The 61,293-nt window shown below is 44.9% G+C and overlaps 3 protein-coding genes and 2 non-coding genes across 5 annotated transcripts in view; 2 read left to right on the top strand and 3 right to left on the bottom strand.

The window, feature by feature from the left end:
* CMKLR2 (chemerin chemokine-like receptor 2) overlaps nt 1–790 on the top strand; it is a 1,158-nt gene extending 368 nt beyond the window's left edge. Inside the window, exon 1 of the mRNA XM_056861210.1 lies at nt 1–790. This exon is cut by the window's left edge and continues 368 nt beyond it. Coding sequence (XP_056717188.1) covers nt 1–790 — 790 coding nt within the window.
* A 12,136-nt stretch (nt 791–12,926) lies between these two features.
* On the bottom strand, nt 12,927–21,669 carry EEF1B2 (eukaryotic translation elongation factor 1 beta 2). Its single transcript, XM_056861634.1, has 6 exons — nt 21,571–21,669; nt 19,421–19,543; nt 14,758–14,881; nt 14,305–14,371; nt 13,603–13,728; nt 12,927–13,108 (listed from the first exon to the last, which is right to left on the bottom strand). The coding sequence occupies exons 1-6, from the start codon at nt 21,648–21,650 to the stop codon at nt 12,954–12,956; spliced, it is 675 nt and encodes a 224-aa protein (XP_056717612.1). The 5' UTR covers nt 21,651–21,669; the 3' UTR covers nt 12,927–12,953.
* On the bottom strand, nt 13,930–14,070 carry LOC130488056 (small nucleolar RNA SNORA41). Its single transcript, XR_008933810.1, has one exon. It is a non-coding gene; the product is annotated as a small nucleolar RNA SNORA41 (small nucleolar RNA).
* Nucleotides 14,490–14,566, bottom strand: LOC130488055 (small nucleolar RNA SNORD51). Its single transcript, XR_008933809.1, has one exon. It is a non-coding gene; the product is annotated as a small nucleolar RNA SNORD51 (small nucleolar RNA).
* A 1,029-nt stretch (nt 21,670–22,698) lies between the features above and the next one.
* Nucleotides 22,699–48,246, top strand: NDUFS1 (NADH:ubiquinone oxidoreductase core subunit S1). The gene is made up of 19 exons (XM_056861473.1): nt 22,699–22,717; nt 26,623–26,690; nt 28,336–28,427; nt 29,861–29,968; nt 31,860–31,936; nt 32,219–32,300; nt 32,394–32,524; nt 34,540–34,725; nt 35,900–36,034; nt 36,787–36,901; nt 37,463–37,608; nt 39,595–39,723; nt 41,067–41,196; nt 42,207–42,367; nt 43,563–43,717; nt 45,166–45,341; nt 46,661–46,795; nt 46,929–47,001; nt 48,124–48,246. Exons 2-19 carry the CDS (start codon nt 26,627–26,629, stop codon nt 48,213–48,215), a joined length of 2,187 nt encoding a protein of 728 aa, XP_056717451.1. The 5' UTR covers nt 22,699–22,717; nt 26,623–26,626; the 3' UTR covers nt 48,216–48,246.
* The last annotated feature ends 13,047 nt before the right edge of the window (nt 48,247–61,293 follow it).

Genomic DNA, 61,293 nt, shown 5'->3' on the forward strand with positions numbered 1-61,293 from the left:
CTTCTTCCTTACAGCCATCAGCCTCGACCGCTACGTTCATCTGATCCGCCCCGTCTGCGCCTACAAATATCGAACGGTCAGAAACACTTGTATCTTGATCACCATCGTTTGGACATTGGCAGCCATCATTGGAAGCCCAGCCTTGTATTTTCGAGATACGCTGACCCTGCCTGACAATTTCACCATTTGCTACAATAACTTTCACTCGAACGACTCCAGTCACGCTGTCCTGACACACCACATTCTCACCTGGGTGAGGTTCTTACTCGGCTATCTCTTCCCTCTCCTCACCATGATAACTTGTTACTCCCTTCTATTCGTTCACGTGAAGAAGAGCACTGTCTTGACTTCCAGCAGGCTTTTCTGGACTGTCCTGGCCGTTGTGGTTGCCTTCTTCGTTTGCTGGACCCCGTACCATATCTTTAGCATCATTGAGCTAACCATTCACCATAACAATTACTTCCACGCCTTGCTTCGGGATGCCATTCCTCTGACCGTCGGCTTTGCTTTCATCAATAGCTGCCTTAACCCGATCCTTTACGTCCTTCTCAGCAAGAAGCTCCCATCCTGCTTTCGGGTGACATTTTCAGAATTAGTGAAATACACGCTGTGGGAGGTCAGCCGGTCGGGGACGGTCAGCGAACAAGTCTGGAACTCTGTGAATCTGCAGCAGTACGAAACCCCTGGGGTGAAAAATCCTCCCAGTGACTCGGTTATCATACCTTTTGTGGGGATCCCACACACTGTCACCAATATATGTGAGGGGATCCCTTTCAGATCTCCGTGTTGAGGGAGAGAGACTGCCTATCTCCAATATTTGTCTGGAGTTTTATTTTTCCTCCCTAGTCCCCTTAATGTCTTTTACCTCAGAATAAAATATGACACCAGAGGCTTCTTAAAGTTCACAAAGAAAACAGAGAAATATATTAACCAGTATTCAAAAGATGGATTTTGAGGGGAAACTGTAGTGAAGGGAAAGCATAGAACCAGATATATATATTTACAAGATTCACTTCAGAGAAAGCTTAGTTCGTATTTGGCTTAGATGTTACCCGTTACATTCCTTAAGATTTTAGTTCACAAACTTAGTTCTGTTCCCCAGAACTCCTACAGATGCTGTTACACAGACCCTGTCACCTAGCTATCAGGGAAGGGAGAGACCATTCAGTCTCTATTCCCCAGAGAAACACAGAAGTATGGAGATTTTTCTAAATCTCTCTTCCCGTTCTCAGTAAGATAAACCCCACCTCTGTGGCAGTTATATCTAAAACAACACCCTGTACTTGGAATAGCTCTTTCCAAGCCTATTCCTCCTTAGTTACTTGAGAAAGGGCCCTTTTCCTCCCTATTTCCTCCTGTCACTCCACAGGATTTGTTTTTCACCAGCTTAGGCCAAACTGAACCCTCAGGTTCTCAGAGTCAAACACACTTCTTCTCTCACACGTTACTAATCTCAGAATCCTTTCTCCTCAGAATGGAGTGAGTCCCTTAGCTCCGCTTTGTCCACCACACCTTTCTCTGTAAAGGACTCATTTATTAAATATCTGGAGGCATTTGGAAGTAAATAATATGAAATTTAAGTACCCAAGGCAGGGTGGATTGAGGTTGGCTAATGGAATTTTAACAACAATTTAGTTTACAGAGATGGGCAGGTGACGATGCTCAACCCCCGCCCCCAATAGCCTGAAAAGCTTAACCTCCTGATTTTTGTAGACCGTGGTTCCAAAAAGCATAAGAATAGGACAAGCCCCTTAATTTCGGGCCAACTGGCAACTCTAATGGGCCAACTATCTCAAACTTCTTGGTGAACAAGGGTTATTATAGCGTAAGATTTGGGAGGATATTCCATTCCATGGTGTAGGCTTATGTTCAAAATCAAAATGTTGCCTTGGGCTCCAAATAAAGACTGTATTTCCTTATTAGCCATGTATAATAGTTTGTCAAATAGGTTAAGTTTCACATAACACAAAGACAGCAATACTCTTTTCTAGTCTGCTTAAAGCTTACAATATTATAGTATTGAAAAGTTATCAGATTTACTGTTGATTATCTTCTGGCAATAAATCAAGGACAACAAGAGAACGATTTGACAGGTTTTTTTTCTATTGCTCAGTATCATCTGGGCATATATGTGTGTGTGTGTAAAGTGCCGTCAAATCGCAGCCGACTTATGGCAACTTCTTTTTGGGGTTTTCATGGCAAGAGACTAACAGAGGTGGTTTTGCCAGTGCCTTCCTCTGCACAGCAACCCTGGTATTCCTTGGTGGTCTCCCATCCAGATACTAACCAGGGCAGACCCTGCTTAGCTGCTGAGATCTGACGAGATCAGGCTAGCCTGGCCCATCCAGGTCAGGGCCTGTGCATATATAATGTTACATAAATTCACTAAGCATAAGGGTTTGATTTCATTGCTTGGTGTGTGGGAGAATAATGTATATCTTTCTCAGCTCCTTAGAGGAAGGGCAAACATTTTTAAAAACGTAATAAAGTAATAACGTGGAAGCTCTTTCAACAATGAGTAGATTTTCAATTGAGCCGGTATTTTTATGTGTGTGTACCAAATGGTGCAAATGTGCACACACAACTGCATAATGGCCCAAACTCTGCCTTCCCTAGTCAGTGCCCCCCAAATCTCCTGGCAACCTTCTTCCTGTGTCAACCAGTTACCTCCCTTCATCCTGACCTGGTATTTCTACCAAAGGGTGAAAATGTGCACACACGATTTTGTAATCCTCCTTGAGTCTCAACAGTTACGTTGGAATATAAAATGAACGAAGTAAACCCACTCTCCGCAAAGTGCTTTTGCCCACTCTAAAAGAGGAAGACCCAACAACAGATGGATTGACGCAATAAAGGAAGCCACAGCCTTCAATTTGCAAGATCTGAGCAAGGCTCTCAAAGATAGGACATTTTGGAGGACTTTCATTCATGGGGTCACCATGAGTCGGAAGCGACTTGACGGCACTTAACACACACACACACACATCACTTTAAACAGATGGAGCTGCTATTACATCTAAGTTGTCTAATGGGTTATGCCTTCGTTTTCCCCAGTGGTGAAAATTTGGACACTGGGAAAAGAAAACACCGCAGTTGTATGTATAATTCTGTTCAGATTTGTGTGGGTGGGCTAGAACTGGCCACAGCACAGCTGGCATTCCTGTCAGAGGATCTGGCTTTGCATGAGAACAACAACATGCGAATCGAGTTTACTGACAAGGCCTGATTAAATTGGGACTAGTTCATCCCAGGATTGGGCCTGGCCATTTTCAAAGTTACTCGAAAAGGATGAGGGTCCTGGGAGAAATGAGAGGATGCTTTCTCCCCTCTTTCTGGCACTCAAGTGAGTCAGTATCATGCATCATCGAGGACCCAGAGAAATTCATGCTGAGGCCACGGCCTGATAGTTCTCTGGCACTCCCGTCCAAGCTGGGCGTTGTCAGAAACGCCCCTGGCCCTCTTCCATTTTGGATGATAACGGTTTACTGTTTTTAATTCTTCCAACATTTTTGGGCAGCGAGAATGTTTTTAAAAAAATCTGGTTCCAGCTGTGTGTGTGTGTGTGTGTGTGTATGTAACCCTGAAGCGGGTCAGTGCTTTTCAGTGCCTATGCTCTTAGAATGGACCCCTTCCTGAGAAGAAGTATGTTATCTTATTCAGTTAGACACCTACTAGACAGGACTCAGTGCTTCTTACTGAAGTAAGTTTTCTCTTGAAATGCTCCAATAAATTATGAAAAGGATGTGAATGTATATACAGTTTATTTTACATAATATATATGCATGTAAATGGTTACAAAATTCTAAAACATGTTATAAAGTTCAGACATTGTGAGTCTTAAACATGTTCATATATGCAAGCAATCTTAAGCAATCTCTGTTCCTCTATATGAGAGTTCAAACCTTAAACCAGTAATAATATTTCATTCAGGAAATAAAACAGTTACAGAAATCTTGTAAAAAATGGTTAGTGCAACGAATAAGATCTGATTTAGTTAAAAGTATCTTAATTCAAAGTACCTAGAACATCATAGAACGTAAGACATACTTGACCTAGTCATGTCATTTTCAAACCTCCCCAACACGCCAGGGCCTAGAGAGATCTGAAAAGTTCCTAATTCATGTTAAGGATATTTAAACCTTTTTGGTCCTCTATGTGTATTTTAGTATTTAAATGTCTTTGGTGTATGCAAAGGTTAGAAAAATCTCTGGTTCAATGAGTTCATGTAAGAGCTGAAGTCATGAGCCCTTAAAGCATATTTTCAGTCCATGCCAGGACTAAGTTCATGAAACCATAGAGAAATCCCTGAGTGTTTCTAGACTATGAAAGGCCTCTGATCTATGTTAAGATCAGAGAGATCTATAAGTATGTGCATGCCATCTTTAGCTGTGTCAGAACTAGAAAGCTATGCAAAGCTTAAAGCCATGTGAATGTCAGAGTTCTGTGTAAGAACTGAGATCAGTTCTCTCTGTTCGTTAGAGAGATCTCTGACTCATGCTCAGAGAATGTTCAGAGGTCTCTCTGTTAGCTAGAGAAATCTCTGACGCACGTTCAGAGGATCAGCTCCTGGTCTTCAGCTCTTTGAAGGGCTGGAGAGACCTGTGTGAAGGAAGCTATAGGTTTTACAATCTCCGTGTCTATCAGGACAGGGAGGCCTATACAAGGCTAGATAGATCTTAGTGAGAACCCATCAATCCCTGCTAGAATCAATGAGTTCTCAGTGTTTCCATTTCAAATATGGAAAGATCTAAACTCTTAGACTCCACACAAAGGTTGATGGATTCTAAGAGTCTCCATCTTATTCATAAGTTTGGAGAAGTCTGCAGGCATTCAGTTCAGATATCCAGTCCTAGCAAGGGCTGGCTATCTTGAAAAGAATCCCCCTTTTGGGGAGTTCTCCAGTCCCACAGGAAGACTTGTAAATGTTGAAAAAATCTGTAAGTATTCAGTCCACTGAACACTTAGAGACCTTTTAGGCAAGAAAGTCTTAACTCATATGGAAGGTCTGAGAGCCTCAATCCAAGCAAGAATCAAGGTTCAAAGCTTTTACATCCCAGGTAAGGTATGGAGAGATCCATTCAGGCCAATGGGTATCAACCTGTTAGGAACTCTAACTCCTGGCTTGGAAGTTCCTCCTTATACACCTTTCAAGATCAGTATCCTTCCCTTGACAAGAATATGCCAACAGATATGGAAAACAAAACAATGGCCCACAGACTGGAAACAATCCATTTACATTCCAATTCCCAAGAAAGGAGACATCAAAGATTGCAACAACTATCGGACCATTGCATTAATTTCTCATGCAAGTAAAGTGATGCTCAAAATCTTACAGCAAAGGCTGCTACCATATATGGAACGAGAAATGCCTGATGTTCAAGCTGGTTTCAGAAAAGGAAGAGGCACTAGAGATCATATTGCAAATATACGCTGGTTACTGGAGTGTACGAGAGAATTTCAGAAGAAAATCAGCTTGTGTTTCATAGATTACAGCAAAGCTTTTGACTGTGTGGATCATGAAAAACTATGGCTGGTTTTAAAGGAAATGGGTGTGCCACAACATCTGATCGTTTTGATGCGCAACCTGTACTCTGGACAAGATGCCTCAGTTAGAACAGAATATGGAGAAACGGAATGGTTTCCAATTGGCAAAGGTGTCAGACAAGGATGTATTTTATCTCCCTATCTCTTCAATCTATATGCAGAACATATAATTAGGAAAGCTGGATTAGATTTAGATGAAGGTGGAGTGAAAATTGGAGGGAGGAACATTAATAATTTGAGATATGCTGATGACACTACATTATTGGCAGAAAATAGTGAAGATTTGAAACAACTATTGCTGAAAGTTAAAAGAGAAAGTGCCAAAGCAGGACTACAGCTGAACATCAAGAAAACAAAAGTAATGACTACAGGAGAATTACACAACTTTAAGGTTGACAATGAGGAAATTGAAATTGTTCAAGACTTTCTATTCCTTGGCTCCACCATCAACCAAAAGGGAGACTGCACCCAAGAAATTAGAAGGAGATTGAGACTGGGAAGGGCAGCCATGAAGGAGCTAGAAAATATTTTGAAGTGTAAGGATGTGACTCTGGCCACCAAGACTAGATTAATTCATGCCATCATATTCCCTATTACTATGTATGGGTGTGAAAGCTGGACAGTGAAGAAAGCTGATAGGAAGAAAATAGATTCCTTTGAAATGTGGTGTTGGAGGAGAGCGTTACGGATTCCGTGGACTGCCAAAAAAACAAATCAGTGGGTTATAGATCAAATCAAGCCTGAACTGGCCCTAGAAGCTAAAATGACTAAACTGAGGCTGTCGTATTTTGGTCACGTCATGAGACGACAAGAGTCGCTGGAAAAGACCGTCATGTTAGGAAAAGTAGAGGGCAGCAGGAAAAGAGGAAGACCCAACAAGAGATGGATTGACTCAATAAAGGAAGCCACAGCCTTCAATTTGCAAGATCTGAGCAAGGCTGTCAAAGATAGGACATTTTGGAGGACTTTCATTCATAGGGTCGCCATGAATCGGAGGCGACTTGACGGCACTTAACACAACATCCTTCCCTACCCTTGATGGTGCTTGGTAGGATCTGATCTTGAGATAGTTCCAGTGCATCAGCACTTTTGGAACTTTGAGCAGCAGCGTTGTTGCTCTCACCTTGTAAGGATTACCAGTTAGGTCATTTGCTGACCTGGCCATGTACTAAACAGTCAGTTTATGGCTTTTTGATATTTCTTTAAATATAACTTTTCCCAGCATTCTCTTCGTGTTAAGAATACGGTTAATTTTTCTCTCTTCTTACCTCTGAAAGACCTTTTTAACTTTAAAAGGACTTAAAACTTCACATAAAATCACATTGTGACATTTCACTACAACATTGCTCAGTCAGCAAATGTTATCAGAGTACAGAGCAAAAGTCAGAAACACCTTGACGCTACCTGCGTTTCAGTGGAGAACATCCTGGAAGCTTCCTCGCTGGCTTCAAGGTCACTCTGAATATCCTCAGAAACAAGCGCCTTTCTAAGAGGGCAATCAGTCAAGGACGGAACTGCTGCTCCTTGACAAAAAACGTTTAAGCTGAGTCATTTCCTTTGAGAGTCAGGCTTCTGAAAAACCTGTTTTCTCCTTACATATGAAGTCTATATGGATTTCAAATAGGAAAATTCTATATTCTTCCTTCATTTGTGCATTTGCCCATGACAACCCTTATCCGCACACTTCAGTTAAGGCTTTCTTTAGTAGCTTTGTAGACAAACAAAACAGCACATCCAAACTCCAAAGCCATGTAATGTGTGTAAGTGCCGTCAAATCTCTTCCGACTCATGGCGACCCTACGAATCAATGTCCTCCAAAACATCTTATCGTTAACAGCCTTGCTCAGGTCTTGCAAACCGAGGGCCGTGGCTTCCTTGACTGAGACAATCCATGTCATGTTGGGTCTTCCTCTTTTCCTGCTGCCTTCGACTTTTCCTAGCGCTATTGTCTTTTCCAGTGACTCTTGTCTTCTCATATTGTGGCCATGGTACGATAAGCTCAGTTTTGTCACTGGCCATGTAATGCCGTCTATTAAAACCAACCCAAACAACACAGCACAGTTTGCAAGCTTTTGAGTTCACCAGGATTCTTCATCAGGCTGGATGTTATACAACCGAAAGGGCAGGGGGAGATTTTGTTTGCCTGCGGTGTATGATGCTTTGTGGACTTCACTGGGCACAAGGTGCGGCTCGTACCAGGCTGTGCCCTTTATGCCTCTGTTCCAAGCATGCCAAGGGTGCAACCTGATAGCCCCACCCTGTGCCTACTGAAGTCAGCACAACATGCTTACAAAGAGGCCTGAAGACCCTGGCCTAGGAGATCCTTTCTTCCTCACCCCCTTTTTTAAGGACATCAGGCCTGATTGATGGTTCTGAACACATGAACATGAAGCTGCCTTATACTGAACCGGACCCTTGGTCCATCAAAGTCAGTATCGTCTACTCAGACCGGCAGCAGCTCTCCAGGGTTTCAAGCTGAGGTCTTTCACATCACCTACTTGCCTAGTCCCTTGAACTGGAGATGCTGGGGATTGAACCTGGGACCTTCCGCATGCCGAGCAGAGGCTCTACCACTGAGCCACAGCTCCCTCCAAAGCTGCATGCTGTGTTGTGCTTATTTTACAGTATCTTACTGAGCAGTGTTACGTGGCTTTTTCTTCATTTGAGTCACTTGGATGATGATTCTGGGGTTGCCAGGTCCCCTAGCCACCGGCAGGACTTGGGGGAGGGTTGCCAGATCCAGGTTGGGAAACTCCTGGAGATTTGGGGATGGAGCCTGGGGAGGACAGGGACCTCAGTGGGGCACAAAGAGTCCAACCTCCAAAGCATCCATTTTCTCCAGGGGAACTGACCTCCATAGTCTGGAGATGAGCTGTAATTTCGGGGGATCCCCTGGTCCCACCTGGAGGCTGGCATCCCTAGACGATTCTTAGGATATAGCGGTAGACTGAATGTTCTGTAGTCCCACTTGTCTGTTGTACATCGCTTCGGCTGCAGTCCTAAGAACAGTTTCCTAGGAGTAAGGGCCACTGAATAAAATGGGACTTACTTCTGAGTAAACCTGTTCAGGCTCACTCCTTTAGCCTAGTCTAGCTCAGAAGGCAAGCAAGCCCTGGTTATTCAAGTCACACGCACAAAAAATTTACAAGCACCAAATAAGACAAGAACCCCTTGCCAAGCTCTTTCAGTTGTGCCAGCCGCCATTAACTGGCTGCCTAAAAAAATAGCCCGGTCAATTCACTTCCTTTGCATAGGGCAAGGTTTCCCAGAGGACTCTGATCTGGAGAACCGGGTTCGATTCCCCACTCCTACACACGAAGCCAGCTGGGTGACCTTGGGCTAGTCACAGCTCTTAGAGCTGTCTCAGCTTCACCTTCCTCACAGGGTGTCTGTTGTAGGAAGGGGAAGGGAAGGTGATTGTAAGCCGGTTTGATTCTTCCCTAAGTGGTAGAGAAAGTCGGCATATAAAAAACAACCCTTCTTCTTTTCATCCCGTGGGCACTTTGCCAATGTTGACACAGGGCGATGAGCACAACCACAAAGTGTCTGCTGTTGTAGGCGGAGCCACGCAGAAAGCCCAAGTACAGGGGAAGAGATGGGGAATTTTTAAAAATCTAGAGGGGAAAAGAGGGGTAATTAAAAAAAGAATTTAAATTTTAAAAATTTTGGGAAGGAGGAGCATAAACTCTATGGGGGCAGCTGCCACTGAAAAGTTGTTTTTTTAAAAATCTGTACAGTCAATTAGATCTCCAACGGTCAATCAAATGCCCTGCTGGGCAAAAGCCCCACCTACTGTCTAAAAACACTTGGCAGGCATCAGGAAAGATGGCAGCAGGGACCACGGCACCCTCACACAAAGCATAGGGTGTTTGTTATTTGGCTCTGCAGTGACACCAATCTTTTTCCAGGCCATTCTTCTTAGAAGCTGCTGTTAGATGTTGCCTTCTTTGGCTGTGGTAAATGAGCCTGAAGGCCTCTGCACCCACTGAAGCAAAAACCAAAACAGTGGTCTAGCAGCACACCAAAGAGCTTGAATTACGGTATACTCATGCCATAATAGGAGCCCCGTGGCGCAGAGTGGTAAGCTGCAGTCCTGCAGTCCAAGCTCTGCTCACGACCTGAGTTCGATCCTGACGGAAGTGGGTTTCAGGTAGCCGGCTCAAGGTCGACTCAGCCTTCCATCCTTCCGAGGTCGGTAAAATGAGTCCCCAGCTTGCTGGGGGTAAAGGGAAGACGACGGGGGAAGGCACTGGCAAACCACCCCGCAAACAAAGTCTGCCTAGTAAACGTCACCCCATGGGTCAGGAATGACCCAATGCTTGCACAGGGGACCTTTAACTTTTTTTTGCCATGCCATAATAAATGTTTGGATGCCACTAGGACATGGGGTTTTTTCTCACTTCTCTCTCTGCTCTTCTGAAGCAGGAAGCTAACACAACAAAACAGTTATCGAGCTGGTTTCTGGAATATTTCATTTCCCCCCCTAGCTGCTGTCCGAGAAAAGCATTTACTGGTGCTGGTGGGGGGTGGGGGGAATCAAACTGCCGAAGTCGGCTGCCTGCACCTGCTTTTTCATGCGCCTCAAGTCAGCACCTTTTCCAGAAGAACATTGTCAGTTTTTTTTTTTAACTTTTCAAAATTTTGTTGCATGCATATGCAGATAACTAGAAAACTGCGAAAGCAAGCAGTTCAAAGCTTCCTACACAGGGGAGAAAACTTGTAGTAGCGCTTCCCTTCTTCTCGGGGGGGGAGACCCGTCTGTTTGGCTGCAACAGATGTGCAGGGCCATGTTGTCAACAAGCCAGCATAGCCCTGTTCACACATGCATGTGCATCCCACATATACGGATGTGTATCCGTTTGTAAGAAAGAGCCAACATATGTTCATTTTGCATTTGAAATCAGGGATCAGTATCTGGCTCAAAAGTAGGGCTTGTATTACATTCAACTGCATGTGTGTTGAAGACAACATGAGAATTACTCGTGTATTTTTTAAAAGCAAATGTATGGATTTGGGGAGGGGCTGTAGTTCAGTGGTAGAGCCTCTGCTTGGCATGCAGAAGGCCCCAGGTTCAATCCCCGGCATCGCCAGTTCAAGGGACTAGGCAAGTAGGTGATGTGAAAGACCTCTACCTTGAGACCCTGCAGAGCCGCTGCCAGTCTGAGTAGACAATACAGACTTTGATGGACCTAGATGGTCTGATTCAATATAAGGCAGCTTCATGTGTTCAAGGGGATTGTATTGTGTGTGCACTGTAACTCATGAACAGGGTTTCTGTTGGGGAGAGGTTTAATGCACCTCCTACCCCCCCCCCACAGTTCCAACCCAAATTAGAGCAATGCATGCCAGAGAAGCTCCCTTCAGAGAACTTCCCAGCATCTTATGTCACTTGTCCCTAAACCTGGGCAGGCCACAAGGCATACGAGAAACTACCATCATTGCTGGCTTTCTGCTTGCAGGAAAGCAGTTTTTACACAGCTGAATATTAGATGGTGTGAACATCCCGGAAGTGGTACAAGTCATTCCCCCACACTTTGCTACCTGTTTAAAACCCAGTAAACTGCACTTGTTCACAGCTACTCAGGAAGCTTAGTAGCGCAGGTGGGGGGGGGGGGATCGAACTCAAATTTTCTTGGTCAAAATCCAACACTTGAACCACAAGTTGAGTCACACTGTAATATGCCCATCTTTATAGCACATGGTTGAGGCAAGTACAACTCCTCTTTCTAGGGCCAAACTAAGGAGCCCTAATCATAGAATTGGATGGGACCACCAGGGTCATCTAGTCCAACCCCCTGCATAATGCAGAAAATTCACAACTAACCCCCGCCACATCCCCAGTGACCCCTACATGCCCAGAAGATGGCCAAGATGCCCTCCTTCTCATGCTCTGCTTAAGGTCATAGAATCAGCATTGCTGACAGATGGCCATCTAGCCTTTTTCCAAACCTCCAGGGAAAAAGAGCTTACCACCTCTTGAGGAAGCCTGTTCCACTGAGGAACCGCTGTTAGAAAATTCTTCCTAATGTCTTCAATGTTTAAACAGCTGAAGGCCAGAAGCACAGAGATTTTACTAATTTATATCAGCACCAAGCAAGCAGGTAGGATCATGAATCAATCCAAATATTTCAATCTCTGCAGATAGCGCTGCCTATTCTGTTTCAAGCAAAACTGTCCCAGATAAGCAGACAGAAAGATCTGCAATAACGTTTACTAGTGAAGGTTCCAGCATTTGGCACCGTTTTCAACAGCTGTCATTAATTTCGCCCCATTCTTCCCATCTTGGTACAATGGGCTTCGTTATCTTCACAAAACAGAAAGGCTGGACATGGAGCTGGCACCGTACAGCCCAAACTCTGACATTAGGTATATATATGCTGCTCTTGCTGATAACAGCCATCTTTCCAGCAGAATGAGCCAAGAAGCACCGCGGGTGCATTTGCAGAGGGGGTTTAACCTGACCCAAACACACCAATTTAAAAAGTTGTGCTGCTGAGGCTGTTCCAAATTCAAACTGTTTGTCGAAAGACTGACATATTTTAGATGTTAATGGAAACCTTCTGCTCATCTATGGACAGATTTGGCTACAGAATTCTGAACCCTAAAGCTCTCTTCTTACGCCTATGCCCACCAAGGGTATGATCTTGTAACAAGTGTACCTCAACAAAAGCAATTGATTTTCCTCAAGAAACGTGTTAACTCTGTAGCGGCACTCTGAACTGTCGCAAGAAGGTATCTTTCATTAAAATCTTACCATGGGCTTCATCTCCTCCAAGGTCCAAACCATTCTTCTCTTTAAAATGCCTACCATTATTTGAACCCTTCACACGGAACATCACTGGAGCAGGACCTTGACCTGAGGCAGTTGCATCAGGCCCAAATACGCCTTCTTCCCCGCAGCCATGCTCCATGGAGAGCAATTTACAAATTAGCTAGAGTTAACCATTTTATTATTTACTGCATAGAGTGATTCGCTCAGAATATGGGTTCTTTCGACAAGAGACTTGATAACGGCCCAAAATTTTCTCCCCAGAGCATTGTTGAATTGGTTTTGGCAGGGATGCCGCACATTGCAAAACACAGCGTATGATTCGAACACAAGAGCTGCAAAGTTACTAAGCTGTAGGTCATGTAGTCAGTAGCTTCCTGGAGGTATACACAATTCTTCATCCAAAGAAAGGATGTGATTTCCCATTAACCTATGCCCCTCAAATAGCCTTCAAGGACTAGTTTCAGAGTGAGAAAAGTAACCCCTGCTTTATTGACTCACTCTTTCCAGGCTTATTCTTTTAAGCTCGCCTTCTCCAGATAAGTTTACAATATGGAAGGACCAGCTTGTCAGCACTAAAAGCAACACACTTTGAGCTTTGCAATTGTTTTATTATTATTATTCTGAATGCTATCAGGTATTAGATTTTGTTGAAAGCAGCTACATCCATTGATTGTACATAATCTTCAAAAGCGGTGATCTTCTCTTCCAGCATATCAGTTCCAACTTTATCGTCTTCAACAACACACTGAATTTGAAGCTTCTTGATTCCGTAACCAACTGGAACCAGTTTGGCTAAAAGGGAAAGTTGACACCTATTAAAATCTAAGTTCTACTGGCCAGTTTGTAAGCAGGTCTCAGAATTCTCGTCCCTCAGCTCTCAAGGGCTTCTCAGCTCGTAAAAAGATATGGAAAGTGCCACTGGCTTGTAAATTTTGATGTATTTTTGAAGGCAAGATGTGTCTCTATTACCAAGTTATTGGGGCATTCATTTAAGAAGAGTTGGTTTTTATACACCGCTTTTTGTCTCAAAGCGGTTTATAATCACCTTTCCTTCCCCTCCTTACCACAGGCACCTTGTGAAGTAGGGTGGGGCTGAGAGAGTTCTGAGAGAACGATGACTGGCCCAAGTTCACCGAGCAGGCTTCATGTGGAGGAAGGGTGAAATCGAACCTGGTTCTCCATATTAGACTCCGCTGCTCTTAACCACACCACTACTTGATCCCCTCCCTCAGAAAGCATGAACAACGACCGCTAATTCTCAGCAGCAGCCTTTATCAATTACTTACAAGATCCCCAGACCAGGCCGTCAACCTGAATGCTTCGCACGCATTCCTCCAATTTGCCCATGTCTGTCTCATCGTCCCAAGGCTTCACATCCAGCAAGATAGAGGACTTGGCGATAAGCGTGGGTTCTAGAGAAATCAAAGAACAGCTCATGAAACTGCTGCAGAAGTTTCCCTGCATGTTGAAAACCAAGAGTTTTGAGGATGAATTTGGTCCAGTTCTCCAAAAAGCCAGTACAATTTGCTAGAATAACCTTACGTAAGTACATCTAAATTGCAACTCATCTTATCTCCTGTATCCAATTTTAAAAGGTCACAAGAATGAGATTGTCTTGTCTGTTACACTGAAATCCATTCCACTCAGTTGAGAAAGGAAAGGAGCATTGGGACATCGTGTAACTGCTGATTTCCCACAGTTGGAATACCGCAACTGCTACAGTACAGAGCAGCTGCAGGCCAGTAGCTGTGGTATTCAGTGTAGGCAGGAATCAGTTTTTCATCATTAGAAGAAAAACAGATTCACTTGTTAAAACAACTGTTTTAGAGCTTTTATATCACTGCTATGGAACTAGAGAATTAACCAGTTAAAGGCTGCAGAGATAAAGTGGAGGCCAAGTCTAAACTAGACTTTGAATTGCTGTTTAGATCAAGCTAGCTATGACTTCTAAGTAAGTAAATTCAAAGACAGACAGGACCATAACGTACTTTTGGCTTTCTTTGATTCATACTGGGCGAGTCGCTCCTCCCTCAACCTTTTTGCTTCTTCACTTTCCTGTAGAGAAGGGAAAAAATTATGATCAATGAAGTCTTATTTTATTATTGTACAGCATGACCCTATTTATTCAGAGTAGAGACTGTTATTTGGTTTTAACACAACAACGAAGTACAACTGGACTATTCAGGTAGAACAAATCATCATATTTTCAGCCGAAAGATGGTGATTTGGTTGTGTTCATCATGTCACCAGTTGAAAGCTTTAAAAACAAACAAACAAAAACGGCAGGTTGCAAATTTATCCCAAGATAGTTCTGGACCAGCTGCGTTTCATCCCACATTCTGGAGTTATGCGGATTTTATTAAGACCGCACAATTAAACTCACATTGTAACACGCATCATCTCCGCAACCAAAAATTAGTAAGAACGGTATGCTGGGTTACCTCCTCTTCATCAGAGCCGAAGAGATCGATGTCGTCATCGTCTTTGCTATCTCCGCCTGTCCCCGTGGCATCTTCAACATCTGCAGGGCCGTATTTCCCCAAAGCCTTCTTCACTCCGGGCAGACTAGAGAACAGATAGCACTTTAGAGCAACTTCCTGCTAACTTCACAAACTGAAGAATCGAGTGAGCAAAAACTGGAATGGACTTGTCAATGAACGAGGGCTGCCGCTTAACTGAAAACCTAAATACGAAGGCCAAACGCTGGATGCCGGAAACAAAGGCCATCATGTCAGCTACTAACAATGCAATTCTGAGTAGACTTATACCCTTCTACTTAGGACAGCAGTGGTAGCCTTGTCTTTTGCCTGGTGTGCTGGTTGTTTAGCCTGTCCAGAAGAGATCCCTGCTCCCCACCAGAAATTTGAAATGATGCAGTCCATTCCACCCCTTATTCTGCTGGGGATGCAGACCAGGAGTGTGGAAGATATATTTATATAAAAGGAAGTATTATATAAAGGACGTATTTCTTCACACAATGCAGAGTTAAATTGTGGAACTCCCTGTCCCAGGATGTGGTGATGGCTGTCAACTTGGAAGGCTTTAAGAGGGGAGTGGAGGAGAGGGCTATTCTTGGCGACTAGTAAAAATGGATACTATTCATGATGCATACCTATTCTCTCCAGTATCGGAGGAGCATGCCTATTATATGAGGTGCTGTGGAACACAGGCAGGACAATGCTGCTGCAGTTGTCTTGTTTGTGGGCTTCCTAGAGGCACCTGGCTGGCCACTGTATGAACAGACTGCTGGACTTGATGGGCCTTGGTCTGATCCAGCATGGCCTTTCTTATATCATGGTATGAATTTCTTTCCTTTCTGGAGATACTGTCATGTAACAGTCATAAGATTTCTAACTTGAGATGAAGGCCGGGCATCTGTTATATTTCTGCAGCAGTATCTTAGTCCCCAAGCTCTCTGTTCTCTTCTTCCGATGAAGGGCTAATAGCTCAGTAAGAAGAGCTTCTGAATACTACTAATGGTTCGTACAAGCCAATTATCCTGGAGTTCTGCTTAGTAAGCTAGATTTGCTTTGAAACTTAAAACACTCCCTAATGCAAAGTGCTTACCAGAAAGCTTTCTATTTTTAAACAGGAACACAAGGGACTGTTTTTAAAAGCGTAGGAAGAGCTCCACCTGCTGCCTGAAAAGAGACTGGAAGCTCCCACGGTGTATTCCACAGAGTTGTTATAGCCCTTTTATTGAACAGGAGTAGTTATGCTTGAAACTTCTCCAATCCCTTGACTTCAGCAATTTTGCTCTTCTTCACAGAAGCTGATAATGCTTGAGAGAGACACTGTACAATTTATATGCTGCACAAAAGGAACACTCAACTCACTGATGATATCAGTATTTGACTTGTATGGTAGAGAATGAGAGGCCTTTTCATTTTTATCCTAAATTTTCTAACAACATTGGGGGAAAATATCGGGGCAGAGTGCCATCATATATCTAATTCTAAATCACGGCCCTAGAGTGTGGACGAACAACCTGCATTCTTGGGGCCATGTGCAAACGTGGAAGATCTTTCAAGAAACCAGAAGGAAACTCCAGGTTTACGGAATGGGACAATGATAAAAGGTGTGTGTGTGTGTGTGTGTGTGTGTGTGTGTGTGTGTGAAGTGCTGTCAAGTCATAGCTGACTTACTGCGACCCTGCAGGGTTTTCAGGACACGTTCAGAAGTGGTTTGCCATTTCCTGCCTCTGGGTGGGCTGAGAGTTCTAAGAGAACTGTGACTGGCCCAAGGTCACCCAGCAGGCTTTGTGTGGAGGAACGGGGAATTGAATTCAGCTCTTCAGATCAAGAGTCTGCCACTCTTAACCACTGCGCCATGCTGGCTCTCGGAAAGGTGAGAGGGCTTCTAAATATCCCCCAAACTGCAACTAACAGGAAGGGGGGGTTGAGATCTCAGTTGCCATTCTGAGTGCTGCCCAGCAACCTGCATAGATGGCAGCAGCAGGAAGAAGGCAAGGAATGTGGTGGTGGCAGGTGTAGTTGGGGAAGGAAGGAGAGGTGGCAGCAAGGAAGCTGGGAAGGAGAGGAGAAAGGTAGCGGGGGGGAAGAGATGGAGAAGGAAGCAGGGTTCAGTGGGGATAAAAATCCTCTTCCCTCCTGAGTTCCTCACTTGCGCACTGAATACTGAATGGTGAAGTATTTTTACTAAGGAAAATCTGTTTCCAGGAATAGCAAAGCAATACAAGCCTTGGCTACTTACCGTGAAGGCTTCTTCTGCTCAGAGGGACGAGGGCATCTTCAGAGTGGGTGTTTCCTTTCCCCCTTGCTTAGGGAGGCAGGACTAAATCAAACTTCCTGTCCTCTAGGTAAACCCCCTCTTCTCCTCAGTTAAATACTTTCAGAGCCGAAGAGAGGTATAGTTGGACTGAAACAAAGTAACTATGTACAAGTATTAACCACTAAAATGTGTTGTTGCTATTCTGCAAAATATGTCAAAATATGTCAACTATTTACAATGAAGGAAGAAGACAGAAATTATTGTCAGATCGACCTAGTGTATTTATTTTTGATGTCTGGGCAGGCAAGATGCCCTCGTCCCTCTGAGCAGAAGCCTTCTCGGTAAGTAGGGAGAACTGTTGGTAGTCCCTTGTGTCATGTTGAGAGTCAGATTGTGCCTTTAAGGCTGTTTTAGCTGACCAGTGCTTATTTTTAGGGTGGTCGGAGCCTAACCCATCCCTGCTGGGACCTGCTAGGGTATCAGGAGCAGAAGGATATTCCCCGAAATTAGAAGGTGAGGGGGAAAGAGGATGAACTGCCCTCAGGCCTTCTACAAAGGCATCCTTAATTAATATAGAGTTCTGCTTTGAGAGAGGCAAACCCACTCGCGTCCAAAATAGGGGGTAAATTCATCCTACCAGTTGCTGCGTCTTTCGTCACCTGTCCTTGTCAAATGGAAGGCGAGCCGCCTGAGGACGCAGCGTTAGCGGTTTCTGGCGAGCCGCCAACCACTGAAGCTGCTCCCTGGGTGACGTTCTGAGGGAAAATGGCAGCCGCCGCTTTTTTCTTCTTTCTGCCGCTTGTCTTTGAGACGGCCAAAGTGCGGGCCGCCAAGATCAGGCATTTGGCGCGCTTTGAGGAGGATGATCCGCCCCGTTTGCACTTGCCATTGCCCTCTGCTCCTTTTTTGTTTTTGACCCTCTGGTCACTGTAGTGACTAGTTGAGGGCTGCTCCTGGCTTTGCAGCATGGCCATCAGTAAGGACAGGTCCATGTCGCCTTGGGCAATATAGAAATCTACGTGTGACTCCGCCATTTTGTTTTGGCGGGAATCTATTCCCCTTAACAGAGAAGGGAGAAAGAGAAAGGGACAGTGTAGATTAGTAGAATTTTTAGAATAAGTTTAGGAAGTAGAGTAGATTAAATTTAGAATCAATTCAATATAGAGATTCCAATTGCTATGCAGCTGAGAGCTGCAGAAAGCTGCTTTCCCGATCAAGGCAGGAAATAGAACTGAGAAGAGGGGCGTTTACCTAGAGGACAGGAAGTTTGATTTAGTCCTGCCTCCCGAAGCAAGGGGAAAAGGAAACACTCACTCTGAAGATGCCCTTGTCCCTCTGAGCGAGAAGTACTTGAAGGACTGTCATATAGAGGATGGTGCAGTTGTTTTCTGTTGCCCCAGAAGGTCGGACCAGAACCAACGGGTTGAAATTAAATCAACAGTTTCCCCGTCTAGACATTAGGAAATTCTAACAGTTAGGTTCCTCAGTGGAACAGGCTTCCTCAGGAGGTGGTAAGCTCTCCTTCCCTGGAGGTTTTTAAAAGGTTAGATGGCCATCTGTCAGCAATGCTGATTCTATAACCTTAAGCAGATGAGAGAGGGCATCTTCTGGGCATGGAGTAGGGGTCACTGGGGGTGCAGGTAGTTGTGAATTTCCTGCATTGTGCAGGTGGTTGGACAAGATGACCCTGGTGGTCTCTTCCAACTCTATGATTCTATCTCTTAATGAGCAGTAATGCTTTTCTCTTAAGTTTTTCTCTTCAGTCACCATCCACAGAAATGAATTCGGATATTGTAATGTCACTGCCAAAGTTTTTTGAAACAGGCCCCATTTGGGAAAATGTTCTGAAAATTAATGAAATTTGTGTGTGGATCTTCCACCTGTGGTGTCGTGGTTGGAGTGCTGGAGAAGGACCCGGGAAACCGAAGTTTGAATTCCCTACTCTGCCATGGAAGCTTGCTGCGTGACCTTGGGTCGGTCATCCACTCACTCACTCTATGCCTAACCTACCTTACAGGATCGTTGTGAGGATAAAACACAGAGGAGGGGGTGCTGTAAGCCATTTTGGGTCCACACCAGAGACGAAAGTGGGGTAAAAATTGTCTAAATAAATTAAAGCTTCTTTCCACCCAGAGGAAAGAAATATGGTATTCGACTCTTCTACCACATCAATTAAATGATTATCGAATTAATTAGATCACCAGAGAAGAGAGCACTACAGAAATAACCTACACTGAGTGCCGATGCTGAACAGGTAAATAGACTTCAGATGCAGAAATATTTTTACATCTTAAGGGGCATCATCCAGACCAAGACTGCAACCCCCATCAAAAATGGAATACAAATCATTTTAGGATACCAAGTCAGGCCTACCTTGTCTTTTGCTTTTCATAAGATTTAATGTGGTTGTACCACCGGAGGGCATGAAAAAGCTCAGAAGGAGGAGGAGTTCCAACCGCTTCAAACAATGCAACGTCGGCCTGGGATGGGACATACCTGCAAGGAAACATGTTCGCAGTCAAAAAGGGTATATACTGAGCACAACACAGAGTGTAGGTGTTTTGACACGGAAATTTGAGAACTGAACTACTATGAACAGTCTCTGCACCTTTCTTAGTTGCATTCTACTTTCAGCATCTCAGTCCTTTAACCTGTCTGTTTAAAAGTTTTGCTTCATAGCAGAGGCCCTCAACACTGTTGAGCCCGTAGGCACCTTTGGAATTCTGAAACGGGTTGGTGGGAGCAACCCACATAAGGCAAAGTCAACCACAAAATGTCAGGGAGTGAGCTTATGCATAGCCTAATGGTAACGCTTCAACATTTTAGGAAGAAGCTCTGCTTAACAGGATGCCTTTTAAAATGAACATATTATTGTAAAATATTGCCTTGTGTATACGCAGCTTAGTTTCAGTCAGTGACAACCCATGTACTGTGGTGTCAACGGCTGCCATAGCAAAATTTTTAAAAAATCTGCACAGCTAATCAGATCTCCAATGGCCAATCATCAGCCCTGCTGGGCAAAACCTCCAATGGCCTCACCCATTTTCCAAAAACACGTGGTGGGCGCCACATTGGGGACCTCTGCTTCACAGGTACTCATACACATATCTAACAAGCAAGGGCCCACCTCACACCTCTGATGAAGAGGACCCTTGTCCACAAGAGTTTACACTAGTCCAGGGCTTCTTAAACTTTTCCCACTCGCGACCCCTTTTCGTCCAAGAAATTTTTACATGACCCCGGTATATAAAATAGGTATGCAAATCAAACATTTATTGATAATAAATTATAAAGAAATTTATACTGTTGCCAAATTTTTCGTGACTCCATCATTCAGTTACACGACCCCATATGGGGTCGTGACGCACAGTTTAAGAAGCTTTGTACTAGACTACAGATGTGTTATCCCGTTCAACTTTTGATGCAACAGAGCTTCACAGCTACTCCTCTGGAACTGGAACTTGAGCTGTTAATCAGAAAGCCAATAGCTCAAATCTCACCCCAACACAAATTTATTAGGCAACCTTAAGCGACTCGTTCAAATCAACTTACATTCAGTGGGATAATACAGCTCATTTACCTTATACAGTTGTGGCAGGGACGCCAAGAAAAAACATATTAAACACTCTGAACAGCCTCTCTGTAAATGAAAAAGGCTCAGTTTTTCTTGTAGCCTCCAATAGTTAGGGTTGCCAGCTTCAGGTTGGGAAATACCTGCAGATTTGGGGGGGGCGGAGCCTGAGAAGGGAGGTGTTTGGGCAGGGACTTCAATGCCATAGAGTCCAATTGCCAAAGCGGTGAACTGATCTCTATTAGCTGGAGATCAGTTGTAATGGTAAGAGATCTCCATCTAGAACCTGGAGTAGGGTTGCCAGGTTCCTTTCCCCCCGTGGGTGGGAGGTTTTTTGGGTGAAGCCAGAGGAGGGCAGGATTTGGGGAGGGCCTTCAATTGGAGGGAGTCCAATTGGCCCATGCAGTCATTTTCTCCAGGGGAACTGATTTCTATCTGCTGGAGATCACTTGTAATAGATCTCCAGCGAGTACCTAGAGTAGGATAGCCAGGCGGGAGGTTTTTGGGGCGCAGCCTAAAGAGGGCGAGTGTTTGGGGAGGGACAGGAGTCCAATGACCAAAGCAGCCATTTTTCTCCAGGGGAACTGATCTCTATCACCTGGAGATCAGTTGTAATAGCGGGACATCTCCAGCCACCACCTGGAGGCTGGCAACCCTAAATATAACTCATCTTTGTACAGATACCGCTGCAGTTCTGAAGGCTCTAAGAGCCACGTGCGTTAAATTCCCAGTACTCGTTATTGTCTCGCGGCGCTGAAAGAATGAATGAATGATGAATGAATGAATGACGCACGTGGCACCGCCCTCGCCCTCCCCCCACACCTCGGAGCACGAACTTTAATGCAGGTCGACTCGGAAGTCAGGCCGAGCGCGACCTCCAGGCGGGCCTGCGACTCCCCGCGTGAGCGCGCAGAGGGTCGCCTTCCCCCACCGCAGCCCCCGGTTCACCCACCCCTCAATGTAGCTCTTGTCCGCCAAGAAGTCGTTGAGGAGCTTCAGCCCCGCGGAGGATTTCAGGTCCCCGAAGCCCATGACGGTGCCGCTGCGGCCGCGAAGAGAGGAAGGAGCGGCACAAAAGGGCGGCCCGAAAGAGAACGCGCCTTTTCCGGCCGGCCTCATATATAGACAAAGGGCACGTGATCCCTCCGCGCAAGTGACGCGGCCTTGTCCTTCCGCCGGATAGGGAGGGGTGGAAAAAGCGCCCTTCGTCCCGAAGCTCCCTGAGCTGTTTAAAAGTAGGCGGGTACAAGGGGGGGAGGGGAGGAAATAGGCGGCCGTTTATAAGGACACGTATACATACACACATATATAAATAAATTATTAATAAAATATTTAGTATTTATACTATATATATATAATAAATACTACATATTTCATTAATATTTATATATTTTATAAATATTTTATTAATCATTTATTTATATGTGTGTTTGTATATGTATGTGTATATATATGTGTGTTAGTTCCTTTTTACATGAATAAATTAATGAATTATATATATATATATATATATATATATATATATATATATATATATATATAAATATTTATTAATTAAAATGTTTATTAATATATATATGAAAAGTATTTATTAATGCATGTAAAAAAGGAACTAACGTTGCCTCGCTTCGGAGAGGCAAAGGTTGTCGAGAGCGTCACGGAAATTACCGAGGCTGGCGTTCTGTCCGGCCGTCGCTGGAGGAGACGAAGGTAGCCGAGCGTGTCACGGAAATTACCGAGTCAGGCGTCGTGTCTGGCCGTTGCCGGAGGAGACGAAGGGAGCCGAGCGTGTCACGGAAATTACCGAGTCTGGCGTCGTGTCTGGTCGTTGCCGGAGGAGACGAAGGGAGCCGAGCGTGTCACGGAAATTACCGAGTCTGGCGTCGTGTCTGGTCGTTGCCGGAGGAGACGAAGGGAGCCGAGCGTGTCACGGAAATTACCGAGTCAGGCGTCGTGTCTGGCCGTTGCCGGAGGACACGAAGGGAGCCGAGCGTGGCACGGAAATTGCCGAAGCGGCCGCCATATTGTCGGCGAGGGGGCGCGTTGGTGAGAGGAGGCTGCTCGGTCGCCAGGGCCGGAGCTCCGCCCGGGCCAAGGAGGTAATTCGGGGGGGGGGATAGAGATAGCCCCCTCCTCGCCACAGAAGGGTGGGCGAGGGCAGTATGGTGTGGCCAGCTCCTCCCCCCGAAGGCTAGGTGGGGATGTCCTTGACAGGGGTCAGGGGGTTGCGTCGCTCCCTTTAACTGCTGTTAAGGAGGGGAAGGGCACGGGGGGGGGAGGGAGGCGCCCCCTCCTCTCCCCCTCCTCTCCCCCTCCTCTCCCCCTCCTCTCTCAATGCTTTTGCATAGAGACAGCAAAGAGTCTTTGTGGCTCCGCTGAAAGGCTGCCAAGTTTGCTCTGCGGAGTTACTCTCGTGTAAATCAGCGTGCTTAGGCTGCAGGCGACTCTGCAAAGTATTGCACCGGTTGCTCTGGAGGGCTGGAACCCGCCGCGCTGGAGGCCCAGGAGCCTCCTGTCCTCCTGCATCCTTAAGTGTGTAAGCGGCGGGGTCACAAAGGGCCGACGAGATGCAAGAAGTCTGTAGCGGGAGGCTTTCCTATGCAAAGGCTCGGTGTCCTTGCAAATGCCCGGCCTGGGCCGTGGGTGAGAGCGGGACCCATTCCCAGCCTCTGCCTTGGGTGGAAATGCGGTCCTTGTCCCGCTGCTGGTGCTGAATTGCACCCCTGTAGCGTGGAAAGAAACCCGTGGCTCCGATTAACCCCAAATCGAATAAGAACCAGTTGGCTGGTAAACTCTGTTCCAGCAATTTCTTGCTGCAGCTTCACTTGGAAGCGTTGGTGGTTGTTGTTGTGACTGCAGGGTTATTTTGAGGTCCTGGGCAGATGGCCTGGGAGATGGTCCGTGCAGTCCTATGCAGAGGTTTGAACTGTGAAATTCTGCCCCACTGGCTTCTGAGTTTTGTCTTTTTTTCAGTGACAGGGCTCTGCTTTCTTAAGGGTGACCTGTTTGCCCGGCGTTGACAGGGGAAGGGCATTGTTGGCAGGAGAGGTGATCTGTAAACATAAACCGCATGTCGCAGATGTTCAGATTCCAAAAGTCACCGCTAGATGCTCATCTCTATAGTGTTTGGTCGTGATGGAAAGTGCTGGCCAGTTGCGGTGTTATGACCCTGGACTTCCTTGGTCCAAGTACTAACCAGGACCAACCCTGCTGAGAGATCAGGCTAGCCTGGGTTATCCAGGTCAGGGCATAGAGGCCATTTATGTATGGGAGGTTTTGCCTTGGATTTGCCACTCTCTAGATGCACATTTTCCCCATCCAGATACTCAAAACTCAACACTAAGCCCCCATGCAGAGTTTTGAGAATTTGGATGGGGAAAATGTGCATCTAGAGAGCGGCAAATCCAAGGCAAAACCTCCCGTGCAAAAATGGCCATAGTGTTTACTGGTAGGTTTCTGGGACTAAGGCAGTGTTGGAGCCATGTAGAAAAAGTCCCTTCCGCAGGTGCAAGGTTTTCTCACTGTGTAAACAGCAGCGACATGTTATGCTTTATGTTATACTGTGCAAAGCTTGAATGTATTCTGCATAGTTTTAATGCTTTGTTTTTGTGAGGGGTCTTTTTTAAAAGAGTGGTATAAGCTGTGTGAACAAAGAAGGCAAGGACGAGCCGATGTTTCTTCTCCCACACGGTTCTGTCTCTCACATATGGTCATTCTGACACTGACTCTCTAATGCAGGGGTTCTCAACAAAGGGGGAATTCCCCCCAGGGGGTGGGAATTTTAGGGTTGGGGGGGGATTGGGATCTCTATTCAGCAAAGTGCATATTATTTGGAATGCACCTTTTGAGATAGACTATTTTGGGAAGGGGGGAATTATATTCTGAACAATGGTGAAAGGGGGGAATGGAGCAAAAAAGGTTGAGAACCACTGCTCTTATGGACCACTGGTCTGATCAAGCAAAGCTTTTCTTAGGTTAACCTGGGGAAAACAGAGTTTTCAGCGAGACCTGAATCAAAACACTTGCTTGAATCAACCTTCGACACAATAGAGTCTGCTTCTGTAGTACAGTTTGCTCATAAGCTACATGGCTGTGCTCTTCAGTCTATTGAAATTAGGTACATTTAACCATGCAAAGGTTATGAGGTTGTACATTTGATGTAATTTGTTTTGGGGTTTTTTTGCAAAGGGCAGGGGGAGTTGCATTTACTGAAGATTCTCTAACAGCTGGTCGTTTGGGGGTTAGTACTAGTCCATGTCGCCCTATTAATACTGTAATTTAACTACTGTTCCTCCTCCCCCTTAACCTGCATTTCTTGTAGATTGTTATGCTATGCTATATGCTGTGGAGGTAAGAAGGGATACAGATGATACAGCAAGGACCATTTATTTATCAAGCTGTGTATTCACTGCCTTTCCCTCTACCTCAGGTCTTCTTAAATGGTTCACCAAAGTATGCTAAAATGTATACGTTACAAGAACAGAACATCATAACAGAAATTCATACCCGTATTCAATACAAACAGCAGCCAGAGGCCCCCCAGAATAGTTCAGTCTTGCCTGCTCCCCTAAAAAGCAGACAGAGAGAAATCTGGGCTTGCCTAATGCCAGCCTATTCCAGAGAGCTGGAGCAAGGATTGAAAACGACAAGTGGCCGCTACAGGTTTTATTTTCTTATAAGTGGTAGTAGAAAGATGGAGCTGCTGGGAGAAAGAAAGTTCTTGCAAAGGTTTGTGCAGGGAAAGCTGGTCCTTCAGGAAAAGCCCAGGGAAAGAACATCCCAGCCATCTCTTTCCGACTGTGAGGACAGAGGTTATTTTTCTGACAATGAGAATAGGCCACACGGAGTTCCCCGGAATGCTGGATCCTTGTCCAGATTATTCCTGCAGAACTACAATTCTGTCCTGTGATTTTGCTCAGAACAGAATGTGGGAAGGATCATCTTCCCATAGTTCATGAAGGGGAACATATGAGAGGGGCCGTGGCTCAGTGGTAGAGCATCTGCTTGGCATGCAGAAGGCCCCAGGTTCAATCCCCGGCATCTCCAGTTAAAGGGACTAGGCAAGTACGTAGGTGACCCCTACCTGAGACCCTGGAGAGCCGCTGCTGGTCTGAGTGGACAGTACTGACTTTGATGGACCAAGGGGCTGATTCAGTATAAGGCAGCTTCATGTGAGAGCTATTCCCAGTATGAAGTGGAAGAAATAGAAGAATACCTGCAAAAGAAAAACCTGAAAGAGTGTAAAACGGGACCAAATAAGTTAATTTGGAAATTCAGGCAGATGTACATAAACAGAAGTGCTTGAATATAGGTGTGGTGTGTTTCAGCATTGGAACGCCGTCTGAAATGTATACGTATTTGCTATTGTTCTAATTCCGCAAGTACTTTGGAGCTTTTCTGATACCGATCCATACCAAGCAAGGGATGAGTTGCCACTGAAGCAGAAGTGAGGTGAGATGAGTTAGGAGAGTGAATGCTTGTGGAATACACGTTCTCTCTGTCTCTTTCTAGGTTATGTCCCACTGTTTACTATCTAGGATAGACAGGTTTGCCACTACACCAGCTCTTGTTGAAAATCAGTGTGCGCCCTTACTGTACATGAGAAAGCTTGACTCATTTTGTCCAGTTCTTGTGTTGCTGGTGGAAAGGGATATGTATATTTATTGCGTAGAGGCAAATCTGGTTTGCTGTGTGCATTTACTTCAGATTTGGAGGATGTACTTCTGTTGTACACTTCCAGTGACTTTAGCAAGAGACCAACAATAAATCCCAACGCACGTTGCTTGTATTACGCACAGAACTGGTTTCACAAAATAAAACTGGATAATTTTGATTTGGTAAAGCAATTGCATAGGAATAGGTGGGGTTCTGATGTGTAAAAGTATGTGTGAGAAAGGCAGATGTATTTAATTACGTTTTACAATTGTTCCATATACTTGGTATTAAAAATATTATCATTTAGTTCTTCCTCTTGTAGCTTAAATTTTCATCTGCTTACTTCCAGCACCATGCTGCGATTACCTGCTGTCCGCAAGGCCTTGAATGGTGTCACTCAGACTACTAAAGGATGTGGTAAGTTGTCCTGTTCAGAACATGACACACGGTACCCCTCTGTGGGATTTAGTCAGTTTGGGTATTTTTCCTTGTCAAGGCAGTGGTAGCGTGTTTGGCTAATTGTGAGAATTTTATGGGTGGCAGTAGATACTGGATATTCAAAACAGAATAGGATGATGAACTGATTGTAAGGTTGGGATTTGTTATTGAGAGTTGACTTTGGTCAGAAACAAAAGAATCCATTCATGAGTTCTGTTAGTAACATTTTGAGAAGTAGCTCCCATGTGCTTCTCTTTATTAAAGTCTTAGGCTCATAGTTCAGCTAAAAAGAAGCAAAATTCAAATACTTAACCTGATTCTGAAAACCAGAGCTAGTTTTTTAGTGGCTTATAACAAAGAGAAAGCCTTTTTAAGTCACAAAGTCAGCAAACCAAAAGCAGAAATCATTGAGTGGCACAAGTTGAATGATCAGACTTTAAAAAAACAGCAGTTAAATATAAAGCATTTATTTTCTTCGTTTATTTTACACGTCTCACAGTGACTCAAGGCAGATTACAAAATTTAGCAATGCTACAACAGTATAAAATAAACATTGTACTAAGATTGGAATGCGAAGTTGGATAAAGCAATGAAACAGTGCAAGACATGGCGTAAGTGCAAAAACTAGGTTACAGAAATGGGAAAACAATGTGGTAAAAACAAGAAGCGCATACAATTAATAGTGCCACAAACTGCAAACAACCCTTTAGTGCTCCGCAAAAGTCTGTGATTACAGTTTTTTCAAGTGCCTGATATAATCAAAAGTCATAAATATCGTCATCCTAGGGGGAACGTAAAATGTTTCTCTAACAGCCTATTCCTGAGAGCTGCAGTGGCCAGGGACAGCGTGGCAGTGGCGGTGCTGTGACACCTTTAAAGAGGTTTTGTTGCTGCAGCAGGGGGTAAAGGGGGCTATTTTAAAATAAAAATCAGGAAAAGGGGGGGAAAGCCCCATTGAAAATAGTGATGCTGCGCCAACAAAAAGGTGGTGCAGCACCACCATTGCTTAAGAGGGAGTTCCTGGGCTGAAAGGGGTTAGGAAGCTGCCTAACGGCAGCTCCGCCACCCACATCGCCCTGGGAATGCCTCCTGGGACGCTGGCGCAAGGACTTGCGCTGGGAGGATGAGCCGGTGTCTGAGGGCCGCGCTGCCTCAGCAGTCCATGGGGCCGGCGTAAGTGCCCCTATGCTGGCGTCCCTGCCAGTTTAGATGGTGCAAGTGGCACGGTCACCGGCACAGGGGTCGGGCCACCTCCTACGCCCATACGGCCCCCAACCTCAGGAATGGGCTTTTAGACTTAATTTGGTGTCTCGAATGACAATGCAGTCCTCTGTGGAATTATTCCCATTGTAAGCTGAGTGAAATTAGTGTGGTTACACGGGAGTAACTCTGCATAGATTGCATTGCAAACCAACAGAAAGACTCTGCTTTGACTCCTACCAAGGTGTAAAATATATCTGTCCCTTTGCTGTTTTTCAGCAGTGGGGATGACTGGCCATTCAGTCAAACAAGTTGTAGCGTCATCTGTTCATCCTATCATTGTGCCACTGATTTGGGCCAGTGAATCTAAAAGATTTGCATTGGTTTTGAACAATAAATACGTTTTCTGTTCTCGTTTTCTTAGTGCGCTCAACAGCTACAGCTGCCAGCAACCTCATAGAGGTATTTGTCGACGGGCAACCCATTATGGTACCTCCAGGAACCACGGTGCTTCAGGTAGGATGAACTCTGGGTCTACATATTCTTTTCTGTACCAGTCAGACTTTTACAATAGTAGTGTTTCTGCATTCTCTTAGATGTTAAAAAAAATGTCTTCTCTTGCTGTAGATTTTCAGTGGCTTCATTAGGAAATTGGATAAGGAGAAACAGCTTTGTAAATCCAGATGGGTAGCTTTTGGCACTTTCATACATGCTGAATAATGCACTTTCAATCAGCTTTCAATGCAATTTAATGCTCATTTGCAAGTGGATTTTGCCATTTCACACAGTAAAATCCAGCTTCAAAGTGCATTGAAAGTGGATTGGAAGTGCATTATTCAGCATGTATGAAAGCTAATCTGGTGAACCCGGTTGGTTTCCCCACTCCTCCACCTGAAGAAGCCTGTTGGGTGACCTTGGGCTAGTCACAGTTCACTCAGAACTCTCAGCTTCACCTACCGCACAAGATGCCTGTTCCGGGGTGGGTGGGGTGGGGAAGTGATTGTAAGCCGCTTTGAGACTCCTTACGGTAGAGAAAAGCAAGGTATAAAAACCGGCTTTTCTTCTCCTCCTCAGGAAAGGTCAGGATACAAATCAAATAAGTAAATAAATGTTCCATACGTGTATACCTTTGTAGGGGGAGCAACCCCAAAGAAATCTTAGCTTTGTTTATTGACTGTGCTCCAGCAGCAAAGCCATTTCCACTAGCACCCTGTTTATTCCAGCTTAATGGCTGCTTGTTGTGTTGAGAGAGGCCAGAGATTCCTGAGTTTGGTTTCCCTGCTCTTGCTTAGCTGCTGTCCTCTGGTAAAGCCAACCTTAACAAAACTTTGCCATCAGTTGAGCACAGCTAAACAGGCTGGGTCACCCGGTGGTTCTCTGTTGGGGCAGTGGGGAGGGGGCACCGGAATCAGGAGTTGCCAAGAAAAGCCAGGATTTGCTGGGCGTCTGTGAGCTGAGTCCTGGTTTCACAAGCTCACCATCGTTGAAATGAACCATGGCTTTGTGTTACGTCTGAATGCACTCTTGCATTAAAATGAGGTGACAGTTCATGGAATGCCACTGTTTAAACGCCTGGTGTTACTGTACAGTTACGTTTCACAGCATTGCTTAGCCAGAAGTGTTAGTATAGGAGCAACAGGTCATCAAAGATTTTCAAGCAAGGAAAGCCCCAGGACCTGTTTGCAAGTTATTTCCTGGGTTTTTTTTAATGCATTGCTCCCCCATGTTAATCTTAAATTTCTGAATATGGGACCAAATTGGGAAGCCCTTTTTAGTTTCCACACTGACCATTGTTCATCGTTCTAATGCTTGCTGTAATATTCCTTCAAAGCACATTGAAGTTTTCCTTTCACAGGCTCCTTCCTTTACAGTTGGTGATAAACTTTCCTAACCCATACTTTGCATTTTTTTAAAAAAGTAATTATTTGTCTTTTTTCCTTTCCTCCTAGGCTTGCGAAAAGGTTGGAATGCAGATTCCTCGCTTTTGCTATCACGACAGACTGTCTGTGGCTGGAAATTGTAGGATGTGCCTTGTGGAGATAGAAAAAGCACCCAAGGTTATTATTACTTTTTTGCTAAGGTTGTGGGTATTCTGGAAGCTTGGTAATCTACCTTCGTGGAATGCCGAGCAACAAAATTGGTTGCATTTCGGTTAACCGTAATAATGTGTCTGCTGCTAACAGCTGCTTTTTGACATTATCCTAAATACATTAGTTTACAGTGCAGTTGTCGAGCTTAACTGATACATGCACGGTATACCTTCCCCAGAAATTGTCTCTAGCTTGAAAGAAACTGCTAGTTGACATTGTGTTGTTGTGCCTACTGACATCAGATAAGTTTTGTTGGCGTCCCCTTTTCAGTAAAGAACTGTTTGCAACCCATGTTTCACGTGCATATATTCACTCCACAAAACGTGGGGCAACCACGTGTCCCTTGCAGCCTGTCAAACCTCGTGATCTCTGTAGTTACCAAGATTCTTTTTTCCTTGGCTCATTCCCCTTTTTTTTAGCATTGAAAAGCCATTTTCGGCTGGGAACTGCCTGTTTTGTGGGTGATGTCTGTGGATTTCCAGTACTAGCGGTAGGAAAGAGGCAGACGTTACGCCCAAGAAGAACTTTTAGGGCAAACGTATGCACTGCTTCTCACCTGTGGGTGTCTCCCAAATACCCTTTCCCATTAGGTATCCATGGGAAAACCTTCACATGATATACTGGTCTATATGCTTGTGGTATTTGCAAATCCAGTACTGTCGAGCAGGCAGGGATCCCCACCCTGTGCTGCCATTTATTTAATTAAGTTTATTTAAAATGTTGATGTACTGCAGAAGCCCTCAGACTAGAGGGCTAAAAAGGGGGCCTCAAGAGAGTAAGAAAGCCTTTGGCCAACAAATTAACTGATCAGGTTTTGCGGGGAGGGAATCCCATAAGCACAGCGCCCCCTGCTTCATCTTTGAAGGCTGGTGATTATGCAGCGGGATCCTGTAAGAAGATCTCAGTCTTCAGAGTGCAGCAAATGTCATGGTTCCAGGCCACCAGAGTTTTAAATGTAAAGAATTGGGCTCGGAAGAGCACAGGCATCCAAGGCAAACCTTGAAGCACTGGTGTGATAAAATCGATGCCAGCCAATAGTATTATGCTGTACAGGACCAGATGCTATTTCCCCAATGGTCTTCAAAGACAGCCTCATATAGAGAGCATCACAGAGATCTGATTTGTTGGGATGGCAAACAATTAAAGGCATGTAAAGTCCAAGTTCCCCACCATGTGGGTTAGACTTGGGGACCTGGTTTTGTTGGTGAAAACCTTGGGTGTTAAGTAAAATATGGATTTGCCCCAGATGAACAAACAGGATTGCATCCAGTGGACTCTCAAAGTTAATGCTGACCTGTGTCTTGTCGTCTTGGGTGCAAACAGGGCATTAGCTTTGAGCCACATTTCTGCAATTGGTTTATGTTAGTTTGGGTCTTTGGGACCTGTTAGTTTTGGCACGGTGATGGTAGATTACCGTCTGCCAGTACCCTGTTAACTAAAACTGGGAGTAGGGGTGGTTTCTGTCTAAAAGTTAGCGCAGTTCCTGTGGCTTACAGCAAAGGCGTGCGTGAGGCTCTTCGGACCTATGTACTGAGCATTAGAGCCAAATTACAGTGCAGTCCTATGTAGAGTAACTCTAGCCTAGGCCCATTGAATTGAATAGGTTTAGACGGGAGCAACTCTACTTAGGATTGCACTGTTACCTGTCTTGTAAAACTTAACCATTGGTCTCACAGTTTTGCAAGCTGATTGGCAAAGACCCTTTTGTGTAATATTGAAAAGAATGTACATGAATTTTTATCACTTGTACAACTTGAATAAATAAAACCTGTTAGGAAATGAATGTTGGGTAGTGAATTTTGTGAATGTACATGGAGACGTCATCATTAAATTTGTATCTTTCTGGTGGGTTTGGTAGCCAGTAGCTGCTTGTGCCATGCCAGTGATGAAGGGCTGGAATATCCTGACAAATTCCGAGAAGTCCCGGAAAGCGAGGTAAGCTCTATATGCTTTAGTGCAACTTAGTTTTCCAGTATTAGAGTAATGGGCTTGTGGCTGGGTGTGTGTGCAAAACAAAGGGCCTTAATTTTAATAAGTTACTTTAATAGTTTTCTTAATGAGGAGAATACATAAAATACAGTTAAAATATTAAACAAATTAATGTCTTCTGTATATCAGTAATACAAAGTCTTCTGTATATCAATAATATAAAGCTTAATGAGTTAAATGGCAGATGCAAACAATGATTCTTATTTTTTACTTCCTGTCTCGCAACAGAGAGGGTGTCATGGAATTCTTGTTGGCCAATCATCCACTGGACTGTCCCATCTGCGACCAAGGAGGGGAGTGTGACCTGCAGGTATAGCTTCTTGGAGACCTTTTTTAATTGTTACTTTGAGTGAAACTCTGCTTTCTGAACAGATACGTTAATTTTATTTCTGTCTGTCTTTAGGATCAGTCGATGATGTTTGGCAGCGATAGGAGCAGATTTCTGGAAGGAAAGCGTGCTGTGGAAGACAAGAATATTGGTCCTCTGGTGAAAACTATCATGACTCGTTGCATACAGTGCACTCGATGTATCAGGTAGCTGGTGTCCCGTTGTCTTTGCCACCAGAGTGTAATATAGAATCATAGAGTTGGAAGGGACCCCAAGAGTCATCTAGTCCAACTCCCTGCACAATGCAGGAAATTCACAACTACCTCCCTCCACACACCCCTAGTGACCTCTACTCCATGCCCAGAAGATGGCCCAAAATATATATGCTGATGTTGTAAGTAAAGGGTGTTTTTGAATGACCCTCCTACTGTTGAATTTGTTTACTGGATTCTCTTTGGAGATTGTAACAAGGATCCGTAAAGGTGTCTCCTAATGCTTTCACACATAAAGGTGAAGTGGCCATAAATCATGTGGGTACAAAAACGAATATGAAATCAAAATAAAACCGTAGACTTGTAAACAAAATATCTGCATGCTTTCAATGAGCAGCACAGATCTTAATGGCTTTGCTCAGACTGAATGCAAAACCAGGGGTTAGTTTGTGAAACCAGGCTTCAGTTCATAGCAGGTCATTCAAATCTGAATTTGCTTAGTGAGTGCAATTTTCAGACCCTTTTTGGTTTTTTTCCTGCCTCTTCTGCAGAGACCTGGTTGGCATCGCAGTGAGGGAAGTGTCAGGAAACAAGTCAGAATAAAGCTAGAATGTTCGCATTTGTATAGTATGCAAAACCAGTTAGAACCAGCTGTAATTAGTATACCAACTTCAACCCCGATTTCAGATCATAGTTTAATGACCACAAACATTTACTGTAGTAGCCTGTCTTCTGGCAATCGCATGAATGCAGTTACTTGAATTGAACGAGGTTCTTTGTGACAGTTGAATCGAGCCAGTGTTTGGACTACATGTTTGCAGCTGAGGATAAGCTGATGTGGGGTGACTTTAACTTGAGGAAGTATTTTACGCATAGTGGAAGCTTCATTTTGTTGACTTCATTGTTTTAATCTTATTGAAGCTCTTCAGTGAATCAGATTAGATAGCCAGGCAAGCAGCTGTCCTAGTTGATCTTTTATGAGAACTGAAACTGTGTAAAGTTGGTTTCAGAGGGTAGCTGTGTTGGCCTGCAGTAGAGCAGCTAGGTTTAAGTCTGGAAGCACATTAGAGACCAACAAGATTTTGGGGGTATGAGCTTTCTAGAGTCATATAATCATAGAGTTGGAAGGTACCACCAGGGCCATCTAGTCCAACCTCCTGCATAATGCAGGAAATTCACAACTACCTCCCCCACACACCCCCAGTGACCCCTACTCCATGCCCAGAAGATGGCCAAGATGCCCTCCCTCTCATGATCTGCCTAAGGTCATAGAATCAGCATTGCTAACAGATGGCCGTCTAGCCTTTGCTTAAAAGCCTCCAGGGAAGGAGAGCTCACCACCTCCCGAGGAAGCCTGTTCCACTGAGGAACCGCTCTAACGGTTAGAAAATTCTTCCTAATGTCTAGACGGAAACTTTTTTGATTTAATTTCAACCTGTTGGTTCTGGTCCGACCTTCTGGGGTAACAGAAAACCACTCGGCACCATCCTGTATATGACAGCCCTTCAAGTACTTGAAGATGGTTATCATATCCCCCTCTCAGTTTTCTCCTCTCAAGGCTAAACACACCCAGCTCCTTCAATCTTTCCTCATAGGACTTGGTCTCCAGACCTATCACCATCTTTGTTGCCCTGCTCTGGAAATGTTCCAGCTTGTCTACATCTTTCTTAAATTGCGGTGCCCAAAACTGAACACAGTACTCTAGGTGAGGTCTAACCAGAGCAGAGTAAAGCGATACCAGAGTCAAAGCTCCGTTTGTCACATACCTGGTGCAAGGAATTTTGACGCATGAAAACTCATGCTCTGAAAATCTTGTTTGTCTCTAAGGTGCTTCTGGACTGGAATCTACATAGAGTAGGTTTTACTCATGAGCTGCTACAATTGCTTTTCATTTTTTAATATGTTCAGTCAAAATCTTCTTAGAAAGAAATGACTTCGTCAGGGGTTGGGGGGGAACTGTGAGCTTAAGTGGGACGTAATGTGTTATCTGTCTCTTCTACCTTCACTAGGTTTGCAAACGAGATTGCAGGGGTTGATGATCTGGGAACTACAGGAAGAGGAAATGAAATGCAAGTGGGTACTTACATTGAGAAAATGTTCATGTCTGAATTGTCCGGCAACGTGATTGACATCTGCCCAGTAGGCGCCCTTACCTCCAAGCCATATGCTTTTACTGCTCGTCCCTGGGAAACAAGGTGTGTATTCAAAGTGTCTCTTTAAATGTCAACTTTTAAAATACCGTTTGCTGCACTCAGAGAGGGAGATTCAGATTTGCAAATTTATGTATCCAGAGTGGTGTGGTGGGTAAGAGTGTTGGACTGGTATCTGGGAGATCTGGGTTCGAATTGCCACGTGCCTTGCAGGCTTGCTAGGTGACCTTGGGCCAGTCACACACACACACACACACACACACACACACACACACACACACACACACAGCCTAATCTTCCTCACAGGGGTGTTGTGAGGATAAAATGAAGGAGAGTTATGTAAGCCGCTTTGGGTCCTCTTTGAGGAAAAAGTCAGGGTACAAATTAATTGATTCAATTCAAACCTTTTTGAAGTTGGTGGTGGGGCGGAATGGGAAGAGTCAATTGGGATCGGTCTGTGATTTGTAACAGTGAAATTATTAGCACTCCTCTAACAGCACTTATCAGAAGAAGAGTTGGTGTTCATATGCCAACTTTCTCTACCACTTAAGGAAGAATCAAACCGGCTTACAATCACCTTCTCTTCCCCTCCCCACAACAGATACCCTGTGAGGTAGGTGGGGCCGAGAGAGCTGTGATTAGCCCAAGGTCACCCAGCTGGCTTCATGTGTAGGAGTGGGGAAACAAATCTAATTCACCAGATTAGAGTCTCCTGCTCATGTGGAGGAGTGGGGAATTAAACCCCGGTTCTCCAGATTAGAGTCCACTGCTCCAAACCACCGCTCTTAACCACTACACCACGCTGGCTCTCAGATTCAGCCTGTGGTTGCTGGTGGTTGTTCTGTGATATATCAAAAAAATAAACAGTACTATACATACACAATTTAACTTGGAGAGCAAGTGTGGTGTGGTGGTTAGAGTGTGGGTCCAGGAATTGGGAGACCCAGGTTTGAATCCCTACTTGTGCTGTGCATGCCTGCTGGGTGACCTTGGGCCAATCATACTTTCAGCCTAACCCTCCCTCACAGGGTTGTTGTAAGGATAAAATGGAGGAGAGGTGTACAATGTAAGCCGCTGGGAGTCCCCATTGAGAAAAATGGGGTATAAATGAAGTAAATAAATGAGTGGCTGGAAACCTGGCAGGGTTTGGTAGGTTTTATTTAGGACATCTCAGGTCTTCAGAAACGTGTTTGCATTGGGGTTTCTGCTTTTCCCTTAGGAAGACGGAGTCCATTGATGTTCTTGATGCAGTAGGGAGTAATATTGTAGTGAGCACTAGAACTGGAGAGGTGATGAGAATTTTGCCCAGATTGCACGAAGATATCAATGAGGAATGGATATCCGATAAAACAAGGTATCTCTATGTAAATCTACATTTTCTCAAAGTGAACTTCGATAGCGTACAAAAGATGTAGGTTGTAGAACTTCCTTAAGTTTTCTGCTTGAACTGTTTATAAACTAATGTTGACATTTTTTTGTTGATGCAGAGAACTTTTAGTCTACTTTTTATTCCCCATCCATAGGGGCTTCATCCAGAGAAATATCTTGAAATCACTGGCCTCTAAGTGTGCGTCATGTTCAGTAGGATGGTGTCTTAACGGTTACTTTAAATTTGGCACAAAGCCAGAGAGTTGCAGGTTGTCTATTTAACAGAGTGACTGATATGTCAGCTTCTGCGTAATTTACCCTTGGAGCACTAGTCGTATAGGCCCAGTAGATTGTAAGCATAAACTCATCCTGGTAAATGATGAATAACTGAAACGAGTTGGCTATCCATGAAATTCACAGGAAAAGGTGTCCCACCGGTGTAAAGGCTCACTTCGGCGTTCCTGGGGTGTTCCTGGGGGAGAAGCTGCTGTTAGGCAGCCTCCTGTCCCCGTTTGCCCCAAATATGCCAGTGGCGAGAGGACCGAGACTGGCGCAGCCTCGCTTTTCTCGATGTGGCGAAAAGGCTCCATTTGACAAAAATAAGCCTCTAAAAGGCTTTTTTTTTTTTGCGAGGAACGGCTTAGGAGGTGGCGCCTCCTCCCTGCCGTCCCTGGCAGCTTCCATCTCAGGAATGGGCTGTTAGTCCTTCAGCTGTTTGTCTTCATCTGAACTTTGCAGATTTGCTTATGATGGTCTGAAACGTCAGCGCCTTATTGAGCCAATGGTCAGAAACGAAGACGGCCTTTTCGCTTATGTATCTTGGGAAGATGCCTTGACTCGTGTGGCTGGAGTGGTAAGAGCCTGTGCTTCTGACAGCACCCCCTGGGGGGGGGGGAGATTACCTAGGGGGGCACTAAGGCAAGGGGGCAGCAGGGGGGCGCTAGAGGTGGGCCCCTTCAACCGTGTTTTCACTGATTTACAATAGATTAAGGTATGGCACCATGCTGGCAAATTTGGTGGAAACTATCAGAATCTTTGAAGAGCTGGTTGACTAAATTTCAACTAAAAAGTTTTAATTTGATTTTGAATAGATGTGCAATTAATTGTTACTGTTTTGAAATTTTATTGTTATTATCTTCTTTAGTGAGTCATGGAAACCCCTATTTTGAATAATGCTTTTTATAGGATAGGGTAGGGGGTGCTGGGGTTGAGTTTGTGGAACCAAGGGGGCAGTGGCCTGAAAAGCTTGGGTACCACTGCCCTAGTGGAACAGATCTACAGGATAAGTCTCAGGATTTTATTTTTTCTTAATTTTTTTGCCAAAGACAGTTTTTTTTTTCTCATAGAAAACATAATATGTTTTCCCAGCAAACTTAATAGTTCACCTGACGCATCTTGTATTTTGTTTTTAAAGCTTCAAGGTTCCCAAGGCAATGAGGTAGCTGCCATTGCTGGCGGGCTGGTGGATGCAGAAGCGCTCATGGCTCTCAAAGACTTGATGAACAGAGTGAACTCTGACAACCTGTGCACTGAGGAAGTTTTCCCCACTGCAGGAGCCGGGTAAGATAATGTAAACAGATTATCTTCATAGAATCATAGCGTTGGAAGGGGCCATATAGGCTATCGAGTCCAACCGCCTGCTCAGTGCAGGATCAGCCTAGCGCATCCCTGACAAGTGTTCGACAAGCTGCTGCTTGAAGACTGCCAGAGAGGGGGAGCGTGCCACCTCCCTGGGCAGCCAGTTCCACTGCTGAACTACTCTCAATGTGAAAAAATTTTATCCTAATGTCCAGCTGGTGCCTTTCCACCCATAGTTTATACCCGTTGTGGCGAGTCCTATCCTCTTCTGCCAACAGAAACCGCTCCCTGCCTCCTCTAAGTGGCAGCCCTTCAAATACTTAAAGAGAGCAATCATGTCCCCCCTCAACCTCCTCTTCTCCAGACTAAACATTCCCAAGTCCCTCAGCCTTTCCTCATGGGGCTTGGCCCCTGATCATCCTCATTGCTGTCCTCTGCACCCGCTTCCTCTCCCTTTAGTGAGGGCTAGCGAACATAGACTTGGATTAAGCTTTGTGAGCTAGTACCACCATGGCAAAACTAGAAACATTGCGTGGGTGGAGCAACGTATGATGGTTTTTGCTAAGGGAGAGTTCTGTCTTGACAGAAGCAGGGCACTATGATGGTAGTGTGGGCTTCTAGACTCTTCTGTGCAAAGTATTGTGCCACTTTTATTTTCCTTTCATACCTTGATACTGTGGTTCCCAACCTTTTTGGTATGGTGACTCGCAAGTACAAATTTACTTGGTAAAATGGCCCGTCCAGGGCCAGCCCCAGGTTTTTTGGCACCTGAGGTGAACTAGGACCTCGTTGCCCATCTCGTCTGGCACTGCATTTTTCTACAATGGCAAACCAGATGTTGTCGAGAAACCCCCAAACCAGCGTGGTGTAGTGTTTAGGAACTGCGGACTCCAATCTGGAGAGCTGGGTTTGATTCCCCACTCCTCCACATGAGTGGCAGACTCTGATCTGGAGAACCAGATTGGATTCCCCACACCTTGAAGCCTGCTGTGTGATCTTGGGCTGGTCACAGTTTTCCCTGAGCTCTCTCAGCCCCACCCACCTCACAGGGTGTCTGTTGTGGGGAGAGGAAGGCAATTGTAAGCTGGTTTGATTCTCCTTAAAAGGTAGAGAAAAGCAGGGTATAAAAACCATCTCTTCTCCACACGAAGGGCACAGCTGCCCCCAAGCAAGCAGCATTCCATTTTCCCCGCTGTCCAGCTGCTACTGAAAAGGTACTAGTTGCAGGACAATTTTTCCTCCTCGTTGTTGCAAAGGGAGTTGGAAAGGGAAAATGTGAGATGTTGACAAGGATGATGATGAAAGAAAGAATGTTGCAAAGGACAGGAGCAGCCACTAGGGAGGGCTGGCCTGTGACTCACTTTCAGAGGCTTCGTGACCCACTTTTGGGCCCCGACCCACAGGTTAGGGGACACTGCATTAATAGAATGCATATTGTAAAATTTGACGTTCATTTCCATATAAAGAAGATACCCATGTATCATTTTTGCGACTTCTTTGAGGATTCCGTTGCACATTGGAAACCAGTAGTTGAAGAAGAGAAGAGTTGGTTTTTTATATGCCGACTTTCTCTACCACTTAAGGAAGGATCAAACCGGCTTACAATCACCTTCCCTTTCCCTCTCCACAACAGACACCCTGTGAGGAAGGTGGGGCTGAGAGAGCTCTAAGAGAGCTGTAACTAGCCCAAGGTCACCCAGCTGGCTTCATGTAGAGGAGTGGGAAACCAACCTGGTTCACCAGATTAGCCTCTGCCGCTCATGTGGAGGAGTGGGGAATCAAACCCTGTTCTCAAGATCAGAGTCCACCACTACAACAGTAGTGGGAGAAGTGTTGCTTGGAGTCAATTTGTAACTTAAAGCAGCATCAGAAACTATTATTTTATCTCAGCCCTTCTCATCTGAACTCCATGCTTAGCTTTTTCTCCCTGGTCAGTACAGCTGATGGACTTGTGAATTTTTGTTACAGAACAGATCTACGATCTAACTACCTTCTCAACACCACGATTGCCGGAGTGGAAGAGGCCGACGTCCTGCTTCTGGTTGGCACCAATCCTCGCTTTGAGGCGCCGCTGTTCAATGCCAGAATTCGAAAGAGGTTATTGTCGAAGGCTTTCACAGTCAGAGTTCATTGGTTCTTGTGGGTTATCTGGGCTGTGTAACCGTGGTCTTGGTATTTTCTTTCCTGACGTTTCGCCCGCAGCTGTGGCAGGCATCTTCAGAGGAGTAACACTGAAGGACAGTGTCTCTCAGGAGTAACATTGAATGACAGTGAGAGACACTGTCCTTCAGTGTTACTCCTCTGAAGATGCCTGCCACAGCTGCTGGCAAAACGTCAGGAAAGAAAATACCAAGACCACAGTTACACAGCCCGGATAACCCACGAGAACCAATCGAAAGAGCTTGGTCATAAGATGAAAAAATCGTTCCTTCTGCAGAAAATTCCTTCTGCAGACTCTTAAAATGGGGTGTGGGTCAAGTTCTGATTTGAAAATGAAACCTGGAGTAGTGTCCGGAACACAGACCCCAGTTTTCATTCCATTGTCCTACCCTGTAAAGCAGATTTTGCATTACAACATATTTTGCAATCTTTCTCTCCCCACCTTTCTTTCCTGGGCCCCACTGTAAAATCATGCAGAGGTTGAACTGTGTGTGTGTGTGTGTGTGTGTGTGTGTTTTCATATGTTAAACACAGAATTCTGTCCTAAACATTTGTACCAAATTTCTTTTTGGTATCTTGATGATCAGTGGAGTTATAGCATTATAAAGAGAAGGTTGAAGAGGCAAGGTAACTTATTGTGATTGAAAGAATAATTACAAATATAGTATTGCTGTTGATTCTGTGGTAAAGTACGGTATGGAAATACTCTAAGGTAGAATCAAAGACCAAGCTGTTTGGGGGGTGGGGAAGGGGAGAGTGTACTTTAAAATTTAGAAACAATTTATTTGTTCAACCATGCCTTTCATTTCAAGGCTTTGAAAAGGATTCAGAAAGTTTTCCATTTTTAGTCTACCCAAATTTATAAAAACTGGTCAAAAATAAATTAGAACAAGAAGAGTTGGTTTCATACCCCGCTTTTCTTACTTTTTAAAGAGTCTCAGTGGTTACAATCGTCTTCCCTTCGCCTCCTCATAACAGACACCCTGTGAGGTAGGTGGGGCTGAGAGAGTTCCGAGAGATGTGACTGGCCCTGGGTCACCCAGCAGGCTTCATGTGGAGGACTGGGGAATCAAACCCAGTTCTCCAGATTAGAGTCCACCACCCTTAACCACTACACCACCTTAAGGGCTCTTGCTTTCTGTGCCGTGTATCTAGTGAGTTCTGTTCAGGAACTCTGCAGGATAACAAGTAACTGCAAAAATGAAATCGCTGGTGCATGGATGTATTATGTATCATAGAAAGGCGAGTCTTAATGGTGCCTGGCATTGGTCCATTTTCAGCTGGCTGCACAATGAGCTCCAAGTAGCCCTTGTGGGCAGTCCGGTCGACTTGACTTACTCGTATGACCATCTGGGAGATTCCCCACAGCTACTCCTGGACATTGCTTCGGAAAAGCATCCATTCAGCAAGGTATATTAAAAAAAAAAAAAAAAAAGAACCCCCCTCCAGAACCCACAGCAGTTGTGCAACTCCTGAAACGAGTGATATCTGTGTTTTGTATCAGTCTTTGGCTCTTGTGGCCCTTTCTTGCATGCCCAGGGTAGTGCTGATCGCCACTTTGGGGCCAGGAAGCAATTTTCCTCCAGGCCAGATTGGCTAGGGATCCTGGAGGTTTTTTTTTTTTTTTGGCCATCTTCTGGGCATGGAGTAGGGGTCACTGGGAGTGTGAGAGGGGGAGGTAGTTGTGCATTTCCTGCATTGTGCAGGGGGTTGGACTAGATAACCCTGGTGGTTCCTTCCAACTGTATGATTCTGTGATACTTTTGTGCAAACGGGTTTTTGCTGAGGTCATTTGCTATGTAGAACTATTAGGTCAAGGGTAATAAATATGCCGGGATTTAATTTACCTAATGCATTTTGAAAGCTAAGTTGTTCTGCCAGTGTCTGGATGGGAGGCATCTGACCTAAACCAATTTAGCGTGGAAAGAATTCCTCTACTGTGTGCTGGTCACCAATTAATATTTGAAAATCGCTTCTTTGGAAAAGCGACACTACATAAGAACATAAGAAAGGCCATGCTGGACCAGACCCAGGCCCATCGAGTCCAGCAGTCTGTTCACACAGTGGCCAACCAGGTGCCTCTAGGAAGCCCACAAACCAGACAACTGCAGCAGCACCATCCTGCCTGTGTTCCACAGTACCCAATATATTAGGCATGCTCCTCTGATCATGGAGAGAATAAGTAGAGTCTTAATCACTGCCATCTTGCGTTCCTTTTTCGGAGACTGGCCCAATAATAAACACCTGATGTTGCACTGCTCTGGCTTGTGTAAAGTAGACAGGAGAACACAAAGCCTAATGGGTTATCAGTGGCAAATCAGATCTGAAACTGTCTTCTAAAATCATGGTCTTGAAAATGGTTTTGTTGTCTCTGTCTCGTAGCTCCAGAGTGATTTTCCACTTTCGCTTCTTCCAATCAGATCCTAAATCAGGCTAAAAAGCCAATGGTGGTGGTCGGAAGCGCAGTACTTCAGCGGGGGGACGGAGCAGCTATCCATTCAATCATTTCCGCCATCGCGCAAAACGCAAAGACAAAAAGTGGTGCTGGCACCGAGTGGAAAGTCCTGAACATCCTGCATAGGTTTGCTCGAGCTTGATGCTGTTCTGTTGGATCCCATGGAAGGGGCACGACATGATCCCAGTGCTGATCTGCTGGCTGTGGCCATCCCAGGGTTCAAGGGCAATTACAGAACTTCTGGAAATTTGGGGTTGCACCCAGAAATGGCTGGTGATTGTGCTCTCACTGCATCATAGCAGTCTCTCTCGTCCATATATGGGGTTGTCAATTCCAGGTTGGGAAATACTTAGAGATTTTGGGGGGTGGAGCCTGAGGAGGGTGAGGTTTGGGGGAGTGACTGCAATGCCATTGAGTCCAATGGCCAAAGTGGGATATTTTCTCCAGGGGAACTGATCTCTGTCGCCTGGAGATCATTGTAATAACGGGGGATCTCCGGCCACCACCTGGAGGTTGGCAACCCTATCTATACAGGAAAATCCAGATGCAAAGGATTCCTATACTGCAGGGGGTTGGAGCCAGATTAAATTTCCCACTAACAGAAAGGGGGAGGCCATTTCTGCCTTCCCACTGCAGACACCCTCCCAAGTTGTTCCCCTATTCAGCATTTTGTGGAGATCAGTGTACCATTGAGGGAGGGGGGGAAGCAGGAAAGTTCCATTTCACTAATGGAAAACTTATTCTGGAGCTGACTCAATGAGAGTGCAGCATCCAGTAATGGGTGGCTGCAGCCATGGTGACCAGTTCCACCATTTCATATAGGAGCAAACATCTCGGCTATCTGAATTGGGCATACTCTAGTAAATTATCTCTAGAAGGACACATTCAGATTTAAGATCTGAATTTACTTCTGAAATGAAGCATGAACAACTTGCATAACTTCCCCTGTATCAGAACTTTTTTTAGCTGTGCACTAAATATGCCATGTATAATTCTGGGTCCTTCCATCTTTCTTCAGCACGTGTCCGGTCACATGTTCTCCTCTGGCAGCAGCGGGTTCCTGGAGGCAGGCGCTCTTATGGTGCCTCAGTCATGCACACTCAGCCTGCCCTATTTTGCAGGGCTATTGTGGGGGTTAAAATGGATTGAGAAAACAATGTAAGCCGCTATGGGTCCCCATTGGGGAGTAAATGTGGGGGCTAAATGAAGTAGCTAAAATGGGGATGCCTGACAAATCTGAATAGAGATTACACAATTGTAGCGTGCTTCTTTGACTGTTCCAGAAATTATGTAGGGTGAAATAGTAATCTTTTCTGTATAGGGTTGCCAGCCAAGTAGCTGCTCTGGACCTCGGTTACAAACCAGGGGTGGATGCAATCCGGAAGAACCCTCCCAAAATACTGTACCTCTTAGGGGCTGATGCAGGTTGCATGACTCGTCAGGATTTGCCCAAGAATTGCTTTATTATCTATCAGGGTAAGTGGAACTGCAGTAGGTGTGTCGTTCTTGTATTATTCCAGCGCGCTGTAGTGGTATCTGGTGAACCGGGTTTGTCTTCCCACTCCTCCACCTGAAGCCTGCTGGGTGACCTTGGGCCAGTCGCAGTTCTCTCTGAACTCTCTCAGCCCCACCTACCGCACAGGGTATCTGTTGCGGGGATCTGTCACAGGGTATCTGTTGAGGGTTGATAAAAGAATAAGTTTTACTATGCATCCAGAGTTTACTCCAGTGTAAGCCCGTCAGGTTCAACAGGCTTAGAGTAGAGTAACTGTGCATAGGATTACCAGATTTGAGTCCAGTAGTGCTTTAGAGAGCAACAAGATTTTTTGGGGGTATACGTTTTCGAGAGTCTAGGTTCCCTTCTGATGAAGGGAGCCTTGACTTGAAAGATTATGCCCTGAAAATCTTGTTGGTCTCTAGGGTGCTACTGGATTCAGATCTAGTTGTTTTACTGCAGACCGACATGGCCACCCTCTGAGACTGTGTGCATAGGCTTGTGCGACTGTTGGTCGTTTCTCCGATAGGAAGGTTCGTATGCAGCTTCCGCTCCATTCAAAAGTATCATTAGTAGTGAATAAACTTAGATGGTTCTTTTTATCGTTCAGCATCCTTGGACTGAACTTTCTCGGTGTGTTTGAGTGCTGTAGGCTTCCATCCCAAGTACACTTAACTAAGCACATGCTGTCAAGTAAGACTAGGAATTCCTCTGGAATCCAGTGAACCTTCTGATTGGTGAAAGCTTCTGATTGACAACTCTGCTTCAAAGCCTTCATAGGGATTCTTCCTATTTTCTTCGTAGTTTAAAAGGCTTCGTAGCTGTAACATCTGCTAAGAGCAGCTTGAACAACGTGCTAATAGTAGCTTAACAAGCTCATCAAGTCTGTAATTACAGAGAGGCACACATGAAGCTGTCTTATATTGAACCAGACCCTGGGTCCATCAAGGTCAGTGCTGTCTACTCAGACTGGCAGTGGCTTTCCAGGTCTCAGGCAGAGGTCTTTCACATCATCTACTTGCCTAGTCCCTTTAACTGGAGATGCTGGGGGTTGAACCTAGGACCTTCTGCATGCCTAGCAGATGAGCTACCACTGAGCTACAGCCCTTCCCCAATTATGGATATCAAATGGCGGGAGGCAAGAATGTAAACTTCAGCCAGGAAGGCTATTGTAGTACTGGGGCAAGAACTATAAAGAGTGTCACACACGGAAAGCGAGCCCACTTAATAGAGGGGTAGTGAAGAAAAGATGCGGTGTTCTTCCTCTTTAAGAGTGAAAGGACAAGCTGACTTCAGTGCTGAGCACATTCAAGACTTCTCTTTCGCTAAAGGAGTGTGCGTTTGCCTGAATGTGACACCCTGCCCTGCTGGCTGCGTCAGCAACATTTCCCAGCAATGCTGATGCCACTTCCGTGGCTGTTTGTTTCAGGGCACCATGGCGACGTTGGAGCCCCTATGGCGGATGTTGTTCTCCCAGGAGCGGCTTACACCGAAAAAGCCGCCACCTATGTAAACATCGAGGGCAGAGCTCAGCAGACTCGAGTTGCAGTAACGCCGCCTGGCATGGCAAGGGAGGACTGGAGAATTATCAGAGCAATCTCTGAGGTACCGCGAGCGTATGAGAAATTAATTGCCGCAGAGCATGAGTCAGGCCTTGCAGGAATACTGCTGCAGAAAAAGAAAGTAAATGCGTTCGCTTGAATCTTCTTGCAGCGTCAGAATGGAGTCTCATAAATCTATAAACGTATTAAAATTGGTTTTATGGTTGTTCTATAATGTTCTGCTTTCAGTTGTTAAGACACCTTGGTGGCCCTGGTTGGGCAAAAAGGTGGAATATGAATTCTGTACGTTAAAAAAACGAATCCTGATTAAATAGAAGTGGGTGGGGTGGATAATGAAATGCGTGTTCTGTCTTAGGATTTCCTGGGAAAGCCAGGGGGGCAGACTGGATTCTACTTAGGCTTTCAGGATAGAATCAGCGCTTAGTATGTGCTGTATTAACACTTGGGGACAAACTCCTTCTTGGTGGGACAGTATGCACAGCCGACCTGCCGGTTGTTACCTTGTTGACTGTACTTGTGCTAAGCACAAATAGACTACTTCAGCTAGTCCCCTCCTGAAATTACAGTAACTTCAACCACCTAATTGCAAATATCGACTATTTTTGATACAAGCCAGCATCGTGGGTAGGGATTTAGAGTCTCTAACCTGGGAGACCCAGATTTGAGTCATCACTCTACCGTGTAAGCTCACTGGGTAACCTTGGGCCAATCGCTCTCTGCCCACCTAACCTACTTGAACGCATGAAGCTTCCTTATACTGAATCAGAAGCCTTGGTCCATCAAAGCCAGTATTGTCTACTCGGACAGGCAGCGGCTCTCCAAGGTCTCAGACAGAGGTCTTTCACATCACCTTCTTGCCTGGTCCCTTTAACTGGAGATGCCGGGGATTGAACCTGGGACCGTCTGCATGCCAAGCAGATGCTCTACCACTGAGCCATGGCCCCTCCCCAGAGGGTAATGGTTGTGAGGATAATATAGTGGAGGGGAGAATGTTGTCATAAGCCACTTTGGGTCTCCCTGGTGTAGTGGTTAAGGTGTCGGAGTAGGATCGGGTAAACCCAGGTTCGAATCCCCACTCTGCCTCGGAAACTTGCTGGGTGACACACTCTCTCAGCCTTGACCCTGGCAAGTGTTTGGATGGGAGACCTCCAAGAAATACCAGGGGCATGAGGAGGAGGTAGGCAGTGGCAAACTACCTCCGTACATCTCTTGCCTTAAAAACCCTACATGGTTGCCATAAGTCAGCTGTGACTTGATAGCAACCCCCCAAACATAAGAATAAACAAATAGAATCGCAACAGCGTCAGATCTTGATTTTTTGGTATTTGTTCCTCCTTGCTCATTTTATATTTTTTTCCCCAGTTGGCTGGCATGACCCTCCCCTACGACAGCCTCAATGAAGTAAGGAGCAGATTAGAAGAGGTCTCTCCAAATTTGGTCCGATATGATGACGTGGAGGGAGCCAACTACTTCAGCCAGGCAAATGAGCTGTCCAAGGTATGATGTGATTCTGGTCATTCAGCTGGAACAGGGGCTTCTGTAACATTCTGAGAAGAATACAATGTACCACGTGGAGAGTGAAAACAATGATTTTCCCCCAGAAGTGACTGCTGCATTCTTACAATTGCAGATGGTGAATCAGAAGCTTCTTACCGATCCTCTTGTTCCACCCCAGCTCACAGTTAAAGACTTCTATATGACAGGTACTGTAATCACTGATGCCGTTCAAGGAAAACTTAAAATGTGTAGTATCTTTCACATGTGAATGCATGATAGGCCTCTAGTACACTCAGCAAAAAATGTCGGGGGGGGGGGGAATCAAGGTTGAATCTCCTTTCATTGGTGACGCTCACTGGGTGACCTTTGGGCCAGCCATTCTCTTTCCACCTAACCTACCTGCGGGTGGTTGTAAGCATAGAATGGAGAAGGGGAGAACCACATATGCCGCCCTGAGTTCCCTGACAAAATATTATCAGTATTTTTATTTGGTTTTACACCTACACACTCATGTTCCCTTCCCTTAGATATCGAGACTAAGAGTTCCATCATAAGCTGGCCTCCCTGTTCCATCATTTTATTTATTAGTTACCCCTGTCCCTTTCTCACCTGAATGTCCACCATTACTGCTGATATGGAAGGCGTCATTGGAGGGGCCGTGGCTCAGTGGTAGAGCATCTGCTTGGCATGCAGAAGGTCCCAGGTTCAATCCCCGGCATCTCCAGTTAAAAGGACCAGGCAAGGAGGTGATGTGAAAGACCCCTGCCTGAGACCCTGGAGAGCCGCTGCTGGTCTGAGTAGACAATCCTGACTTTGATGGACCAGGGGTCTGGTTCAGTATAATAAGGCAGCTTCATGTGTTCCTGAATCATAGGTGACGTGAGCCATGTGGATTTTGGTTCCTCTGGTTTTAAATTAATTTTTAGACTGTATTATAGATTTTTTCTTATATTACTATGATATCGATTTAATTGGATTAGATCAGAATATATTAGGTGCTGTGGAACACAGGCAGGATAATGCTACTGCTGCAGTTGTCTTGTTTGTGGGCTTCCTAGAGGCACCTGGTTGGCCACTGTGTGAACTGCAGGACTTGATGGACCTTGGTCTGATCCAGCGTGGCTTTTCTTATGTTCTTATGGATTATGTGGCAATATGTTGGATGTGAGCCACCCTGAGCTATACGTGGGTAGGGAAAGGGTGGGAAAAATAATATTAAATCTGACATATAATAGTAGAGCAGCTCCAGCAGGGGGCTTGGCCAACCTGCTGTACAGCAAGTCTCGGACTGTGACCTTCACAGTTGATAAAAATGCTTCTCTTTACAGATCCTATCAGCAGAGCGTCACAGACCATGGCTAAATGTGTGAAAGCCGTTACAGAGGGGGCTAAGGCAATTGAAGAGCCGTCCATCTGCTAAGGAATGAAGACGTTGAAGTCCGTCAGGCACTTAAGAGTGATTTTTCTCCTCATCCCTCCCCTGCCCTTGTGGGAGTCAGTTTTTGGGTTCCCACCTTCTTTGTGAATGCAGGTAAACTTTATTTAAGGCCAACGGTCAGCGTGCGTTTAATTATGTTCAGCACAATTTTCTGTACCTATGCTGATTGTGTACAAAAATGATGTAAAATTAAAAGTTTTACATATGCAAGACTACTTTTATGTATTGTGATTCATGAAAGTAATGGTAACGTTTGGATGTATGTACGTACAATCTACCACTTAGAGCAGGAGTGTCAAACTCATTTGTTACATGGACCAGATATTACATAAATGTCACTTGGCCTGGCCATGTGTACCATAAACTTTAATGCCAGGTTCCGGAGATACAAACTTTATAGAAGACACAGGCAAAATCATGAATGATATTTTTTTACTACTTTTTTTTTTTTACTTAAAATACAAACAGTATTTTCTTTTAACAGTCTTTGATAATTGACACCTCAGGACTGGGGGAGGTGGCTGCCTCTGCTGGCTCGCAGGCCAGATAAGAGCCCTCAAGGGGCCGGATTTGACTCCCGCACCTTATGTTTGACACACATGCCGAATAATTCACTTTCAATGCACTTTGCAGCTGGATTTTACTGTGTGAAATGGCAAAATCCACTTGCAAACGATCATTAAAGTGCATTGAAAGTGGAATGAAAGTGCGTTATTCAGCATGTGTGAAAGCGTCCTTAGAGTATGGGAACAACATAGCAAGATTTTTGTTGCATTTCATCATGTTGTCAGTTCTGGACAAAGGAGAGTAATTTTTTGTAGTCAAGGGTAGTATTACCTTAATGGGCTTACACTTGTAAGTCACCCAAGAGATTTAACATTTCTTTTGCAATATAAAATATAGTGAAGAAAAAAACTATTGTCTCAGAGTCTGATGTGCCTGTCTTGAATCTATTGAAAAAGTACAGAAGTAGCACAAAGTGAATGTGAAGTGGAAAAAGCACTTCAGAACAAAACCACAGTAAAAATAACTTTGTCCTAATAGCTTGATATTTAGTTCACTAGGCAAAAATGGAGCTAATGCAACTGAATGGCTTCTCGCAACAGCACTAACAGTGCGATCCTAAACAGAGTTAGGCTTAGAAGTATGTAACTTGGCTTAGGATTGTAAAGGAGAAGCTGGAAGCTCTACGATTACTTCTGTTGCTTTGCAGAAACTGAACTTTTAACTCTTAATGTCTTGTGCCCAAACACAAAACCCTTCTTTGAGGGGGAAGGTGGGTGCTGATTCTGCTGTCACGGTTGGCTGCATTTACCTGCACCATCCAAGAAGGCCCCTGACCCAATTCAGGCAGGGGACGTGTGCACACAGTGCTGTATCGGGACAGTCAAGAGAGATCACTAAAATATTCTGTTTGATGTAGTGTCTGGTTTTCAGTTTACCAAAATCCCTCTAGCAGTTCACCTTTTCTTGTGGGAAGCCACAAGTTCCCTGAAGGGGGAGGGAATCCAAAGTCACATTAAAATTTGCTGGGAAAATACTTTCCATTTTTATACAGATGGGGGTTTAATAAACTGCTGGTGACTCAAAGTAACCAATCATCAACTAATGTAATTAAAATATAGAGTAGTTGGAGAATACTGTTCCCAAATGAAGTGGACAACGCCCCCTTCCCTGGCTATGGTAGAGCTAATTTCAGCAGTTTAAGATTTTGGTTCATTTGCTCGGGTCATCCATTAATCAGCACAACTGTTAAAAAAATACCCATGAAGCTGGCATTCAATCTTAAAATGAGCATTTCGTACTCTTCAAAGAAGTTTTTCAGCTTTTGCTACAAACGTTCCCACCTCAGAAGCTAAACAGGAACCAGCTCCTCCCAACTGGCCTTCAGAACTTTAAAAAGGGGCTAAGGGATTCACTTAGCAACAGAGACTAATTTGAGGGAAGGGAGAAGAAAGAGTATCCCTTATCTGGACATCCCATATCTGGACTGATCTGAAAACTGGACCCTTCGAGCTAGCATGCAGGCAGATCCGTGCTGCCTGCTTTCAGTGTTTCCTCGCACAGCATCGTAGGTGGAGACTGAAAGCCTGCCGTTGTTGGTTTGTTGTTGCTCTTGTTTAACAGCTGATACAGGTACTCTGGTGAGATAGATACACCTTTGCTTTCTGATGGTTCAACATACACATAATTATTTAAAATATTGTTTAAAATTACATTCAGGCTACGTTTATAAAGTGTGTACCAAAGATAAATGAATTTGGGTCCCATCCCCAAGATATCTCATTATGTATACGCAAAAATTCTAAAATATTGCAATATACGGAAAGATCCGAAATACAGACCACTTCTGGTCCCACTCCCAAGCACTACGGACAAGGAATACTCAACCTGTAGTTATTTTTGCATTTTTTTAAAAAAACCAAAGCAGCCTAAAAACAAACACCCACAATTTCCTGTTAACCTACACTGTAAGCCATGTGTCCAGCAGCCCTGTTCAATACAGAGATTACGGTCCATGAGTCACTTCTGAGCAGGAATTCCGCCTGAATCACTCCGCATGCTGCAAATCACTGGGCAGCAGTGCAATAGGAGAAGAGGCCCTCTGACCGCCTGAATAGCTAAACTCATGTCGAGCAACACGTTCAAAATAAATACCAGGAGGAAATTCTTTGCTCCGCAATTCATGCCCCCGGCACTGGAAACAGTACAACTGTTGTAATATGATAGGGCCGAGAGAATGAACTTTAAGCCACTTGATCAGTGGTAAGGTAAAGGTGGTCCCCTGTGCAAGCACCGGGTCATTCCTGACCCATGGTATGACGTCACATCCCGACGTTTACTAGGCAGACTATGTTTACGGGGTGGTTTGCCAGTGCCTTCTCCAGTCATCTACACTTGACCCCCAGCAAGCTGGGCACTCATTTTATTGATCTCGGAAGGATGGATGGCAGAGTCAACCTTGAGCTGGCTACCTGAAACCGACTTCCACACCGCTACATTTATTTATTTAATGTATTTAAATCCCATCTTTCTAGGACCCGAAGCAGCTTATATCATTCTCTCCTTCGTTTTATCATATATGGGTGTGCATGTGTGAGTGTTTAGGGAATCAGCTTTCAGGTACTTAGTATAGAAGAAGAGGAAGAGTTGGTTTTTATATGCAGACTTTCTCGACCACTTAAGGAAGAATCAAACCAGCTTACAATCACCTTCCTTTCCCCTCCCCACAACACCCTGTGAGGGAGGTTAGGCTGAGAGTGTGGGATTGGCCCAAGGTCACCCAGCAAGCTCCAGTGGCACAGTGGGGATTCAAACTCAGGTCTCCCAGATCCTAGTCCAACACTTCAACCAGTACACCATGCTGGCTCTCAGCCTGGCCTGTCCAGTGGGTGTAGACTGAGGAGTTACAATGGCCCAGTGAGAAGCCAAGCTGAGCAGCCGCTGTGGCACTACAAAACCACCGCTCCAGGGGCCACTCGGCTCAGGCCTTACCAGAAGCGCCAACCAGCTTAGCTCACCCATTGCTGCCTCCCGCAAACTGGCAGTGCAAGAAGATACGTCGGGAGCTGGCACCCATCATCGTGGCCACTGAAGGGACCAAGCCACGTAGCCCTGGAGAGCAGAACTGCTGGGGCTTGGCTGCCTTTTCTCCCGTCCACTGGCAGTGGCCCGCCAGGAAATTTCCCTGCAAGTTAAATGGCCAGTCTTGCCCCAGTTGGCCTGCACATGGCAGGAAATCCCACCCATATTACCTGAACTAGTTAAAAGGTGGAACTCCCTGCCCCAGGATGTGGTGGTGGCTGCCAGCTTGGAAGGCTTTAAGAGGGGTGGACATGTTCATGGAGGAGAGGGCTATCCATGGCTACTAGTCATGATGCACACCTATTCTCTCCAGTATCAGAGGAGCATGACTATTGGGTGCTGTGGAACAGAGGCAATCTTCATCTCCCAATCTCTCCAATGTGCATCTCCATTTATCTCTTTACTATTTCTACCTGTAGACGGTTCCTTTTCTGGAGTGATTTAATACGGTATTCAGAAGCCAATCCACCGCACCGGGAAGCGATGCGAAGAACTATGCAGCCAGGAAGGCGTTCCAAGGAAAATAGCACTAATTTAAGAACCCCACAGTATAAAATGCTTTGGATAATTTTTTTATGACAATATTTAATTAACTGTCCTAGCACTTTGTTTCTAAGGATAAAAGCAAAGTTATCTGCAGCCTGTTACCCCAAACTGGAGACCAAGTTATGCCTCTGTTACCCCAAACTGGAGACCAAGCTGGGGAAATTAGCTAAAAGGGTTCCAGAAAGGAATAACACAAAACCTTGTAGTCTATGTATACCAGGGTAGATCTCAGTAGGGGTACCCCAAAATAAAATTATAAAGAAAGAGAAAGTGATTATAATTGTAACTTTACTGGATAAAAATAAAAATAAATAAATACATATACAACCTATACTAAGCACATGAAAGCTGACTTCCTACGTACTCACACATGCACACCCATACACAACAGAGAATGGGGGAAAGGAATGAGGGGAAGGATAGGGGAGGGAAACTGGGTAAGAAGAAAAAGAGTTGGTTTTTATATGCCGACTTTCTCTACCACTTAAGGAAGAATCAAACCAGCTTACAATCACCTTCCCTTCCCCCCTCCCCACAACAGACACCCTGTGAGGTAGGTGGGACTGAAAGAGTGTGACTAGCCCAAGGTCACCCAGCTGGCTTAATGTGTAGGAGTGGGGAAACCAACCCAGTTCACCAGATCAGAGTCCACCGCTCCAAACCACTATACCACGCTGGGTCTCCAGGGAAAGCTGATTCCCTAAGCACTCACACGGAGAAAGGAATGAGGGGAAGGAAGAGGCAAGGATAGGAAAGGAAACTGAGTAATACTACCAGATCCAAGGTGGGTGAGGAGCTGGGAATTTCAGAGAGTCTGTGCAGCTGCAGAAGTCCAATGAGGAGCAAGAGGATCCCACAAAGCAGTCCAACTAGTGGGAGAAACCTGGCACACTTTTTCACTGACCTGGGATGGTCTTTTTATGGGTAAAGGTCCCTTAGGAATCCACTTTCCCAGGAACCTGGTCCAAAATATGAAGCTTGGATTTGACTGGGCAGTTTGAAGGTAACTGCTATAAAAAATCTGCAGGCAGAGTAGGAAACGACACCTGACATTCCAAGGTGAGGTCATTGATGGTTTTTTTTAGCATACTGACAAAGAATGATGGGTTTCAATGTCCTCTTGATAGCTCCTACTGGGTGGATCGGATGTTAGGCTGCCTTTATCAATGGCTGGATTGGATTAGTGATTGTCTATAGCAGGAAATGGCTCACGTTGCCATGGTGATCAGATAGATCACGATGGGTAGCCCTGTTAGTTTACCTGTAGCAGCAGAAAAGAGCAAGAGTCCAGTAGCACCTTAAAGACTAACAAAATTTCTGGTAGGGTATGAGCTTTTGTGGGTTGCTACTGGACTCTTGCTTTTTCCTATATCTGAAGAAGTGAGCTGTGACTCAAGAAAGCTCCCCATCCCGCCCCCCACTCTTGAAATCTATGTGGGGCTGAACTGCTGATATTTCATTGCACTGTGGCACAGAGGTATATTTATGGCAATCTCTGTTATAAATGATTTATTGAGAATATGGTTTTAATGATGTTGATGATTTTATGTATTTTATATATTTTATGCTTTTACTTGTTACCTTCTCTGAGCCTGGCTTGCTGGGGACGAGGGTGGGCTATAAATTTGGAAAATAAAGAAATACATAAATATTCTACCAGACTTTTTGTTAGTCTTTAAGGTGCTACTGGACTCTTGCTGTCTTCTATTGACATGGTGAGGTATCCTGTGGAGCAAGGGATATAACTGTACTATGAATGCCTTGGAGCTGGGGGGTATGTAAATGCCTCATCCCGCCTCGGTGCTGGAATGCACTCTGGACATGGAAAGCCAGATGCACTCTCTGAAACTTATACCAAGAAAATCCCCATTGCACTTTAGGTTTCCAAAGGGGGGGGGGTTTCCCTTCAGAAACAACTAAGAGGAGACTAGGGATCAAATTGGGGTGTCTCAGCTGGGGAGAGGAAAGGGGCCTTGACACCTCCACGGTGAATGCCGTAACATTTGACACGTCAATGTCTACGAAACACAAAGCTAGGTGTAGCTTTGAAAATCCATATCTCCTTGGCAAATAACTGCATTTACCTCTTGTGGTGGATACTCCAGACTCGCTTTTTTGCTAATTTGCTCATGAAACCCTTCTAAGGAACAGGCTCTGAGCCCAAACGACTGATTTTGCTGTAATATAAATACCAGAGAAGCAAACAGGACTTCTGTGCAGACCCAGGCCCAAGATTTCAACAGTACTTGACTGCAGCCTGCAGCTGGACTGAGGAAACGGAGGCACCATTTCATATAATTGACAAAAGGGTGACCTTTTGGGAGAAGAAGAAGAGTTGGTTTTTATATGCCGACTTTCTCTACCACTTAAGAGAATCAAACCAGCTTACAATCACCTTCCCTTCCCCTCAAACCAGCTTACAATCACCTTCCCTTCCCCTCCCGACAACAGACATCCTGTGAGGTAGGTGGGGCTGAGAGCTCTTAAGAGTCCTGTGACTAGCCCAAGGTCACCCAGCTGGCTTCATGTGGAGGAGTGGGGAATCAAACATGGTTCTCCAGATCAGAGTCCACTGCTCCAAACCACCGCTCTTAACCATCACACCATGCTGGCTGTCCTGCCCTTACACCTAAACTGTGGGCCGGCTGTGGGCCGCTAGGGACTAGCGGCACATAAGTGTGCTTACCTCAGCAGTCATTATACTGCTATTAGCAGTCATCGGCGATATGGCACCTGCTGGGCATGAGGAAGGGCGGGAACAGCCAAATACATGTTGGCGAATGCCATTCAGTAGTGCCATTCAGTAGTGCTTTGGGGGCTCCTAGATGCCCCAGGGACTGACATAATCCCTCCCTTTCTGCTGCACCTCTGCCAGGTCAGTCTCCAAATGTAAATAAAATGGGAAATTGTTTGACCCTTTCGGAGTACAATGTGAAATTAGTTAACAAGATTAATAATTTAACAGCATTCCGTTTCTGCTTGCTGAGCTATCAAGGTACGTGCAGTAAACAACGGCCAAAATTGGAGTACGGCTGTGGGACCCCAGGAACCGAATGTTCTTTTTTTAAAATCAACCCCGCCCTAAAGCCGATTGAAAGTGGTATTCTTGTATGTGCCGCTGCAAGGTTTTTGGTTGCCTTGTTGTTACTCTTCTGAACGTTGATGTTGCAGAACAGGCTGTACACGTTGCAGAAGCAGACGTGCGCTTGGGTTACTGGGACGCATTGTGCTGTCGCAATGGCAAAAATAATGGATGTGATCGGGCCAAAGGTAAGCTTTTTAAAAGACTCAGTACCTTCAGTGGGAGAAATGTTCAACCCATGTGTCATAAAGCCCAATGGAATTTAAATATGTTTAACATTGGTGAGATGATTATTTATTTATTTATTTAGTGATTTCTAGCCCGCCCTCCCCGGCCAAACCCGGCTCAGGGCGGGTTACATCATTTAAAATTATACCAAACAATATTAAAACTCATAACAATTAAAACAAACAAAATCCAAAGATGGCACAACTATACAGACATATTGGCCAAGAAAACAGGTAGGACTCCCCTAAAGTGGGTCTTATATACACATAGGAGCAGGGAGGCCAGCAGTTGTAAAATCTGTGGCTGCCCTCAACTGTAGGCCTGGCAGAAAAGGTCTGTCTTACAGGCCCTGCGGCACTTCTTGAGGTCCCACAGGGCCCTGGTGTCATCAGACAGAGAATCCCACTAGGCCGGAGAATCCCACCAGAGAATCCCACCAGGGCCTTAGGGCCGGGGACCACCAGTAGATTATTAGCAGATGATCTGAATGCTCTTGATGCTCAATGGCTAGGAACTGCTTAGAATATTTGTGGGTGCAGGGGTTTTTGGACTGCCATGGGAGAGGGGAACTGGTGACCCCTCCTGCGTGCCAGAATTCTAGGTGGAGTCCAAGCCCATATATTTAAACGGCAATGTGGAGCAACTTTCCTACATAGACGGTCAAATGTCTAAGGGAGGAATTATGATGTCACAGCACCAAAACAAAAGCTTTCATTAATTTTTCATGCATGTATTAACACTCAAGAGCCTGCGTGGCGAAGTGGTTAAGAGTGGTGGTTTGGGGTAGTTTGGAAACCCATCATGGTGTAGTGGTTAAAAGCAGTGGTTTGGAGCGGTGGACTCTGCTCTGGAGAACCGGGTTTGATTTCCCACTCCTCCACATGAGCGGAGGAGGCTAATTTGATGAACTGGATTTGTTTCCCCACTCCTACACATGAAGCCAGCTGGGTGACTTTGGGCTAGTCACACTCTCTCAGCCTCACCTACCTCACAGGGTGTCTGTTGTGGGGAGAGGAAGGGAAGGTGATTGTAAACTGGTCTGATTCTTCCTTATGTGGTAGAGAAAGTCGGCATATAAAAACCAACTCTTCTTCTTCAAGTGAATGTTACTTAAGCATAGCATTTATTTTCCTCCAGAGTCCATATCTAAAAGGTTATTTTGCTTGGCTGTTCTTTCAGTGGTCCACTAGCACTTACTCCCTACTTCATCCACCCATCGTAAATTCCAGAACGTTTCTGTCTGGGGATTATTTTCACAGAGAGAGGCCCTCCTGACTGTCCAACCAATCAAAGAAGCTCATCTGAGTGAGGGCCTTTTCAGTGGCAGCCCCTCAATTATGGAACAACCTCCCCACAGAGGTGTGCCCGGCCTGCTCACTTTTGATCTTCAGGAGGCAGCTGAAGACAGTTTTATTTAGGACTGCATTTGACTGATTCTTCTGTAATTGGCATTCCTAACTGGAGATTTCAAATAGTAGTTTTAAAAATAATTATTTTATTTATAATGTACGCCGTCTTGTGTTCCGCAAGGTAGAAGGGCGACTAATAAATGCTTTACTTTAAAAACAATAAATTGTGTGCGGAAATATAATCTCGCTTCTGGAAATTAGTTACTTTACTCCACTGGAACATTCTTAGGTTCATGCTGCCCTTGCTTACAACAGGAGGCCCTTCGGCAGGTTCCATATGGTACATTATGCATGTTTACTGGGAAGTAAGTCCTAAGGAATTCAACTGGCTCACTCTTGAGTAAATGAGTGCAGGATTGCACTCTTAACCTTCCAAAACAATCACACCATGGTCGAGTATATATAGCCAAAGCCTTCCACTCCAGAACCAACGGGTTGAAATTAAATCAAAAGAGTTTCCGTCTAGACATTAGGAAGAATTTTCTAACAGAGTGGTTCCTCAGTGGAACAGGCTTCCTCGGGAGGGGGTGAGCTCTCCTTCCCTGGAGGTTTTTAAGCAGAGGCTAGATGGCCATCTGTCAGCAATGCTGATTCTGTGACCTTAAGCAGATCATGAGAGGGAGGGCATCTTGGCCATCTTCTGGGCATGGAGTAGGGGTCACTGGGTGTGTGTGGGGGGGGGAAGGAAGTTGTTAATTTCCTGCATTGTGCAGGGGGTTGGACCAGATGACCCCAGTGGTTCCTTCCAACTCTATGATTCTAAGCATGGGGTTAGACCTCTAGTACAAAAATGGATACACTGTGCTGGATGCAAGCAAGAATTGTCTGGCGGCTGACTACACATGATGGGAATCCTGCACTCTCCTGCAGTAATGACAGAGCATAGCCGAGTGCCGCATGTCTGTGGCGAGGAGGGCATTTCATAGACCACATTCCGCTTCCCACCACTGAGGATTACAAGACAAAATCGCCAGCACAAGGCAGTCAGTCATAAACTGTTCCAGATAGTCTGCCCTCTGTTTGACCCTAAGTAGTTACAGTACTTGAACAATAAAGGGCAATTATTTTGTGATTTTGTGAAATCCAACATTAGCCAGGAAAGCTACTTCCTTAGACCACATGCTTTGTGTGTGTGTGCTGTGAAGTCATAGCTGACTGATGGCAACCCCATAGGGCTAGCAACAACAGAAAGGGGGGGGGGAACAACCCTATAGAATAAGGTACCCAAAAGGTAAGGAATCAACATGAAATCACAGGCTAACATTGATACAAGTGATTTTGTGAATAATATAGAATAAATTTAATACAAACACAAAACTAATACAAATATAAACAACTTGTATGCCTCTATGTATCTGCGCTGAACATGCCAAATAAACATAAAAACACAAAATTACAACAGTGTGACAATACACCCAAACAATATCACAGCTCAGACCGTACGCGTTTCGGCTATGACGCCTTCTTCAGTGGTCCGAATAATACAATTCTATGCCATTTTGAAAGTGCATGAATATATAGAAAATTTGCAATCCTCAGACTGAGTAAGCTGACATTTGTAAATTGTAATGTCTAATTTTTTTTTACATACATTTCATCCAAAGTTGCCTTTATAATCTTACGCTCCTACAGAAGTATTCCTTTCAAAGTAATCAAATATATTGAAAAAATTGGTGAAGCAATGTGCGTGGTTGCTGTGAAGCCATAGCTCCATTGGGTTTTCAAGGCAAGAGATGTTCAGACGTGGTTTGCCATTGCCTGCCTCCGTGTCACAACCTTGGTATTCCTTGGAAGTCGCCCATCCAAATACTAACCAGGGCCAACCCTGTTTCACTTCTGAGATCTGATGAGATCAGGCTGGCCTGGAGCTATCCAGGTCAGGCCAGACCACATGCTAGCATAAAAAAAAAAGGGTACTTTGGAAAAATCCAGTTCAAATTTAGGCTCTTGTCCATAAACACAGAGAAAATCCAGAAGCTAGCCAAACCCCCAGAAGTTTGGTATCCGAGCATAAGCTTCCACTAGCTACTGCACACATATAACCAGGATTGTGTACTATAACCTAAATCCTAGTGATATCCCTTCAGAAAACATGTGTCCCCCAAATGGTCCAAAGTAGATGACTTTCCAGCTATCAGGGAAAACAATAATCTATATACTAATAGTGATGTCGGCCAAATCTGAGGATACTTAAATCTGGTGATTGGAGCTGTGAACAGGCAAGATGCATCTTTCTACAAATCTAAAAAAGGCCCCAGGTTTGCTGAAAAATGTGAAATCGAAAATAAAAATTGGCAGGTTACAAAACATCCAAAATTATTAAAGGAGTACCTATAGCTTTAAGAAACAGATTCCCATAGTGGTCGTTGTTGGTAAACACAGCTTTCCAGGCTGTGAGCAAAAAGGCAGCGGGTCCTTTCCAGGCCTATTTTGGCCTTTGAGGGAAGACGCATTGGGACCAGGCCTGAGCTAGGGTTGCCAGCTCCAGGTTGGAAAATTCCTGGAGATTTTGGGGTGGAGTCTAGGGAGGGGAGGGTTAGGGAAGGGGCCTTAGCCAGACATAATGCCATAGAGGCCACCCTCCAGAGCAGTCATTTTCTCCAAGGAGACAGCTCTCTGTAGTCTGGAGACCAATTGTTATTCCAGGAGATCTTCAGGCTCCAGCTGGAGGTTGGCACCCTAGGCCTGGAAGCAACCACTGGGTGACTTGAAACCACCTGATTTTCATGAGGCCTAGCTGCTTGCTATTGTTAAGCAGCAGCCACCCTATGAAAGCCAGTGGTTAGAGCTTCAGAGTGGCACAGTGGTTAGAGCTTCAGAATAGTGTCTAGGAGATCCAGGTTCGAATTCCCATCTTGCTGTGGAAGCTCACTGGGTGGTGTTGGGACAGTCACATACTTTCAACCAAACCTCCCTCATAGGGTTGTTGTACAGATAAAAAGGAGGAGAGGAGAATATTGTAAGATGCTTTCTCCCCACTTGGAGAAAGGTGGAGTATAAATGAAGTAAATAAATAATAAATATAGCTGAAGATGCAAAGCAGATGGTGAATGGCTGAGAAGGAGAGAAGGAGGCAGAGAAAGGGGAGAGGATATGGGGGTTGCTAGGAGGAGAGGAAGGGGAAATAATGTGGGGAGGAGGTAAGGGGAAATTGAGGTACCCCCCAACAAGTCCGTGAGGGCTCCCTACCATGCAAATGGGCCTGGGCCAGTGGCTGGGGTCACGCAACTGGGCCATAGTTTTCCTAGGTAGAGGCTGCGGGGGGGGGGGTGATAAAGCTCAGGATGGGGGGGACAGATAAAGGTAGGTTGGATGCTGGGTGGGAAGGAGAGAAGGAAGCAGGAAAGGAGGAGTGGCTATGAGGGCTTTCAGGGAAGGGAAATAGGAAATAGTGGGGAAGGGAGAAATGATATGCCTCCCACAAGTCCTTGTGGGTTCCTGCTTGAATTATCTAACTTTCAGGACTGAAGGGGAGACTGGAGATTCCTTTCCTAAAGCTACCCAGCACTAACAGTCCTGTCAAATTGGGGCGGGGGTAGGGGTAGGGGTGGGGAAAGTCTATAAAAAGTTCTCTTGCTTCTGTACTAGATATACTGAGTTGGGAGAATCTACTATCCAAGTACCCTGACATGGGCTGCGTGGAGTTATTTTTTATTTAACAAAATGTATATCCTGCCTTTTTGCCCTCACGACGGGCCACCAAGGCAGCTAATAAAGCGAAACAGATATAACAAAATCACATTTTAAACCCATTAAAACCAGCTCCTCAAAACACATCATTAAAACAATTAAAAACAAAGCTAAAATACTTACAAAGACATAAAAACAACTATTAAAACAATTAAGTAAGCAGGTTTAGGACTGAGATGCCGGAATCAATAATTATGTGCGTGAACCCTATAAACATAATAAACTGTATCCAATGCCAGACTACTGGAAGATCACAATGCCTTTCTGAAAAGATGGCAATCGCTCAACTGAGACATTCTGAAGCCATTGCTTAAGTGGCGACATCGGCTTACACGTAGCTTTGAGATGATCGTTAAGCAACAGACAGCAATTAATGCTAAATTTAAAAACTACCACACTGTTATCCTTGTTTCAACTACAACATTTAAGTTAATCACATTAAACAAGTATTTTTTTAAACACAATAAATTTGTAATGGTCTTCTGTAAACCTCAGAATAGCATTCTAAGTGTTTATGCTA

This window comes from Euleptes europaea, chromosome 15 (assembly GCF_029931775.1).
Source record: "Euleptes europaea isolate rEulEur1 chromosome 15, rEulEur1.hap1, whole genome shotgun sequence".
Classification (NCBI taxonomy): Eukaryota; Metazoa; Chordata; class Lepidosauria; order Squamata; family Sphaerodactylidae; genus Euleptes; species Euleptes europaea.

Bases quoted from the DNA above. Each gene is read 5' to 3' on its own strand.
- NDUFS1 (XM_056861473.1), top strand. From the start codon at position 26,627: ATGCTGCGATTACCTGCTGTCCGCAAGGCCTTGAATGGTGTCACTCAG. The intron at 32,525-34,539 runs GTAGCTGGTGTC...TACCTTCACTAG, and splicing joins CAGTGCACTCGATGTATCAG to GTTTGCAAACGAGATTGCAG. The intron at 46,796-46,928 runs GTATGATGTGAT...TTACAATTGCAG, and splicing joins AGGCAAATGAGCTGTCCAAG to ATGGTGAATCAGAAGCTTCT.
- EEF1B2 (XM_056861634.1), bottom strand. From the start codon at position 21,650: ATGGGCTTCGGGGACCTGAAATCCTCCGCGGGGCTGAAGCTCCTCAAC. The intron at 19,544-21,570 runs GTGGGTGAACCG...GTTTCCTTGCAG, and splicing joins GACAAGAGCTACATTGAGGG to GTATGTCCCATCCCAGGCCG. The intron at 14,882-19,420 runs GTAGGCCTGACT...TCTGTTCTCTAG, and splicing joins TATGAAAAGCAAAAGACAAG to TCTGCCCGGAGTGAAGAAGG.